The sequence below is a fragment of the Anguilla rostrata genome, chromosome 8, assembly GCF_018555375.3.
Source record: "Anguilla rostrata isolate EN2019 chromosome 8, ASM1855537v3, whole genome shotgun sequence".
In the NCBI taxonomy this organism is placed as follows: domain Eukaryota; kingdom Metazoa; phylum Chordata; class Actinopteri; order Anguilliformes; family Anguillidae; genus Anguilla; species Anguilla rostrata.
The window spans coordinates 13,314,931-13,387,019 of NC_057940.1; the positions used below are offsets into that span (position 1 = coordinate 13,314,931).

The window sequence follows — 72,089 nt, forward strand, 5'->3', positions numbered from 1 at the left end:
TTAAAGCTGCCAGTCTGATCCTTAACCTAATTTCTTGTCAGAATTCCAATGTGCTGGATTACAGAGTCAAAACAACAAAAATGGGGTTAAAGTATAAGATTTCATTGATCTCCACGTTCATTTTTATGAAATTATTTTTAGAATATCTTACCATTTACCTTTATTATTTGCCAATACACTATTTGCTAGTCCTATTACTGTGATTAGGAAAACGACCTGTGCAATCAATAACGTCGTGTGCAGTTCAGAAATAAAAATACGTTTTCATCAGTCTGTACCCATTTTTGTAAATACATAGTTTGTGAAGCCATTATTTCCCAGATAGCATATTGACATTCATTAGGGACATTTACAACATCTCTGTCTGCTCTAATAAAATCAATGGGCATGACCGCTGGATTTTTAAGCTGATATATCAATGTGTTTCAAACAAATAATTTAGTCCACGCTCCAGGTTTGGCCATAAAACGTGATATCGCATTGCTGAATGCATTTATGCCTGTCCTTTCTGGTCTGACCAAATGTGTTCAGAGAGCCACGTATTAATACAGGGACAGGGAGCCTTGAAATGGCAGGTTTCTAATGAATATGTGGATTTAATACAACAAAGGGTAGATGTGACTGATTGTATATATGGGATGATTTGACCTGTGAGTTTCAAACTGCAGGAATGAACAGTGAGCCAGTGAATTGAACAGCATGATAACAAATCTGTGTTTTAAATGGGAAAGACCCACATCTGAAATTGTCTCTTGCTCGGTGTAAACCATAGCCCTATAGTAAGTCTCAGGGGTAATTTACAGCTTTGAGTAGGACCACGGAATAATAACAAATGCAGTATGTAGACATTCACAGTGTGATTAATGTCTTCATTACAGACTAATGTTTTCGCTTGCAGTATCACTTTGCTGTAATAGAAAATTACAGTTTTTATTACGTAATTATTACTTGGAACATGTAAACACGGCTGGAAAGTGCAATGAATCCATATGGCAAATGAACAGGGGCTGGAGAATTTTACGAGATCAGAGTACATGGATATTAATTAATATGCGGGCCAAAAGGTTCCCTAATCTTAACATTGCTGAAGTCAGCTACTTCACATTGTGCATCCATCGCCTTGTAAATTAAAGACAAATTAGCTTTCTCTCATGATTGATCACCTCATATCTGCACAACTCTACTTGCTTCCAGCTCATGTCAGAGGGTGAAATTTAAACATTCATCACAACAAAAAGAAGTTCTGATTCCAACAGCGTGCCTTTCAATTGCCATTCAGGTGGTTCCACTTCTATCAGTCCCCCATGTTTAATCTTGACAATAGAGCTAGATTTTCACATTCAGAGCCAAGCATACAATGGGCAACTATTATATCTTTACTTCCTGTATACTGTACCCATGACTGCATGCATGAATATCCTTAATAGTGCACATTGCATTACATTACATTTATTTGGCAGACGCTTTTATCCAAAGCAACGTACAAAAAGTGCATTTCATGGTCATAGACAACTGCTAAACACAGGTTCAGTAAGGTACAATACTTATTTTGTACAGCTATTTCTAGTCAAGAACACAGTTTAGTTCACACAGTGAACACTATTCAGACCTAACCTCTGCAAACCCAACTAGGCAGAAGAATAAGCTACAGTATTAGGACAAATACAAATTACCAAAAAGCACGGGCTTGTCTTTAAACAACCATATAAATAATTATTTCAGTGACTTTCACCAACTTTCAGATGAGGTGAAGCACAACCCTTAAGTTTGGTACTTAAGAAATGTATGGCATGCTGAAGCTGTGTTTGAAAAGAAAGGGTGAATGCCATATATAACAGAATTCTCTCTATGTTTCTTTATTTCTTTCTCTCCCTCTGTCTGCTTCCCTCAACATCTGAACAACATTCACACGGAAATCTGTCGAGGCACATATCACTTGGATATCATATCTCACACTAGTGATGTTTTATTAATTTTTTTTTTAGCTATTTAGAGAACAGTTTATTTCACACTTCAGAAATATGTAGAGCATCCTTGTAAAACTGTTAAGTTTTTTTTTTTTTTTGGAAAACTGAAAGCATCCAGAAAGCAACATTTTTTAAATTTTGTTGCCAGGTGAAAATGCATGAGAAAATCTGAGCTTGCTACTGAACAATTACCCCCAAACTGTATGTAAGGACAATTCTGTAGGCCCATGTGCATGTAGTTTGTAGGTTCTCTTAACGAGGTTCCATAATTGTAATTAGATTCCAATGATAAATATGGAAAATGTCTTGGTTCAATAATGTATTGCATCCATTTTAAAGATAACCAAGGAGTACAGTGTTTCTCACCCTGCAATACACATTTGGTGTCTCGTATTATCTCCAAAGCTCTACATCCTGGCAAGTGGGAATTTAAAATAGATACAAATTATACATTTAAAGGGTTATGTTTTAGAATAATCGTATTCATTGAACCGTGATGCGCGACGGGTAAAGGCGGCCCCACTGGAAACCGGGAATGTCAGTTCCGTATATGAAAATGCCACTGAGCAAATGCGACGTGCGACGTCCCTCGTCTCCGATTACACACCTTCCCGAAAGAAATACATTTTAAATCTTCAGCGAGGCATGGCAATAACCTTCAGCGTCATCTCTTACAGGCGTATTATTCTTCTGGACAGACTGTCTATATGGTGCAGTGGCAGCATTATTCATGTGGAGATACCAGACTCATTTTTTCCCTTTGACATAGATATGTGACATTGAAAATGCCTAAGGGACAGGGTGTACATATAGTAAACAGTGTGTATGAACAAAAGGTATGTACACGGTTTGCAATTTAGTCAAGCAGTACAACTGAAACAAAATAAGGTTGGAGTCAGAAAAAAGAAATAAAAATAAATATGTCAAGGTGTCTGTGATGGACTAGGCAACAGTTGTAAAACCACAGAAAAATGTTTCATTATTCATGACCAAAAAAAGCATGTCTTATTTTGATGTTGCAATAAATATGGTAATATTTTCCCTTCAATATGTGTAAATACCATTAACACTCCATGTACCTATCCCCTTAAATATCAAATAGTTTTGGTCTTTGACAAGTGATGGAGGTCTTCTTTCAGTTTGTCAATAATATTTCATAAATGCAAATGGAAATGCTGTATTTTTTGGCATGTATCTGCCTTACATTCCATAGACGTTCTGACATTTACCCAAAATTTGGATCATTCAGATGATGCTAAATGTGTGATGAATAAATGAATAATAAATGAAACAGCACAGTTTTTGCCCTATACAGCGACAGCATAAAGAATACATGCACCTGCTAGCACATCCCTAAATTGCGGCCCGAATTGTGGGACATAATACGGTGGCATGCGGTGGTCACCATGGACACCGGAGCCATGAGAAAGGCAGTGCGTAGATGCTAATTAAAATAGACGCATCAGAAACTAAGCAGAAAAAAAAGCGCTAGTCACACAGCCTTCAGACCACGTGGAATGGAAAAGTGATGCCTGAGAAGCCATCGAATGGCACAGAATAACGCCAGCCAACATGGTGGAGACACTTGCTTTATCCATCCATCCATCCATTTTCTAAACTGCTTATTCTTGGTCAGGGTTGCAGGGCGATTTGAACCTATTCCATCACACAGTGGGTGAAAGGCAGGGGTCGCAGAACACACCTGCTTTAGAAACCAAAAAATAACGGTAGTGCTATGAACCAATGAGGTACAGAGCATATGCCTAATTTGACAGGCACAGCAGTGCTTGCAAAGCCATCAGGTGTCATAAAGTTGTTCACAATATATACCATAAGGATGCACACAGAAGCTTTTGGGTAGCTCATGGGCACTCACAGAAGCTATGAGGCGGTGTAGTAATGCCAATGCGTGCCATTACAGTGAAAATAAGTAATAATATGACAAAGCTACAATCTAAAAGAAAATAAAGCATCCAAACTTCATTAGTAGGGTGCTTTCATGAAGGTTTTTCCCCACAGAACACAATGCCATAAGTGTTTCCAAATAATTTCATATGCACCCTGCTCCTCGGGCAAGTTGTTAAAATTTGCATATTTTTTGTTTATTTATTTGTTTGTTTTAAGCGAGCAGCAATATTTTGTTTATTTTCTGTGTTAATGTTAATGGGGTGACATTCAGACTCCTGGCATTCATTTCATTGATTTAAAAGTTAAATAACTGTGTACTTGCTCTGGCTGACTAGCTGCAGGTCTACTTGAAGAAGTTCCAATTGCTTTCACTACTCCCAGATGACAACAGCATCTGTTGGAACTTCATCCCACAATATTTTTCCTTTTCTGTTTACAAGTAGCTTTTCTTTCTTCACGATCACAAGCTTGGCACTTGCAGAATAATAATTTGAAAAAGCGAATGTATAATTATTAAGGCAAATTATTACACCTCCCAGGTGTAGCTTCCAGGTAAGCACTTGGACTGTTATGGAATGTAATTGTATTTCTTTTTTAACACCAGTTATTGCTGTTTTGGTCTCAGTGGAATGTCTGAATAAATAACCAACAGAATGAATTATTAAGAAACAAAATGACGATATACTTGCATTGTAAAATATACTTGGAGTGCTTGCACACATTTAAATGTGCAGTATTATTAAGTATATTTAGAGTATCGTTTTCTCTAAATATGATAATATAAATATCATTTCATTGTGGAAGGGCTACCTAAAGGGGTAGAGGGTTTCCATCTGCAGGATACATCTTCTCATTCTTCTCCTGGAATGAGAGCTTGACGAAGGACATCACAGCAATGCAACGCAATGGTTTGGGCCTTCAGATGTAAATGGTAAATGGACTGCATTTATATAGCGCTTTTATCCAAAGCGCTTGATGTGATTGGGTTATTCCAAATTGTGAGACAAAATGACTGGATAACAACAACTTGATTGCAAACCAGCAGGATTATACGCATCATCATTAAAGCACTGCTTCAAACAAACTGTGCTAAGTAAAGTTTACACACTTAACACTAAAGGAGGACGTCCTGTGAGCTAATTGTGATGTGTTTCCAGGGGTCCTGGAGCCGCACGCCACTGTTGTGAAATTTAGGGTGCTGCTGAATTGTTACCCTATCCCAGCGAGGGCTGGGGGTGTTGGTTTATGACCTGCCCTTTCGGACCGTTCCGATCGATGCCACTCCTGTAAAATAGGATGTCAGCGGCATTATCATTGCTTCCACGTCGGCACGATGGCGGTATGAACCAGGATGGATTCACTAATCTCCTGTCGGTGAGAGCAATGGCCCTAAGCTTACTCAGCGCAGATTTTTCCCAGGGTAAAACTTAGCCTTAGCTTTATTCATTTATTTGGAAATGAGAGACATTACCACCTTGAAAGAAGCAGTTTTTCCTCCAAAATGGGTTGTAAAGGTGTGGCAAGTTGTAGTTTTTGAAACAGCATCATTAACCAAGCCCGCCCCCCCCCCCCTCCCCCCCATCCTCACTTTTTCAGTAGCCAGCAACTCTCATCTCAGCTGCCCATCTGTTGAATTAGACATGCGCCACTGGGTTTGACATATGCAGTGTTCACACTGACGGTTCTACACCCGCATCTGTAATGGACATTGGACATGGATGGAAGAGCATAAGACAGGTGGGAAAGGGTTTGGGAAAGAAGGGGGGGGGGGGTATGTAGAAATATGTCATCTAGATTAGGTCACTATTGGGGGGGGGGTGGTGTGTAGAAGTCAGTATTGTCCGCTTTACTCTGTTTTTCTCACAACCCTCTTTTTCAGAACAAACGAACACACTGCACATGTTATTTTATTGCCAGATATGGAGCTTTGCTATAACAGCAAATTACAGTGTATTTTATTTCATTTTTTGATCATCCACTCCCTTTCAACAAACACATAGCATCCTCAAACTAACATTACCCTAAGCTAGAATGAGAATACATTTTAATTAATTATTTTTACTTAGCATAAAACCCCTTTCAGTCATTATGGAAATAGAAAAGAGTCATATATAATGCAAATGAAACAATTACCCATACATCTATAAAATATTATGTATGAACTGGCTAAAATTATATGCACCCCAATTATATTATGATCTAAAATAATTGTACGTAGATAAAATGCTCAGATACAAAGGTATTATATCTTTCTTTTTTTTGATGGCATTGAAAGTTGTTTCTATTTGCTCTGTCCCAGTGCGGAATGACGTGTAACCCCCATAACTGTCAGTCACAGTTATCAGGATCCCTCAGGTGTATCCAGTTAAAAGGAGCCAAGTGACAAAAGAGCACTAAAACTGCACTGAGCCTCGAACGGCTCACAGGTAGATTATGAGTCAAGAATATTTCTGAAGGTGAAAAGCCTGCATCCTGCATTTCAGATGAACCTCAAAGGCTCCCCATTTGCCAAATTTGCACAAGGTTTATTTTTTTATTTTTTGTGTGTGTGTGTGAGTATTATTAGCAGCGTTTATTGTCATCAGCCTCCCGTGACGTGGGGGAAGGTTGTTCGAGTCACAGCATGGCTCTGTTGTGGGACTAGAACTAAAGAGACAGGGGTGCTATGCTGGAATGGAACTGGAGGTGGTGTTACAGTCTGAGGGATGATGTTGTGCTTGAGTTCCATTTGGTGGCAATCTGGCAAGCAATAATGTTAGATGGCGTCTTACAATAGATTCTCTGTGTGATTCCCGTTGTAATGATATGCACAGCACATTACATATTACAGGTATTAATGATAATGCCTACATTATAATTAATTTGTCATCTCATTTGAATTTCCCTAGTGATTTCAGTAAATCCTTAACAAAACCTGTGAGACAGGTTACTCAAATGGTAGATTCATATTCAGTAGCCAACACCACTATATGCATCATCATTATCATTATTCATTATTATTATTAGTAGTAGTAGTAGTATCATTAGTATTGTTATTGTTGCTGTTTTGTTGTTGCCATTGTTTTCAATGTAATTAACCATTGCTCATTGTCATTTATAACTTGTGTCAGAAATACACTACTCATTTGGGGGGGGGGGGTTAGGAATTTGCTACCTTAAAATGTGAAATTGCATACAGTCATTTCTATGAATAGATCTTGGAATGTGGTCCAACACTGTACATATGAAAGGAGAAATGACTGATCTGTGCTGTATATATTCACATTTTAAAATGGGCACAGGTTTCAGAATGCCCCAAATTACCATATTTTCTCCATAATAGTGAAGCCAGTGAGATTTATTGGCGGTCTGTCACTCCACAACTGGGGAGGGATTCCGATTGGGCAATAACAAGCTGCTGCACATAGTACCCACCCTTCTAAGAAAGAAAGTGAGCTCCATAATGTTTGGGAAAACGACATTTTTTTCTTCTTGGTTTGGCTCAGTGTTCCACAATTAACATCTGGTTAAACTGCTACGTATGCAAAGTGCTGTAACGTCTACATGGAGAAACCAAAATGTGTAAAAATACCCCTAAATAAAATCTGAAAACGTGCACTTTAACCACAATAACTTTGAATTGTTGGATTAGAAATCAAGTACAGAGCTAAAGAAAAAAAAAAAAAATTTGTCTGAAACATTATAGAGCTTACTATATATATATATATATATATATATATACACACTCACCGACCACTTCATTAGGTACACCTGTTCAACTGCAAACTGCACCCGTTAACACAAATATCTAATCAGCCAATCACGTGGCAGCAACTCGTTGAAATGCGTTTAGGCATGTAGACATGGTCAAGACGATCTGCCGAAGTTCAAACCAAGCATCAGAATGGGGAAGAAAGGTGATATAAGTGAATTTGAACGTGGAATGGTTGTTGGAGCCAGACGGGCTGGTTTGAGTACTTCAGAAACTGCTGATCTACTGGGATTTTCACGCACAACCATCTCTAGGGTTTACAGAGAATGGTCCGAGAAAGAGAAAATATCCAATGAGCAGCAGTTTTCTGGGCCAAAATGCCTTGTTGATGGCAGAGGTCAGAGGAGAATGGCCAGACTGGTTTGAGCTGATAGAAAGGCAACAGTAACTCAAATAACCACTCGTTACAACCGAGGCATGCAGAAGCGCATCTCTGAATGCACACCACGCCAAACCTTGAAGCAGATGGGCTACAGCAGCAGAAGACCACACCGGGTGCCACTCCTGTCACCTAATGAAGTGGCCGGTGAGTGTGTGTATATATATATATATATATATATATATATATATAATTATATATACACACACACACACATAGCGCCTCATTGTTGGGGTCAAGCATTCACGCCTGTACCATTCTCTTGCTGTACGCCACACATGCACTCACCCACTTGTCAGGAATATGGTGAAGGATGACTCAACTGACCATTTCACTTTTTTCCACATCTCTGTAGACCAGTGCCTCTCTATGTCTTTGTCGATGTCTGCAAGAACACAGTCTGATCATGTCCTACATTCTCAGTCTCCTGAGGTAGAGTTGCTCTTCTGGTTTTCCTTACACATTGCACTAATACACAAGCATCACTGTTATTGAATGTGCCTTTTCGACCACAATTTCAGACCATATTTACTGATGTCTTTCCCTTAGATCTAAATGCAGATGTCACTTTAGTCGCTGTTGCTATCCAGTTGAGCAGTCTTTGTGACTGAAGCTCCTGCCATCTGTGCCCCAGTAACGAACCCTCTTTCAAAGTCACTTAGATCTTTTCCTCTTGCCATCTTGATCCAAAATTATCTTTCTCCACTCATTTATTTAGGTTTTTCTTTTTATTTGTCACCCGTCTATGTATATCCACACACACACACACACATATATATATATATATATATATATATACAGACACATTGGAGATGTATCATGTCAGACCACATCAGGATGCACAGGGCTGTGATTTCTACACAGGGCTGTAAATACAAAATATAAAAATATCAATATATCAAAATATCGTTTAACATGAATGCCATTTGCTGAAACATTTCATGTAAAGCACATGTGTGTGTGTGATGGCAGTACCTGAACCAGGGAAGCCTTCTAGCTATAAGTGCTGCTCCTTGAATCATACAAATCATTCAAGACATTAGTGCATGCCATTTTATTTTAGATCCTTGTTAAGTGTAATCCAATCACAGACTGATTGGATGAAAAAGCCGCACTCGATTGGTTGAATTCATCTCTGTGGAGAAGATGTGGAGATTATGTAAAACCCGATGGAATTCAGACTGCCACAGGGTAGGCAGTATGTCTGTGCACCCGCTCTCCGGCACATTAGCTTACATGAAGCAGCACTTCAATGCTCAGATGTAGCAAATGAATAAATAGCGTGACAACTAGCATATGTGAAAGATGTTTGTCACAGCCAGACGGGCCACTCAGTTTGATTACTCTGGGCTCACAGGTGTGCGCCACGAGTCGCCACTTCCCCATTTCCTGCCATTGGGCCTATTCAACCCCCCCACCTCGAACCCCCCATAACTCACCCCCCCGACCCCTTCTGCATAAAATCATTTATTCACATTGACTCATAGCTTTGACAGGAAGTCATGTGGGGCTTTGAGCTGGGCATGTCTTCCACATTCTGGCATGGATGGTGCAAGTAATATGTAATAATACATTTGGTTTGGGTGTGATCATTGGATGTGATGCACCCATCATGGAAAATGTACTTACTTAAAAATTTTTTTTAAAAGATCTCAGGGAATCCAAAAGCATTTTTTTTATTTATTTATTTATTTTACATGACTATAAAATACAAACAACAGGTGCCAAAAAGGCCCGGCCTAATGCGTGCTGTCAACAGCTCTGTCATAAACCAGAAATTGTGTGCTTATGAGGGTGGTGATATTGATGGTCTGGCAATATTAGAAAATGAAAATGAGCATGCTCCACCTGAGGCAACTTGAAAAAGTAAGAAATAAATAAACAAATAAAAAATAAATTGATTAATGTTCTTGACGGACGGAGTAGCAAAGCTGAACTGGTCTTTTGAGAACAGCTTTAATGTCACGGCTGTCAGTAATCTAACTGCAAACCACATGTGTGCTACAAAAGTAACTGGAAGATAATTTGAGTGTATGCATGTGTGGGGGAAAGTAAGCATCTTAATCCATTAAAAGCAGTAATCAGTATTTAGAAAACAGCCAGCTGTGTATGTGTGTGTGTGTATGTGTGTGAGTGTGAGTGTGTGTGTATGTTTTTGTGCATGTAATTTATGCATAGAGGCATTAATGGTAGTAATCAATGTGTAATCTGGCAGCTGCGTGTGTGTGCAAGCTTACGTGCATGGTAAAATCTGTGAAACTTAATTTAAAAATGAATCTAGTAATCACTGTAATCAGTATATATTAAACTCCCAGCTGTTTGTGTGCGCCTATGCGTGTTTGCATGTGTGAATGCGTTTGTCTGAATTTGCGCATTGATCCATTAATAGCAATGATCAATATGCGTAAAACTGGCCCACAGACAATAACTGTCTCTCATGACTCATACCTCCTTAAAGCATCATTATAACATCTATTATCTCAGCCCAAGCAATTACACTGGTTGCACATGTTGTCATATTAACAATAATGTGATTTATGTTTGTGATTGTACACAAACAGCAGCATTTAAATCAGAAAGCATCAGTACGATGCAAACTGCATGGTGCGGGCTATTTGGCTGCTATGATAAGGGTAAAAAGTGTTGAATATGTGTTCACTTGGGTTCTTTCCACTCTGAATGTTCTCATTTGCATGGTCCTCACAGCTATTGCAGTTTAGAAACATTACATTTCAATGTACCCCCGACCACACCTTACATAATCCTAATGTTGAGAGTATTGAGGCTGGGTGGAGGGTGGGGTCGTTGCTTGCTAACTGGCTAGCTAGCAAATGTAGCTATGGTGCCACAGTGTAGGATACAGTGTATAAGAGTAGGAGGAGTAGAATGAGCTTGCACACATGCTATCAACGCTAACATATCAGTGCTAACCAGCATGCTAGCCTTCACTAAATGTGCAATCTTGCTTCCCTCACTTTACTTCTCTATTATGGCATTTCCGATACAGCCTTTACACGATGAGCAATCAATTAAAATAATCACATTTCAGGCTACTTAATCATCTCAGTTTGTCATTTAATTAATATCAGCTGAGCGTATTTGCACCAGGTGCACATGGAACAGACAAGGCTCTCTTTTTTTTCTTGCACAATGCGTTCAGTTAAACAGTAATTTTATTGAATTAAACCAAGCTTATGATTGTTCCCTTAATTTAATTTATCATGGCTTTCTCACAGCTAGTTACCTTGTTAAGCATTCAGAAACGGTGGCAAAAGTGGTATAGCAGATTTCACCTGGACTGCAGGCTATCTGATCTGAATGTAGGATTAAAAGGCTTACCAATGTGTTGCATATGAACTCAAAAATAGATGGCACTGCAGATCAGCTTTCTGTCAATTTCATTTTGTCCAAAGCATCACCATGGTGGATGTGCAGTGAAATATTGAGCTTGCCATTTTATTTGAACGCCTGCATCACAAATGTCTATATGCTTTATGAATGCTGTTGACCAGCAAAGGAAAATACAAGTAGATAGCCTCAACAAATAATGCAATAATACAGCCTACGGAATACAGCATAAAGAATAACTTTATTTCTGCCGGGTCTTGCATCATCAGTGGATTATGCTGAGAGGTGCCAAAGAGCATGTGACACTCCAGCTCAAGTATTTCTACAGGCAGCCATCTTGCCAAAACAGGAAACAAAACTTGTGTAAAACTAGAGCCGCGTTTCCACCCCGGAACTAGGAACCTTTTGAGGAACTCAGTGCGTTTCCACCGCAGGAACTAGGGTCTAAATTTAGTTCTGGGGGCTTTGTTTTACCCCCCAAAACGTTCCTGCTCGGGGGGTAGTACTTTCCGAAAGTACAGGAACCTTTTGGGTGGAGCTTGCAGCGCTGAACATTTCTGATTGGTCGAGTAGGCTACTCGTAGCATTTGTGTTGTATTTATTTTCCGCCATTACCCGCCATGTTTGAAAATATGCAGCGGCAAACCAATTCCCTTCCAATTGGAACTTGGCTTCCGCATACAGATCAGACTCCGACTATTACAGCCGACTCAGCCCTAATAATATGTAATGTCAAGACATCTGGGCCTTCCTAATCTGAGATTAAAAGTAACTGAATTGTTTCTGTAAATTTATTCAATAAAAAACATGTTTTTGTTTGATGACAACATACATAAAAGCATTCATTCATCCATTCATTCATTCATTATCAAGATCGATAGTTATTTAAGGGGAGCTCTCAGGAGCCCAGCCAGTGTTTTAAGATGACTACATAATTAAATGAATAAAACATTATTAGTGCAGATACAGGGCAGTTTTGAGATTATTATTTTTAATATTTATGGAGGCATACAATAGAAGAGGACACTCTCTTTCTGTGTGCCCATGAGTTAACGTCAAGCTGAGCAAAGGTTCTCTGCTGTACTGCCGCACAGTCCCACAGTTTTTTCCCATAATTCCACTGGGACGGCCTGAGAATTGGAGCCTTTGTCTAAGTTCTGACCTCTTACCCTGTCACAAGCTGGAACACCAACACGGACGATGGCAGCGAAATGGATTGCTTTTTAGCAAAGAGGAACTGGGTCCAATAAAAATATCTGTCTCGCCTGCCGCTGCTTTCAAGCATGCAATCAAACAATAGATCATTATCGTCATGCTTTATGGTTATGGCTAGGTTTTATCGGTCTCAGTAGGACCGGGCCTTAGCTGTGGTTAGCTGCTACTGTCAGGGGAAGATCAGATCACTTTTTTCCCTTCTCTTTGTCTTGTCCACCTGAGCATTCATAAAAAATGTTATTGTGTTGCAGACTGCTCAGCATAAAGCGCATATGTTTTACTTAAAGGAGTACCATGGTGATTTTCACACTTTCTCAGTTTTATGTGCTATTTGCACAAGAGGCATTGAAGAAACACAATGAGCAAAGTATTAAATATGTCCGTTCTGTATTTTTGGAGAAATATGCGTTTTAAATTCATCGTCCTATTTTCAACCGGTTGAGAAAGTTGTCATTTTGCTACGTCACTAATACAGTAACTACTCCCATTTCCACGCCCCGTAAAGAAATCTGACAGCACACACCGTCCTGCTGTTCAGACAATGCAAATATTTGACTAACGTTAGGTTCACTTAAATTAGAGTGCCTTTAGATTATTTCTGGTTATATTAATTTAGCTAGCTAGCTAACGTTAGCTAGCTAGGAGGTTTGCTTTCATAAGACAATGTTATCGATAACGTTAGCTTGCTAGTTTGCTTTTATGAGGACGCTATAGTTGTGCTTTTATCTTAACTTGGCTAGCTAGATATCAAAAATTATAATTGGATATAAGTCAACGTCCTTACCTTAGCTATCTACCGATACTTGATATACTAGCCCTACTAAGCTAGCTAGCTTGTGAAAATTCAGTCTCCCAAAGAGAGCGCGTATCATGGGGGTAGCTATGGAAACGGGGCACGGTCTGTCAATCATAGCTAACTGACAGTTCTCATTACCACGCCCAGACGGTTCGGGTGAATTTTTATCATGGGAAATTTAGGCTTAGAAAAATACGTTTTAAAGTGCATTGAAATGACTGAAGAATTAAAAAATTATGCACATTTGTTTTGTTGTTGCCTGAAGACAACTGGGAAGTGTCACGTTCAACCACCATGGTACTCCTTTAAACAGTTTTTCATTAACACAAACATGTTTATATTGTGTTTTTTTAGGTTTTGGACACATGCCTTGTTTTTACATTTGTTCCTTCTATAGTCCTGTAACATTTTGCATCATATAAAGTTGTTCTTAAACTTTTTGCGTTAAAGCACCAGGCTTTTAAAACATTATTTGCAAGGTCTTCTATGTAAATACTGCCAGCGTTAAATTATTGTTACTGGAAAAACTATTCTTCTACTCAACACTATGTTTTAGTTAGTGGGGGCTGGCTGATTGCTTTCCTTGTTTGTCTGATAATGCTTTTCTATTCCAGGGGAGGGCTCAGTTTCTTTGTGATACATTTCTTTAAAAATATTGTATGGGTATTTCTGGAATTTATTTTTTTATTGTTTATTATTATTTTTTTTTGGGGGGTGGGGCGGAGGGGGAGGATTTTTCTGCCAGAAAGTAAGAAAAAGGGAAGAGGAAGAAGAGGATGAACATTGCGGGAAGAATAAAATGATGATGAAGAAGAGCAAGACAAATGGGATGAAGTATGGGAAGTTCAGTTAGTTACACATGAAATTAATCCCGCTTCTGTCCCGTTAAGAAAGCACAATTCTTCCAGCACAGTGTAAAGAACTGAGACATTGGGCTGAAAGAGCAATCACAATGGATTCCATGACCAAGCCAACCAGACACCCAACGATCTCATAGCATTGTGGGAGCTATCAATGAGGAATCACGACTGAATCCTCACATCAAGCCTTTGTTAATGGCACATTAACAGAGACACTGTCACAATGTTCTCTCTGAGCAAAACTAATACATTTTGTTACACTTTTATCACAATAATTAATCAAGACTGTAATGAATACAGGTAGGAACATATGCTGCAGTGTGAGACAATGACACATGTAATTATGAAATCAGACATTAATTTAATTTTTTATTTATTGTGTGTGTGTGTGTGTGTGTGTGTAGTATGTGTGTAAAATTAACATTTTTTAATGATCACCAATTAAGAGTAAAAATAATTATCAAATATTTGGTGGCTTGTATCAGTTTGCCGTAGTAATTATGCAAAGCAATGTAAAACTGGTTTAGAATATTTTCAATATGAATGAAGGTTCTCTGGGTTCCCTACCTGCCCTCCCTGTAGCTTACACACACAATTATAAATAAAATAGCGCATAATGTTACGTAATCATGTGATATGCTATCCAAAACAGGCAATGTTGGATTTCCCATTTTTTTATGATTTATGTTTGACTGCCACCTGGTGTTTTTATAAAGACATGACTGATTTCACCACAGGCATCTGGTTTGCTTGGAACTGGAGCTCATTCCAAATGTCTGAATCATGCAGATGACAGTTTAAGAGAATCTCCGGCTACAAAATGTAATTTAACCCAAATAATACTAATAATACTTTTCAAGAAAATTACATTTTGTTTTTACATTTCATGTTGACTCAGTGATCAATCACTATAATAATTCAAAATTCCTTCTCACAATGCATGCAGCTGTAGGTTTTTTGATAAATTAATTTCTGAGTGGTATCAAATGATTTCTGACTTATTCCCCAATTTCTGGCTTATTTATTGATTGACTGATTGTGATTAGAACGGGTGTGATAAGTCATTTCTCCTTTGGCTGAGAAAGGAGGCTTGAAAGCAAAGAAACTCCAGAGTTGATGCCACTGTGACTGCACTGGCTACATCCATCCGTGTCTAGTTCAGATGTCATTTGATGTATTGACTCCTTATTCATGGGTTTCCATCATGATGTGACCATTTTTTTTTCATTTGTGGGACCAAATGCTGGCTTTGTAGCTGCTAGTGAGCAATGCAAGCAAGTAAAAAATATTGCAAATTTAGGCCTAGCTTATCTTACATCTTTTGAAAAATGGAGTTGCCAGATGGCCGGGTTTAGACTGGAATATCTGGTATTTGTGTAGGTCCAGTTTGTGGTCCCGTCACTGGACAATATCCAATCTCCAGTAATAATAATAATACCCTAATAACTTTATTTAGGATAAGCACTTTTTAAAACATTGGTGCTGTAGTGCTGTACAAAATAAAATAAGAAAATAGCCTACACTAAGATTGAAACAAAATGCAAGATAAACAGTAATAAAAACAAATATTTTTAACATTAGAAAGGGGTGACTTCACATTAATATGACGTCAGATTAGCCATATGCTAACGTGAAAAACTAGCTAATTGACTGAAATTGTATTCCATTTAACTAAAATAAACCAACTCACGTTAGATGACAGATTATCTCACCTTGAACTAAACACAACATTGACAAATGACATTAATTTGTTTATTGGCGGGTGGCAACTCAGATTTTAATATAACCAAAAACATAACGTAATAGTTGTCAAGCCTCCTACCCAAGACTAAGTGTTCACGACACAATTGAGAGTGGTGTAGAAAGTTAAACTTGACATTTTGCATCATTACAACCAAAAGCGCAGCAGATAGATGGCATCTTCGAGTAGCTAGTAGTAGCGAATCTGAGCGTCTAGAACATTCTTACCCATCATGAGCCTGCTGGCTAAAGAAGTTATTATACCACTGCAACTTGTCTGAGTAGTTAGCTAAAGCTACAGTAGTTAACTGTAGAAAGGCCTATGGTAGACCTAGTGCAAAGATGAAGCTGACAGTATGAAAGCTATATACGAGGTTACTAAGTTAACTAACGTACCAGTAACTTGTAGGTCCACATGCACAAAACAATGTGCCAAAGTACACAATCATGTGATAAGGTTGTATCCAATAAGGGGTGGAACTTCACAATGGCACCTAAACCGGAAACAGATGGAAGCAGCCAGCATTGTGAATGCAGCCAGTGCAGTCACCCCGGCCATTGCCAAGCACCTGTGCGAATATGCAGGGAAGTGGCTCTGGTTTATGAGTGCTTCACACCCAGGCTCTCGTCGGTGCTTCCTTGAGAGCCAGCTGCAGGTTGTGTCCAATGCAATGCCAGGGGTAGAGGGCACGGCTCAGCAGAGTGCTCATATGTGTACTTTGATCCTCGGCACGTTACCGTGCCACCCATGGGAATGGCTCATGCCCACCCCCTCTCTCGCCCTTGCCAATTCAAAGTTAAGGGCTGCTATGATAATCACTTCAGAGATGGTGTTTCAAAGAAAAAAGTGAGAGCGGGGCATAAGCTTCTTTTTCAAACAAGGATGACTTCTGGGACAGAGGCAGCATTGCTGAATGTAGCTTTTGTTAAATTGTGAAAAATTTACTGAGAGGCATTTGCTGTGAGATCTTTTAGAGTGTATCATGCAATGACAATGCCTTTCTATCACCCCAGGGAAGGGTGAAATATATGTGGTTAAGTGTGTTCGTGTGTGTGTGTGTGTGTGTGCGCGTGCGTGTTTTCCTGTATCCCTGGACTCCAAACGTTTTAAATTGAATATGTGTGCAGAGGGCTGGGTGATAACCTCTTTATGCCCCCTGCCCAGTTAATCTGTTCCAGGTTTCATCCTCTCATTTGAAATTTGTAAATCTTTATGAATTGGTGATACTCTGTGGCAAAGTCAAACAGCATTTTCTCTCTCTCGACAGGCTTGTGATTGCTGTGTGCAGTGCTGTCCAGCTGGTGGCAGCAACAGCAAATATATGAAACTGATTTTCTCCTGCATTGAGGCCATGGTTCCCATCTGGCCGCATAAAATGAAACTAATAAAGGGAATATTCTGTCTACTCAGTTCAGCACTTTTATAATTGCACATTTATGCATAAAACGAAAAGAATTCAAACATTATTTGGAGTTTTATTGGCTCAATTATTATTCTGTTCTACAGTTAAATAAATGCCCTCATGACAGATTTGATTGCGCAATCTGTTTGGCCACTGGTCTCTTCCCTCAGGAATCTCGTAAATGTTCTCCCAGTGCAGAGGGGGTGACCCTCAATCTGTTGTATAGTTTGACGTACCTACACATAGTGTTGTCTTGGCAGCTGATGTTGTGGGTTTTGATGGGGTGCCCAGACAGGACAGGTAACAGTGGAGCTCACACGGGGGTTTTCATGCTAAAATCACATTCATCTATGAACAAATGTTTATTTTTACCTTCATTAACCCTTTAATGTGCACGATTGCACAAATGTGATTGTAATCTTCTTAACTGAATATTCTAATGCCAATGTAGCAATCACTGTTGGCAATCAAAAGCAATGGAGTTCTAGAACAGTGACAATTTTGGGAAAAAATAAAACAAAACATTAGAAAAAGCCTAACCTTCAAATAGTTAAATGTAGTTATAACGATATGTGTGTTTCACTGGGCCATGACTGAACGTGAGCTTTGAAATAAACTGTAAGTGCACATATGCATACACCTTATTAATGTGTAGGCCTACATATGTCTGAGCATGTCAGTGTGTACATGAGCATTAATAAGCACTCTGCATACGTAAGTGGAGATGTGTGCTCAAGTATTACCAGTCAAGAACGCCCACACATCCTTAACTGGATTCATTTAAATGAACATTTCCTAGTGCAAACAGGAGCGATTTACTCAAGTGATTCCCAGAGGAGAATGCCTCCGTTCTGCCTCTGAGAACTCAATACGCAGGGGGATCTCAGTCTTAATTCGGTCTTTAAAAAAAGCAAGGAAATAAACTCCCGACAGCACACACTGTATGTGCATCGCTCGCTCGGTGAACAGCACCTCTTGATTTTTAAACAGCCCACTCGGCGTTCGCTCCGCGCCCCCTCTGCCGGAACGATGTGTGATCAGTACGGACGGGAAGCCCTGATTGGCATCCGCTGTTTCCGTAATCACCAGAAATTGCGTCAAATGTATCTCCGGCCCGAGGAAAGCACTTAATTAAAGATCACACCCCGCATTTCCACCAGCAATCAGCGTTTGAAGAAAAGAGACGTAACCGCTTCGGTTGCGCGTATCCCTGTATATTCAGGTATCCCCATGGTTGTGATTATGTTACGCTGGAGTGACCTAAAGATTGCTCATTTGTTTATTGCACGCTAGCAGGCTTTCATTTGTAATTGTGTTTTAATTCAGCATTCATTTCATAAGAGAGAAAGAAAAAACAGCAGGGAGGGAAACTGAATTTTGAGCTTTTTTATGGAATTTCATACTCAAGTAAGCATTACCTTCTGGATGCATGTGTGGGTTACCAACAGATGTCTAAAAATCAAACATCACCATTTTCAGGCATGATAAATGTCCTAAACACACTGAAAAAATGAATCGGCCAAACAATGAATCAATCAACTGGCATTAACATAACACATCTGGAAGTCTAGCAATTCTCACAGAGTGGAAATTATACAGTACCTGCCTGATACACACTCAAAGGAAGTGTTGTAGCACATATGTATTCTTTGTAGTAACTACAAATAAAAGTGGCATATCAGAACAATAAGACTCCGGCCTACCTTCAAGACTTATTGTGCAACAATAATGATAATATTTCTGCAGGCAAAAATGAATTTTGCTTTAAGTGTTTTAAAGTACAGTTATTGAGTTTCACCTTTGAGTCAAATCATCAGCTTGTATTTTCATTTCTATATATGGATAAGTGCACTGCTGGATTGAGTGACTTATCTAGCATGCACACAAGTGGGTCAATCTAAAAAAAAAAGAAAGAATATTATTTCAAAATATTATTTGGAAAAGATTAACCTCAATGGACCACAAAGAACCACTGAAGAACCCGCATCAGAATTTGATATACACAGAATGATGGATCGATGTCCATCCTGCCTTGTGTCGACGGTGCAGGCTGGTGGTGTAATGGTGTGTGGAATGTTTTCTTGGCACACTTTAAGCCCCTTAATACTAATTGAGCATAATCTGGATGCCACACCATACTTAAGCATTGTGTCTGACCATGTGCATCTCTTCATGGCCACAGTCAACCCTTTTTCAAATGGATACCATCAGATCATCCAAAGGCTGGTTCTGCAAACATGATAGTGAGTTCAGTTTCCTCCAGCAGCCTGCGCAGTCCCAAGATCTCCATTCAATAGAGCAGCTTTGGGATGAGATGGAATGGGAGGCTTGCAGCATGTATGGCTGGAAAATCTGCTGGAACTGGAACTGTGATGCTATTGGTGTGAGTCACTACGGTCAAAAATCTCAAAGGAATACATATTCAGGCTGTTTTGGAGGCAAAATGGGGTCCTACTTGATATTAGATATGTGTAACATATAATGTTACATTAGTGGCCACTCAGTATACTGTATCTGCCTGTCTGTTCCACAGTAAAAAAATACAAGTTGGTTGTCACCCTGTAACTCAAAGGCAAAAGGCATATTCTGGTTAGACTGAGCCCATGCCTTTATTTAATGAGCAGAAATCAATGAAAAATCTGGCCTTCCAGTCCACGAATTGAAAGTAAGAGTGAAACAGTGACACAAGGCAAGGCCAGAGGAGTGCATTACTGGGTTCTGCCCCAGCTTACACACAGGCTCAATCCCCTTTCTGCTCAGCCTGTCAATTCAGAGAAGTGTTAATCACAGTCTTCTTCTGGCACCAGAGTCCCTGTCCCTGTCTCTCCTAGTCACCACCTCCCCTGCCTCTCCATCCACAGATTGCCCGATATACAATAGCCGGAATCTAGAAGAGCGGAAATTTAGACTGAGAGGTAGTTTCACAGAAACGGAAGTAGTTTAGCGGTGACATCGCAAAGGTTTTTCCCGGATATAGCCTGCCTACATTCCAGTCAGCTCGAAAACTTTCGCTTTTCAAACAAACGCACTCAGCTTTTCACCTGAACGACTCAGCATTTTTACCACAAAAATGTTCACTGGGAAGCTTGTGTTTCACAGCACCTGCACAGCCTCAGTTATATCTGTTTGTTGTGGAGGTTCTCATGCGACCTTTAACTATTTAAAAAACTGAAATGAAGCAGTACTTCAAATTATGTTAACAAATAATCTGTTGGACTACAGAACCATAAAACAATTAAGTAACCATCAGGGAACTGATTGTATAAGGAGGTGAGCATTGTGATTCATTGGTGTGTTAGTCCTGCTTAGTGGCAATTAATCCAAGTGGAAGAAACCATGAATGGTGTAAATACAATAATAAGTAGGCATGCAAGTAATCATGTTTTGCATGTAAATATAGTGTTGTTCTGTTGGTTGAAATGGCAGATAGGCAAAAGTTAGTCCTGCAACACAGGAACAGAAATCAAAAAATGAAAACACATGGAGGTTCAGTACTATAAAAAAAATAAAAAAAAGGAGTTACGCATGCTCATGCAGCCATCAATGAAATGACATCCTAGTATAATCTGAGTTTAGGTCAATAAAAAATGGAATGCTTGCATTTATTTGTTAGTTTAGGAAAACTGTTGATGGAATCTATATTCAAATATAGACTGCTCTATTTCTGAATGTTCAGTTTCAGAGCTATATTAAAAAAACAACTGTCCTGAAGTCCTGAAGCTACTGTGAACTGTGGATTATGATACTGTCACACAAGTGATAGACTGCTGGGTTGCTGGTTTGCCCTCTTTTAATTAATAACAAATAAATGCTAAATTTGACACATTTAGAGTTTCTGTAACATCTAAACTCAGGGTGTCAATTCATGAGGACACAGTTTTCCCTCCAACTGATTCCTCCCTCTTAAATGGCATGATTAGCAAATTAGCTGAATAGATTTATGCCTGCTCTTCACAAATGCTTTTCTGTTTTACTTGGGTATGAGCCATAAATGTGGTATTTTGCTGTGAATTGTGAGATGAAGATCCACCCAGAATGTCATTTCATTATCAACTTGCATAATATTTGCATCAGCCCTTTACGTCCCACTGAATAATATGCAAAACATACTACTACTTCCAGTACTACTACTACTACCACCACAACTACTACTACTACGACTACTATGAATAATAATAATAATAATAATAATAATAATAATGCTAAATAAATCTGTGAAACCCAGGCACAGAGGAACTGCAGATACGCTATATTACCAAAAGTATGTGGACACCCCTTGGTCTGGGACTGTTTTTGCTATATAAATGCCTTCCCAGAAGAGTGGAGGTGGTTGTAGCAGCAAAGGGTTGACCAACTCCATATTACTGGCCATAATTTTACAAGATGTTGGATGTCCGGTGTCCACATACTTTTGCTCATGCAGTGTAGATTTAGGGGGGTGGGGTGGTGTTATGGCAACCTGCTTGTTGATAGGGGTGCTCCTCAACTCCCTATGTCATTTGTCAAACCTGTCTTTTACAAGGTGCTAATAGCTTTCATTTGCAATACATAGTAGTAGTAAAAAATTGAATAACTTCAAGCAGTTTAACACACCCAGTCAATACCACTGGAATTCACAAAGCTACCTGGCCTACATTTCTGTCATAACTTATTCCAGAAAATCGAAGTGGCAAGGGCCACTTGTTTTCTCTCACTTTGATAAATATGTGTAATTCTGACTCTCCTTACCACAGAAGACAGATGTACCTCAGACATGACACTTCTAAGAATTTCCATGCAGCATGAATCAGATATGAATCATAGATGCAAAAATGGCCAGGGCAAATCTGTCCATTAAATCATGTTGTTTCTCACTCGTCCATGGAGAAGCAAATGCTCTTTTTCAGCCCATGTTTAATTGAGCCAATTACAAATAACATATGTTTATAATGTCAAAGACGCAGTTAGGAAGGAGGCCTGTAGATCAATATACAAAGAATTAATCACTGAACCCACATCTGGTACTCTGTCATAGGAATAAATAGTGCCATGCATTTCCAGATGGGAATCAGACTACTTAACCTGCCACCAATGTGATTGTTTGTAATTGTCTGAAATACAGTTGAATGTGCTCATATGTTATATATATCCCAAATATTGGATGTTTTTTTCTCTGCCTGTAGCTTAAGTGCTAACACAACGAAAGTACTTAGCATAACGAGCAGAACAGCATAACCTTCACAGCATGTGAAAGCACGCAGTGCAACAGATGGTATTCAGATCAATAAAAAACACTTAACATCTGACAAGCTCGCATCTGAGAAAAGTCCAGTGCAGAATTAAGGGTCGAAACACCTCACCCTTGTCACACGTCTATGATTGCAGATATCTTATCTGGACTTTTTTACTTTAAAAATATATTTTTAAGCCTTGGTTACTGAAAAAATGAAGTTTAACATAAATCCCAGATTGTACCATCCAGTTGTATAACTCCCAAAAGGCTCACTGGCATTTATCATTTATTCTGCTGTGTGTATCCTGGGGTAATACTAACATTAGGGTGGATAAGATCATTGATTTAACTTGAAGCCTGTATTCATCTGTTCAATGACATCTTAAACAGGATTACAGTACTTATCTTCCCCACATCTGCTGTATCAGCATTTTGTGTTTCTGGGAAAAGTTCTTGCAGTCAGCAAGTGATCTTTCCCATAAGTTACTGCAAGACAAACATTTATTTATTTATTTTGTCCCCTGAGAGTAATGGAGGTTTCACCAACGGACAAAGTGAGCTGCTGTTGCCTCATGAGAAAATACTGCTCAGGTTCAGAAACATTATTTGAACTAAGCTGCCCTCACAACGCATCCATAATGCAAAAATTAAAATCTTCACAGATACATTCTGACTTCCTGGCATTTGTGGTGCATTTGAACAAACATGACAATCTTGGTGACCTAACCGTGACTATCGCTGACCTAGATGGTTTACTGATCTAAGCCACAAGAAAATATCACCTGACCAATAAATGGTATAATGAGGGAATAAGTGACTGCATGCCATAGCTCAACTGAATACCCATTCATCCAAAAAGGCGCCGTCTGTAGAAACAGTCATACGTTTTAAGCAAGACAGAGAAAGACTCCTCTAGCCTAACATTAAAACGGCTGTGATAAGGTGATATATCATAAATGCTATTTTCCTCATGCTTCAGAGCTCATTGTGTGGTTAGCAGATCAACAGCAGACAGAGATAATGAAAGTAGCATTTTAATAATGCTCTTTGCTAGAAGCCTTACTGTTTTATGCACAGTTCAGCCAGAAAGAAAACTCAGGGAAGGAACTCTGTGGGACTCATTATGGATAGAAAAGAAGAGAGATTGCAGTTGCGGATAAGACCTCAAGCACAAAACCTGTTGAATGTAAGCACACTTACAATAAGATAAAATTGCAGAAGGTAATATGATTGATCCATGTACATGATTAAAGGATTTTTTGTCAAATGAATCATAACAGATGTTGAGCTGAAACAATACATGTTAATTTAATTTGGAAGAATTTATGAAAATATGCTGATATTTAGACATTTTTTATTAAAATATATAAAAATATAAATATAAAACATGACTCAGCATTCATACAATGTCAAAGGTTTGTCAATGATACTAAAAGAGCAGTCTGTATCACATGTGAACATCGAATCAAAATCAAGCCACAGTTTGACGAGCAAATCTCACCAACCATTCACTTGAACATAAAACAATAAAATATAATAATTAAATATTGTCATTATAACACATTAATCACAATTATCTATTTATGCTTCAGACTGAAGCAGAATCATTTTCCCCCTTAAACACTGACTGTGTACAGAATACCAGCACCCTTCTCCTAATTACAAACGGTTGGCCACAGCATAATACACAAAAACCTCAACAAAATTTATCATATATCTTCACCATTTACAAAATAGATAAGTACAACAAAAAGAAATAAGTTAGAAAACCAGAGTTAAAAACCATGACTAGCGTGGTCGAACGATATTCAAGTTTTCATGGAATCCAGAGTTACAGCCAAAGAAGTTACCTCTTCCTCGTTCACGTCTTCACGTTACGTTGGCGGGCGTGTGTCGTAGCGGCTTGGACCTAAGCCTCTCTGGCCACGCTCTTTGCTATATACATGTCGGCCAGCTTTTTGAAGTGGGGTCCCCAGCTGCCGAGGTAATCGAACTCCTGATCGCCGTCCGCCTCGGCCGACCCGAGCGAGCTGAGAGACTCGGCGAGGGAGCCGCTTCCCTCGTACGCGTAGGTGGCCAGCGAGTCGTAAGGGGGCGCCGTCGGGTCCGAGTCGTTGTCCGTCAGCCGGCAGCTGATGAAGTCCCTGATGTCGGAGCCGCCGTGGACGGGCGAAGCCCGGCGGCAGGGGAACAGCATGTCCGGGATGATGTCGCGCCGCTGCTTGTTGACGTCCAACACCTCGGGGTTGCGCAGCGTGCCGATGTCGAAGGCCTGCGTGTCCTCCTCCCCGCCCCCTTCGTCGTTGTAGCTCACCACGTTGTCTCTCACGTCCTCCTTGGAGATGATTAGAGGCCCCTTCTTCTTCTGTCTTCGCAGGGCAGCGAACAAAACAACAATCACTGAAATACAAACATTTGAATTTATATAAACATTTTATATTTATATTACTCTACAAATACATGTCGGTGTATGATTATCACAGAGAGGGCTAAACCACAATTACTGCAATATAAACATTTGCATGTGGTTAAATTACACTGCAAATACATGTGTCAGTACACAGCACAGACGTTACTTCCTGGTTCTTTCAGTATGTAATTACATAAATAATGGGGCTGTGCCATTTATCCACACTTGGCTTGGGTACACTTGGCTTGGTGATGTATTGTGTGAGGTGAAACAGTGCATATAGTGTGCAAGTAGTTCATGTATTAAGTACCCAAGTACAAACAGATTTTAAAATCAATTTGGACACACATTTTGTTCCGTTCTCCCTATGATCAAATAATTAATTTTAGCCACACCGCTATTAATAGCTTGCTAATGTTATATTCATGTTAAATATATGACCATGGTGCTATGATATGAACAAAATATAAAGTGACAACATTTGCATCTTTACAAACATCTTTCTAACATTGATATTTCTTTGGTGGCAGTTAACACACAACCTCAGTCGTCAGAGAGCAAAAAGTTGGCCCGATACCCAACAAAGTCACAGCATACCTTCAGGCCCTGTCAGGTTTGGGTCAGGATGCAGACCTCCAATTAATAGTATATTGCAAAGACATGTCAGTGCACTATTACTGCAAACCAACATAACTGAAATTTACATGTATTTATATTATATTACAAAAATGTATGCAAGTATTTCCATCACTGTATCAAGAGAAAACTGAACAACAACCACTGTAAACATATGTATATGTATTCAACTGTAATTCAGTGGGAACATCTTATCCTCTGCTAATACATTTTTGGATCAGCCTACAGCAGTCTGAATCACACCCTCAACTTTGTCTCCATCTCATATTCAGTGTAATGCCCTTTGGCTTATGGTTTCAATAAATACTAAAAAAAACAGTTTTCAATAAATATCATATTTTCATAGCAGTGTTTTTGTCCGATTTTTCAAACCTTTACTTCTGTGCCAATGTAACCCCATCTAGCACATACACTAACATTTAATGAAATTATTTTCAGCAGACACAAGGCTGTACAATGAGCAATCATTTTCATCTCTGAAACAAGGCCTCGAGTTACAAACTGAAAGAAGTAATTCATTTAAAAAAAAAGTAATTTAAACATAGACCAAGTGTATGTATGTAATGTACATATACAGGTAAATACAAAATGAGTAACACAATTTTTGTTGTTTAGGCCTTGTACTACAGCATACTGTATTTGAAATAAAGTGATTTTTGGGGGTATTTACATCCATAGCAGGTTATCCGTGTATGAGTTCCCCCATTTTAGGGGAGCAAAAGTAATTTTGTTACTCTTGTGATCTTACATCATCACTGAAGTAGGGATGTGAACGACACACTTTTCTGACTATTGGCTAGTTGCTGTCTGATTACTGACTAACCGTTTTTTAACTTCCATGAAGTTTTTTGCAGATAGTAGAAACTGGAACATCCACGCCTGCCTCCTGAAGAGTGTTTCTGATCTGTTGGACAGGTGTGTGTGGCTTTTCTTTCATTATGGTGAGAATAGTTTGGTCATCAGCTGTAGAAGCCTTCCTTGGCCTACCAGGCCCTTTGCTCTCTTTCTTCTTAATGACATTCCAAACAGTTGAGTCTGGTAAGCCTAGGGTTTGGCCTATGTCTATGATTGTTTTCTTTCTTATTTCTCAGCATCATAATGGCTTCCCTGACCTTTCATATGCACAACTCTGGACCTCAAGTTCACAAATGACAACATTAGACTCCAAAGGCTATTAAAATCCTAGAATCAAGACTAGATACTGAAAGCGTTTAATAAAAATCTGAGAATCTGCATTGTAACTACATGTGAATTGTTTGATTACAAATAAAAAATTGTGGCGTACAGAACCAAATCAAGAACGAGAATGGATTCTCGTGGACGAGAATTTCCAGAGACGATGATGAACAAATCATTGTCCTGAATGAAACAGTGCCGTTTCCAGAGAGTGGAGGTTAAATTCAAGCACAAAAAGTGTTTTTTCAGTCACCCGTCAGTCACTACAGGCAGGATTATGGTAGAATGCCAGTCCTGCTTTCTGCCCTCCAATGGAGCCCTGGGCTGATCTGCTTGGAGAGCCTCTTTATGGCTTTCGGTTCCCCCAACAGTGGACTTCATCACTGTTCCAGAAGATTGCCTTCTTGTATGCGGTGAAATTGACACTGCATTGGGTGGGGGGGGGGCGGTAAGGGGGTGGGGGCACTCGACCGCTAAATGACAACTGAGCCGCTCTGCTTCGCCTGCGACGGGCGGGTTCATTTCTTCCCGCCCGTTTCCTTCGTTTTCCCTTCGATCAGTCCCGTGGGGAACACACGCGGTGTAAAAACGAAGCCCCGCTGGAGACGTTGGGGGAAAAAAACGAAGCGAAATGGCGAAATGTTACTGGAGACGCTGGGAGGCTTTTAGGCAGAGCCCGGACGAGACGTCGATACTCAATTTGTTACGGTACAGGCGCCGGTGGCCCACGGCGCCAGGGAGGATTTATATTCAGCGGGAGACCTCGGGTTGGCAGTGTGTGAAATGATGAGAAAGTCCAGCGTGGCCGGAACTTTCTGTACATGCCGAATCGCTCTAATGAACACACAATACTGCGGCGACCTCAGCCACAAACCTTCAACATTATTTTTATCAGCTCACATTGTACATGTACCAAATCCAAAATCTTCTGTATTATATCTACACTGCACATGCATTGGTCATATTCTCATAGCAGTACTTATTGTACAAGTACCGAGCGCAAATTCATTGACGTTATACCAACAAAAGTTTTTAAAAGTAAACATTTCCAAAATAAATGTTCTGACAATATCTGTGTTTTACTTCACAACAGGAGAATAAAGTCTCATTCAAATGATGTTTTTTTTCTCTTGCACATCGCTGCAAGCCCCTCATTTAGTTTAAGAGCGCTGACATGGGCCTGTGCTATTTTTAAATGCTGGACCAGATGAACAGCCAGGTGGACGGGTCCCATAAGGCCACACTCGACCAACCGATCGTTCACAAAGGATTTGGACCATTACGCATTATTGACGTCCCCTTTGGCGGCGACCAGATTCTCAGCTCTTCAGCTGGCTCTCACGCTGTGTCGCTCAGCTAGAGAGGAACACACAGATTCCAGCAAGTAACCCCCCCTCTCTCCCTCCCCAGTTTGGACGGACAGGACCGGGAGGGGTACTCACTGAGGAGGATGATAACGCACAGCAGGACGGCCACCAGGGCGGCGGTGCTGAGCCTGGTGGAGAGCAGGAAAGCCTCGAGGCCGCAGGACTGCACGTTGCCCTTGCGGTCGCAGGCGCACACTTGGATGGTCAGCGTGCTTGTACTACTCTGGATAGGATAGTCATTATCAGATATAACTACGGGCAGAAGGTAGGCACTCCTTTCACGCCGACTAAATCCACTTCTTCCGGTCAGAATTCTAGCTGTGTTATCTAGGAGTAATTCCAATAGTCATACAGTCAGCAAACACTCTCAGAAAGAGGCACAGTCAAGGAAAACTCTATTATTGCTTTTTTTTTTTCTCACAGGAAAAAAGATTAAAAAGAATAAATACATAGATTCAATTTTAAATAGTTTTGCTCATATCTTTTTGAGTGTATATCTTCAGAAATGTCCCTTTACTATGCATAGTATTTATGTTAGTTTCACCCACACACAAACACACCACCCACACACACACACACACACACAAATCACATCAGTAGATGACACAATGATGTCAAATATAGTCACACAGATATGTTACCTTCATTGTCGACGACTGTAAAGTTTGGATTTGAGGAACTCAAACTGAAAACAAATTTGTGTCCAATAAGAGGCTCATCTGTGTCAACCGCACTTATAGTCTGAATTAGCTGGGGACAAAACCATATATCAGATCATTTTGAAAGACTTTTACCCTAATAAATATGATTCTGTATCCATATTATAAAACACAGAAAGTATATCCATAAGAAAGCTATCCATTAAATTGCCTTAATTTCTGTCCTGTCAATTAAAATATATGAATAAAGTGTCTTTTAGATAATGCATACGAAACGAAGCATAAACAAAACAAAAACAAAGAAAATTAATGAAACTATGAATACAAACTACAGCTTACAGTTCCTAAAAAATCAACATTTTTTCCATGATTAAGTCACAGGGATAGCTACCTGTCCAGCTTTGACATTCTCACAAACAAAGGTCTCGTAAAACATCGCAAATTCAGGCGCGTTGTCGTTGATGTCTAGAAGCTTGATGAAAACTGGGACACGACTGATTTTCTGAGGGTTACCTAAAAAAGGAAGTGTGAGTCAGTGCAGAAAAGTAAGTAATGTCCACATCAACCACCATCCTCAAGCAAGGTGGAGTTGGCCTCTCTTCTCATCAGGTTTCCGCTGGAAAGAATGGATTTATGTCAAGTTTAAACCCAAACCCAAAGCATAATTGTGCTGTTAAATAACACACACACTTTTTTAACTGAATATAATACCATAACATATGAAAATAATCAACTTGTAGAAGTGTTTTGCATTCATTATCAAAATAAATATATTAAGAAAATGTATATTTTTGCAGAACATACACAGTAAATGGCTAAAATGCTATGGTGTATATCACAAATGTGTACTCAATTAAAATTTCCTTAAAATAGCATCTACATATTTCTTGAAAACCATGTGCTTTGCTATATATTCAGTGTACAGTCAGCAACATGGCAAGCCAAGTGAGACATTTAATAGTAAGGAGAGGGGTAAGCATACCTATTTCAGTAGCAACCACTGAAATGTTATGCCATTTTGAGGCTTCCCTGTCGAGGAACTGCAGAGTTGAAATTGATCCATTGAAGGAACTGATGTTGAAAAGTCGATCAAGGTCAGTGTGCCTGTCTATAGAGTACCTGAGGATAGAGACTTCATTTTATAAAGTGCAGTGCTGAAAACTGAAAAAAATGTTTAAAAAAAAAAAGTGATCATATAACAAGTATAGTTTGTGGTTCAGTTATTTTTTGTGGTAGTCAATTTTTAACCTAGCATAAATAAATATGAATCTAAATGTTATCTACAGGTTCCATAGAAGGTTACAATATGCACAAAACTGGGATATTGCTGGGATTTAATGAACATTTATCATTGACTTTGACTAGCAAGTAAAAACAAAATATCCCCCCCCCCCCAAAAAAGCTCAATTTGATGATTAGCAATCACTAAAAGTAAGTAAACAGTGCTTGTGAAGAAAAGGTGTAAACTAAGGTTACCTCAATGTTAATAACAAATATTGATTGGCTACAGGTCATAGCTTTCAAACCACATTCATTTGTGTTTATTGTGTTCCGGACTAATCATGATATTTTGGCTACATATGGAAATTCAAGCCGCCTTGATTGGTTAATCAGGGACACTGGACCTAAGTAATTGGCCAATTTGACATTTGATTGCTAATCAGGGATAATAGGGCCGTGTAATTAACTGGCCAGGCACATTTGGGACACCTCGCTGGTGACATGACGGTGTCGCCTAATTGGACAACTGTGACTGACCTGACCCGGTGATCATTGACATCGGGGTCCCAGGCGCTGACCACACCGATCAGGCTGCCCACGGGGGTGTCCTCCTGAACCTCGAAAACGTACAGCGAACTGCTGAACACGGGGGGCTCGTCCACGTCCTGCACTGAGACCTTCACCAGCGCCGTGTCTTTAAACGGACCCAGGTGATCGAACCGGTGGTCCAGGTGCGCGTTCCACGCCTCCACCTTTAGGGTGTATGTCCTTTTGTTTTCGTAGTCCAGGCGCTGGTAACCAGAGGAAAGCAAAGACAGAAGGTGTGAGCTGTGATATACGAGACGTGAATAAGTAATAATCTCAGTTCTGGCACAGTTCCTCAAAACAGTCGCTGTGGAAGAAGTGCATCGCCCTCTGAATGTTTGAGCATACGAGCGATTATCCCTCATTCTGATTCAGACCCACGTCTCCGTGCCGATGATCTCCTCGGTTTTCTATTACACGGCTGCTTTCAAAGTGTACAATTGGTGTGCTATTACAGCTTCAGGATTGCTCTGAGAAGTCATTTTGGGCTTGATCTTTAATCCAAGCCTGGTAATGTGCACTCTGGCTGTCTTTTCCTTTCTGTTCCAAAGATTTGCAAGATTGGCTTAATGTGCAATTATGAGCAGGGAGTGCTGTCAGTGAAAGGCATGCTCGTAGCCAGGTTTTTAAAAAGGTACGCTAAACCTGTGCTCAGAGAAATAGGGAGCAAGCGCAATGACAGGGGAATGAAACAGACACCTTTGTAAAGTTAATAGGATGCGATGTGTTTGATATAGGAAATTAACCTCTCTGTGCATTTCCTTTTTTCTTCCCATTCCAGCCGCAGTCAAGGCGCTTGAGGAAAAAGAATAAGAGTTTTGAAGCGCGGTATGAAAGAATATGCACCCTTTTGACGGTGATAATGCCCTCCTGCGTCACCCTGTCAGTGGCGATGGCGAACGCGTCCCGCCCGTCGCCGTCCACGATGCCGTAATGCGTCTCGGCGTTCACTCCGATGTCGCCGTCTGCGGCTTTGATCCGGCCCACCGCTGATCCCATCTCTGCCGACTCCAACACCGACAGGTGGTAGGAGCCTTTAGGAGGGGGCCAAACATGAGAAGTGTGTCCTTATGGCTGCCTGATGTAATGTAAATGCTTCAGAATTAACAAAGAAAGCGTCCCTGTAAACCAATGCACTGGCGTGCATGAAAGGTGCACAGCTAGTCATTGGGTAGCCCTTTATTAAGCATACTTTATTAAGCACATTGGGTAGCCGTTCATTAAGTGCACTTTATTAGGCACATTGGGTAGCCCTTCATTAAGTGCACAGTTATTAAGCACTTTAAGTATAATGAAACAATATTCCCATTACAGCCAACCATTTCAACAAGTATGCTTTGAATTGTATGCAATGTTTGAGCATTGTGTGGTTACAACAAAGTTATTTCATAGGTAATAATTACCTACATTACATGGTGATTCTTTCATTTGATATTTGATATAAATGTTGTAATGCCTTTTAGGGTTGAATTCCAATTATTTAGTATATTTTCAGCTTTGTGGACCACCCCCACCCCCGCCAGACACACACACACAGACATACACACACAAATAAATAATTAAATAAATAAACATTTCAAAAAAAGAGAAGATTCTGACTGTGAGGGAAGCGGGGTGGGCTGTTGTTGACGTCGGTCAGGGTGATGTTAACTGTGGTGGTCCCCGTGAGCCCGCCCATCTGGCCCGCCATGTCTTTGGCCTGGATCACCACCTGGTAGTGCTCGCGCATCTCCCTGTTCATGTTTGGCAGAGCCGTCCTGATCTCACCTGGACCGAGGGAAATCGGCATGTTCTGCTAACATAGCATCCATATGGTATTTGCTCAGAGTTAGCCTTTAGCATGAGATACAGTATCTGTTTGCTGTACTTCTCTGTGGAGGCCCCAGCAGGTTTAACAAAATCTTCACTCAGATATAGCTTCAAGCAACATTTGACCTTTTACTCACAATGCAACAGTTTATTATTATTACTATTATTATCATCATCATCATCATCATCATCACACACATTGCGGGTTCAGTGGCTATCACAATAAAAAAAGAGAATTGTATACAAAATTATAATAGTATTTTCACTGTGAATCACCATTAAGGACTAACATAGGCAAGACAAACGCAGTGAAATACACACACTAGACATTTTATTTGTGTCTCTTTCATATTTGTTTTTAAAAAATATATATATATATATATATATATATATATATTTTTTTTTAAACAAATATGAAAGAGACACAAATAAAATGTCTAGTGTGTGTATTTCACATGCTTATATATATATATATATATATATATATATATATATATATATATAGCGCTCCCCATTTGATCATCACTTCAGCTCAGATTCTGAAATCCCAGATTGAATCACTAAATTAGCACAATAGACTTCAGTCTGTCCGGTCTTATTGATAATTATTTTCAAAAGGAGGGAAGAAATGGAGGTGGGGAAAATGGAGATACGCTCCATTTAAGCTTTAAGCTGTTACCTGACTCTGGGTCCACGGAGAAGTACGGCTGTCCCTGTAGGATACTGAACACCAGCTTGGCACTGTTCCCATATGTGGCATCATCCGCATCTATGGCAGTGACTTCCATTACAGAGGTTCCTGGAAGGAAAAAAGTAATCCAAGTGTCTTCCACAGCAACAGGTGTTTAAATAAATGAGTAAATGAATACAGGCCAGTACATTATACAGAGTTAAATTGATTCTAATAGCCCTTTAGAAAAAAATAATTTTTGATTAGCCTTTTCAGACTTGAAGACCACAATTTCACATATTCATTTAATATTTTCACATATGAATTAAAATACTCACATGTGAAAAGAAAATGCCCCATGTGAACTGGATGTGAAAAGAAAATAGGCCACATTGTGTCGTTTCCATCCTAACATTTCCATGTCACTGACTTTTTCAAATGTAAACTACAATTTTAACATGTGAAAACAAAACGTGTGACTTGAAATAGCATAGGTTACTCTTCCCCACCCTCATTTTATAAGTGGGATTATTTCTATAGTTCACATGTGCACTTTTCACATGTTCAGTGTTCACATGTGATTTCTGGTAAGGGGAAACCCTTTTAATCTTTTGCACTTTTCTACATTTGCTCCGAATTGCACTGTTTGAATCTACTCAGTCAGACTACTAAAGATTTAATGTTGAGTATTTTTATCAACAGTTCCAATCCATTATTGTCAGAACCAGATATTTATGTCTTGTCGCCATGAATGTTCTACCCAAACTAGAAGGAGAACCTTTCAACAGGTTAACACACCATCTCCAAAATGTGGCATTGAGGGTAGTATGGACTCCAGTACAGAGAATGTATTACCACAGCAATGAGATGAGGTCACTGCACATTCTGAATCGCTTTTCTGGGATAAATTCAGCTGTGAAATAGATGCAATCTCACGGCCATGAGCGTGTTAATGTGAGAGAAATAATATATGCATGTGAAGAAGAATAAAACAAGCTTTTAATTGTCAGTTAAGGATACATGTTGATTGGATCCCAGGCAGAGATTGACCATGTTGTTTGTAAGTAGCAAACAGTAGACAAATTCCAACAATAAACTTTTACTGAGTCTGGTATGGAAGCACAATTATACACCAGCAGCTGTGCCACTCAGGGATTAGTTATTACTTGGTTAGCAAGGTTTCTGTAAGTAATACTGGAGTGCCAGTAAGAGACAGTCTTCCCTCTGCATTAATAAAAAGAGAAAAAAATGTCCCAATGCACCGGTTGGGGGGTTGGGGGGGGGGAGGTTTGGGTTGAGCGCGCTCTGTAAGGTGGCATCATAAAATGTGAGGTTCTACTGAGGTCCTGACTCACTGTGCTCATGAGGGACCAATGGCACTTGGTAACCAAATAGGGGTGTTTCTCCAAAACACCTGTCTGTCTCAGTTTCATCAATGAAGCATTCCTATTACAGGCAACTGACTACACACTCCCTTCCTTTCCTTACCTACTTCTCCAGTCATTGCTGCAAATGAGAAATTAGTAGAGGGAGAGAGAGGGAAACATTCCCATCTAAAATAATACGAGCCAAAAATAATCAGTTCTCATATCGTATAACCACCTCACCCTCCACATTAATATGCACAGCACAGATCGGGACAAATTAAAATAGATTTCACACTGGCGGCAATCTCCCTGGTAATTTGCATATGCAATTGAAATTACCCTTAGGATGGAGAACATTGGTGGTTCAGCATGCAACAGGGTGCTATGCTTTGCTCACATAGAGATGTTTTAACTTAAACAGATATTGCCAAAGAAATGAGATTAGGTGATTGGATAGTCTGAATCCCTTCTCTGGGAAATGTAAATGTAGGGGTGAAATGAACACTTCTGGCTGTAAGTGTGCTAATGTAAAGCCCCTTTCACATGTGCATCTTTGCCCGTAAATGTTCCGGCAAAATGTGTGAATAGGAGCAGTACATTTTTCATGTAAGATGTTCTTCCAATTTGCCAGACCAGGAGGACCTAGTAAGATTTACGGAAATCTTCTACCACAGCTCTACTGTGAACAAAAGCAGCAACCTTCCCGGGTAAAGCATGCAAAAGGTTAAGATGTTCTTACAGAACAAGCAAACCAATCATGAGAGACTCAAAGTCAGATTTGATTGTAAAACAACAAACAAAACAGTAAACTAAAGAAGAAAGCATTTCTGTAAAATTGTTGGAAATTGGACTGACTCTAAAGCAATTAGAGGACAAACTGTAATTAACAGACAGCTCTACATTAAATGTAACATCCTGCCTTGACAAATATATACAAAACGGTCATGTCATGAGTGAACAGATTCTACACTGAATTTTTATGCACAGGAGACCTATGCGTGGAAGTGGAAAACAACATTTAACCAAACATGGACAAATGTTGATTGAATCTGAGGCAGAGATTGAATATATTTTCTGTAAGCAGCAAACAACAGACAGTTTCACACAATAGACTTTTAATTTGTTTTTTCTCGTTTGACATTTGAAAAATGGAACTCTCCAACTGACCATTACTTCAGGCTATATTCTAATGCAGTGTAAATCAGTGCAACTTAATTCAGTCTGTGCAGTGTTGCTTCCTTGTATTTAATAAATAAATTATTTAACAACAACAACAATAATGATAAGAAGAAAAAGAAACAAAGAATAGCATCTGCACTTTTGTAGTCAGTAATGGCAATTATATTTGTCATCTTGTTCTACTCAAAGTTATGTATTGGAACCTGTTTTACTTGAGTATGTTACATGGATATGTTCACCACACTGAGTATGGCGATTGTGTTTGACATTGGAATTGTGTTTCTCATTTGCTTTGAGTGCTCTAATGGCATCCTCAAACTCCGGGGGTACAAAGAGGAACCAGACCAGACTGTGATGAAACAGTTGGGCGAGCCCAGTCCTAAAAACCTGCTGGACCAAAATGTTTGATAATCCACTGAGACTGCCCACACAGATTAGCCATTCCTTATAGTGCCAGGCAACATCATCTTTACATAGAACCATGCTTTCATGAATTGTTTCATTTTAATTAGCAGGATTCTTACTTGGTTTAATTAGGTGTCTGCTGCGAACATACTCCAGCATCAAGTCTACTGGATTCCAACATGTACTCATTAAATCGACCACTGACAGGGAATCGTTAGCATACTCTAGACTCTTAGCACTCTGCTTTTAATATTCACAAGACCTTATTGCACCACTCGTTATTTAAAAGCATGCAGTACATCACCTTGAATATATTGAGATTTCTGTGATTCATAATTCAAGAACTCAGAATTAAAATTTTGAGGTGTGACTGTAGTTTAAATTCTGACTGAAAACCAAAGTTGCTGTCTCTGTCACGGTTTCTGTGCAGGTAGATCATTTTTCTGTGCCTGCACCGGCTCAGTGGTTAGCATTCCGATTAGCCACTCGGCTAATAGTTATTTTGGTGTGTGGGGACGATTAGTTCGAGCTTGTAGATTAGCCACTCGGCTAATCGTTATTTTTGGTTCCTGTGGGAGGATTGTTCCTGCTTGAACATTCCATGCATTCCTGCAGGGTTACCTCTGATCTGTTTCACCTGTGGGTTGCTCACATCTTCCGCTGATTACCAGCCACACCTGTGGCTGGGTATTTAAAGCGTCAGTAGGCAGTGGAACGGTGCTTGAGTGTAACATGTTTTGCTCTAGCCAGTTCCCTGTCGTATTTCTGAGGAAGGTGTAAGGATTTTAAGAACAAAGAAATTTAAAAGAATTCTGACTTCAGTTTGTTTGTTTTTTTTGGAGAAAGGTATTAGGACGGTATATGTCCAGATTCTGAGGCTGGTGGTTTTAAGGGGTTATTGTGTCGCCGTTGGGGCACAAACCTTTCTGCCTCTTACTAACCAGTTTCCCCCCTGGTTTTAGTTGGCCTCAGAACTTCTTCTGTTGGTTTTTGAAAAGACATTTTCTTTCTCTCTGCTTCGGGTCGAAGTCGTTTTTTCTTTTCTTTTCCCTATTCCTTTATTTTCTTTTATATACTCCTTCCTCAGTTACCCGTTTAGGGGTTTATTCATTTTTTGGGATACGTCCCTTAGGAGTATAGCACCCCCTTCTTATTTCGTCTCTCACGAGACTCAGTGGTTACTGGAGTGCCCCTTTGGTAACTTATAGATCGCCTGTTTGGTCGCGTCTGGTCTTCACACTTCCCCTCCCTCACAGTCTCAACTTACATAAATTCAGTCAGCCTCCAGGAGAGTCCAGCTACATGGGTATGCATATGCACTGTACAATGTGTGCATGAAGTTCATGATATTGTGGAAGCACAATTGGTAATTGCATTGCCATCTCATAAAAGAATAATTCAGTTTTCAGAATAAAAATAAAAAAGAGAAGGTGTAAATCTTATGTTTACTTCTAAGTCAAAGTTGACTCTAAGTCAAATGACAAATGCTGACTGAATACATGCCAAGACACCAAACTTATCCAGAGGGTATACAATCCCTTCAATGGTATAAGTGTGTTTGACTGAATACAGTCCATGTTTGAACCCAGTCCCAGTTCCTCATTCTTTATCCCTCTATGTGACACTTAGTTGGTATTGCTGACCCTTTACAGTAACACGAGGTTCAGGCTTCTGCATGTGACGTGCGATTCGATGTAGTACACACCGAGATCACAACTTCGATCTGAAGCGTGCTCTCGTTGCTGAGTGTCTTACTCTGTGCTGTCTGACCTTGCTGTTGCTTTGCTGACGCAATTAGCCCTTACTTTTGGAATTCTCCAGAATATTCTCTTTTGAGCTTCATCTACTGTCCATATCTTTTTTTGTTTTTTCTTTGTCCCTTTGTTTCTTTCTTTCTGTTTATATTAATACTTTGATCTGCACAATGTAGAACAAATCCTGGCTCTTCTCTGGGATTTGTGCACCACACAGCCACCTCTCCTGAATATTAATCATGTACTGTGGATACTCTGTTCTGCACATTTATTTTGTCATTTTTTACCTTAAGGTCCTCTGAGCCTTTAATAGGTTGTGATTGATTGGCTTCCTCAGGGCATGCTCTAAATGAAATAGGACTGGAGTCTGTGGTCAATTTATCTATTTTCATAAGCTGTGTACAGAATCGCTCAAGCTCCACTCAGACCAGGTTCTTTGTTTTGTTTTTTATGGGTGGTCTTTGCATTGGGCTGTCAATCTGGCATCACATCTCTATGCCTTGCACTGCAAGAGCATTGCTTCACCATCCATCCATCCATCCATCATCTCTACTGGCTTATTCCAGGTCAGGGTCATGGGGGGTGCTGGAGGTTATCCCAGTGTGCATTGGGCGAAAGGCAGGAATACAACCTGGACAGGTCAGCTTCACCATTTATGCAGAAATTTCAGAAACTGTTCACATCATGACTACCTGCCTAAAGCCACCCGTCTAGAAACATGGATTAGATTAACTAATTCTAGTTTTGAAGTGGTAAAAAATCTGTTCCGAGCTTCAAGGGCATTTCAGTTAATGATTTTCACGTACTGCCTCCTACACCGTAGACTCCCTTGCAGAGAGTATGATAAATTTGACTTTGAGGAAAAGTTGACAGGAACAGACTGGTTTTGACATTGACATGTCAGGGCTTTATGATCAGCTCCCTTGTATTCCAAAATGCATTCATCACACACATAAAAAGCTAAAAAAATAAAATCCTTTCAGGTGGAAAAATGATCCTATACATTATGTTAGCCAACCTGCTAACATTTCCATCTTGCTAAAATGATGGATAATGCTTAGACAGTGATTTCATGGAACAGCATGGCTTCCCACAGGTATATTTATTTAATAGCCAGGCTGGTACATAAGTTAAATTTGAAGTTATAGGTCACAGTAATTTTCGCTATTTTAAAGTAGTTTTTTACCATTTGTTACCATTTATTTGTTGTTGTTGTTGTTATTCAATAGCAGCTTAAGGTATGTTATAGGTTTCTAATTAGTTAACTTATGATGCCTTTGAATGAAAAAGACATTTGCCACTGAAACAAAAAAAAATAAGGTTTTGGGAAAACATACCAACTTCGGACATTTCGGGGACGCTGGCGGTGTAAACCTCCTTGGTGAACTTTGGCTCGTTGTCGTTGATGTCGTGAATTTTGACGACAAATTCGGTCTCCGGCTCCAGCGGACGGCCCGTGTATCTGTTGACCGCCTGAGCACGGAGGGTGTAGTTGGCCTTCTCCTCCCTGTCCAGCCCCTTGGTGGCGTGAAGGTCGCCTGACTTTTCGTCGATCACAAACAGGGTCCCTGCACCCTCTCCGGTGAGGACGTACTTGACGCTCCCGTCCCCTTTGTCCATGTCAGAGTGGAGCTGTGGGGGACAAACTGTATTCAGGCTTTGTACACTTTTCTAACTCGATGCCTTTTTGTGGTCTGATACAGCTAGTGATATGCTGCTTAGTAACAATATAAGTGCCAATGACACAGTGCACATCTTGCAAAGACAACTATTTCCCCATTCAAATCAACCACCATACTCCAAATGCCACATCAGTGCAAGACAATCTAAAGCTTAAATTTCATAAACATTTGTCATTAACTTTGCCTTACAAGTTCTTTTTTTTTATTTTACTTTTTGTAATGTAGTGTTCATGAATACAATTAGATTGACTTTGACAATTAGTTACAAGTCTAAGAACAACCTTGATTGAGTTCAGGCCTTTGTCTTGAGACCAGACCTTTGCCAAAACATGTTTAGAATTCTGCATATTTCAGTTTGAATCTAGGCAGAGGACACAATTTGATACAACCAGAAATAATTTCACATTTTCTCTTAGCACTGACCATCGACAAGTAAAAGCATTTTTCTAAGTGTGGGTTCTCGAGCCTTTGTGGGGACTCATAACATAATCATGTGTTCCGTTTATTTGAACGACATAATATATTCACAACTTTAATTCAATGTTATACTTTAATAATGATATTCTTTCATCCATTCTGCACACACAAGGGTAGACACCCACAGTTTGTCATGTTAATTTTGTTGATCACCCAAAAATCACCCAAAAAACCAGACCCCTTACATTTAATTATCAGAGTCAGAGTTAAGGACAAATGCAGATTGAATCCCACAAAAGCAAATTACAACGTAATGTTGCATTGAAAGGAGAATAAAACCTTTCCTTGAACAGGGGTTCCTGCTTTTATGCAAGTACAATTGTTTGGTAAATGTATCCAACAAGCCCAATTATGCTAATAGCTAATTTTGGTAAAAATATCAGGTTGAACCCTAGTAATTGCATGCTCTTTGTGCATTATATTTGGTTCTGCAAAGTTTCAGGTCTGTAATTATGCCTGTAATTATCTCAAGGTTTCAGTGCTCTTCCTCTGATTCATTCCTGCATTCTTTCCCTTAATCGCAGTTGATGGAAGAGGATGTGAGCCTCCTTGGCATGAATCAGCTGTCCCTTTTGCCTTTTGATATTTTTAAAATTTGACGCAAAAAATAACACGCCACATAGCACAGGACATATACAGCATAATGTACATATTACTACAATGCTTATAAGCATGCTGAGAGGTTGTGCCATGTGCAAAATTAATTAAACATCACCATGGATACAGGCTCCCAAGGAAATGTTGCCAATAATGCATAGCAGCATGTGAAGGAGGTGGATGAAAGGCGTGCGGTGGAATGGAATTTGGAATTCATGGATTACATTTTCTTCTTTGTTGTTCTTCTGTGGACAGTACACTGTTATATATAAATATATATTTGGACAGTGACACAATTTTTGTTTTGGCACTATACTCCAGCACATTGGATTTGAAAAGAAACAATATCAGACTAAAGTGCGGACTGTCTGGTCTAATTTGAGGGTATTTACATCCATATTGGGTGAACTATGTTGGAACTGCAGCCCTACTTATACACAGTCGCCCCATTTTGGGGAATCAAGTATAAGTGGATGATTGGCTACTCAGCAGTTTTTTTTGGCCAGTTGTGTGTTGTTGCATCATTAGTTCATTGACAAGAAATCTAGCAAAAGGTCTGCTTCTAAGGGTGAATTTGCATTTGGCATCTGTTACTGTTGTCTCTCAACATGAGGACCAAATATGTGTCAATGGAAGTAAATCTGGTTATCATGGGGTTGGAAAATCAGAATAAATAGATAAAAGACAGATAAAACATTTGGTGTGTCAAAATTGACTGTTTAAGAAGCTACATTGCACCAGTGAGCTCAGCAATAGCAAACAACCTTTTAGACCACAGAAAACCACTGAAGTGAATGACCGAAAAATACTTTTAGGTGTGAAGTATTCATTGTTGAATTATATCTTTTGCCAAAGTGTGGAGAAAGAAAGGGACTGCTCATGATTGAAAGCACCCCCTATCTCTGCGACATAAGGTTGTGTTATGGATTTGGCATGTATAGCTGTCACTAGAACTAGCTCACTTGTCTTTACTGATGATGTGACTGCTTATGACAGCATCAAGATGAATTCTGAAGTGTACAGAAATCCAATGAGGTCCATCCAAATGGCTCATACCTCATTGAACAGTGCTTTACCTTGACGCAGGCCAATGACCCCAAACACACTGCTAAAGGAATCATGGTATGTCTAATAATGTTGGAATGGTCTTGACTGGCTAAGTGACAGTGAACCTAGCATTACAAACAAAAGTTGATCAAAAACATAGGAGAGGAAACAAACTATTTTTGTACAAGAGAGATCCAGTTAGACAGTGAGTGCAATTGCAATCCTTCGAGAGAGGTCCAGTGGACAACGCGCAAATGAAAATAGCTTGTGAGAGTTCCAATGAACTGCACGCACGGTCCAGTGGATGGCGAGGGTGATTGAAGGTGGCTTGCAAGAGAGATCCAATGGATAGCACATGCTGGTGAATGAAACATAGCAGCCAGTTAGGTGGCTTCACATCAGTTAGCTAAATAAAACCTTAGTATTCTGAGTTAGCTAGTTAGCCAAGACTACATCGTATTGCAAGCTAGCTGGCTTGTGGTGTTGATTTACCAAGTGAATTACTATTGAGCTAATATAAAAAATAATGACAGTTATAATATATAGTAATGCTTACATATCAGAAATCGGTTGCCTGACACCCAATGTTCCAGCCCTGAATAAATGTCATGATTTTAATGCAACTGGATATAGCCTATTGGTGCCGCTGCTGGACATCATAATTTGTATGTCCAGCAACAGCAGCTAGCCAAATGCCCACTGTGCACATAAATCAAGAAATTCATCTCTATCTGCACATGACCAGCTACTTGGGCTTGACCCCTCGTGCCTAATTAAAAGTTAATAACCCTGTTGGCGGCCGATGCAGTTTTTTTTCAGTAGGCTACATATTTGAAAACGTAGAATTTCAATAAGGCGGCTATGTTTGCAAATATTTTTAGATTTAACTTTGACTTAGTCTGGACAAACGCATGTACTTTCTGGGGCAAAAGGGAGGAGCCTCTGCCGCTGGGAGCCAGCAGGAGCTTCCCTATTGGTTAATCGAACTGTCTGCCTCAGTGTGCTGGTTCTCCCTACCCCCCAACACTCCCGCTGTTCCGTGTGTGCTGCAATCTAAGTCCCGACTGAAACACACCAGCGAAACGGACAAAGCTATTGAGCTAACCCAAATTATCTGCTAAAAACAGAATTATGGACAAATTCGAAGAAGATTTTAATTCTGTTATATCACAGACTTGCCAAATACATGGCGTGACTTCGTTGAAGGACCATCAGTGCGTATGTTTGGATTCGCTGTTATCGAACAGAGATGTACTCGCTTGCTTGCCTACAGGATTTGGCAAAAGTAAAATTTTTCAAGTGTGGCTTACGCTATGCAGTCTGCTATCAAATAAATACCCAGAAAAATGGCCAGAAAAAGCAATGGTTTTGATTGTTTGACCGTTACAATCAATACAATTATTTTCCCCAAATAGTGGCGGACTGAAGCGAGTCTGAGCCCCTGATGTACACAATAAAATGTCCAGTGCTAATTCAACTCTTAACAGGTAAGATTTGGTCCCATTCTGGAATGTGGGACCAAATGTTATATATTAAGAGCTGGATTAACAATGAACATTTTACTATGTAGGAGCCAATATTAGTCAGTCACAGTAATTTGAATATTTAGACTGAGGATCAGGAGTTTGATCTGAAACTTCTGTTTGCTGTCTGGGTAGGCAGATACCTAGGTTAGCAAGCTGTGGACATCTAGCAGCTCAGTTTGTCATGATGTCTTCAAAAAAAGTTGAATGTCAATCAAGTAAAATTGTTAGCTAATTTGTGAGTAAACAGAACTTATACATTCCTGTAAAGTCCATATACTTGTAAGTACTGGTAAAGGGACCTCAGAGAGGAGAGTATATACTTTGTCACTGAGGGTTTTGTTATATGCATAATTCCATATCGGCCTCAAAATCCTCCTCCGTATGTACAAACGCCCTCCATGACCATCAATTTTTTTCTATGAGAATTGTATATAACAAGGCCATGTTCAATTCATATTGTGTTATCTCACCTTCTGTACAGATGAATCACCCTTAATATAGCTGACAGCGCATCTGGAGAAATGGAGAATGCAAAGAGCACCAGTACAAATTTGTGGAGGTTGTGTAGGCGGTATAAACAGGGCAGTGGATGAGCATGCATATGCATTCCTTAAAGTGTCATATGTTTGAATATGTTGAATACAATCTGGCACACCATCACAAATCTGTTATGCATGAGCAGGCTTGGTGTTTCTTCCAGAACCTGGGCTGATTAGCCAGTTACTACCACAATGCTAATGCTAAAAGAAATAATAAATACAAATGAATGAAATTATGAAAAATGCATGTGCACATTGCTCATTGCTCTAATCAGACAGAGTAAATACAAGCAGAACTGTGTAACTACAGTATGCAAACTATTGATTTGGGGTATAGTCTGTGTTTGGGAAAATCTATTTGAACAGAATGTCCTTGGACAACTGAGCCGATTGTTTGGATTGGGTTTTCCATTTATATTTATAAAGCCATTCTAGGACTAGACATCAGAATGGTATTTTCCGTGAGGGAATCACTCACTTCCATATCGATAAAATATATATCCCCGATTGTACGTAGACAACATGGCCAAACGTATGTGGACGTTTCCTCATCCAAATTCATCCAAATTTATGGGCATTAACATGGAGCTGGTCCATCCTTTGATGCTATAACATCCTTCCCTCTTCTTGGAATGCTTTATAGGCTAGGGAATGTTAGATGTTGGAGTGCTGCTGCAGGGATTTGCTTCCTTCGGCATGAGTGAGGTCAGACACTGGTTGGGCGATTAGGCGTGGCTCGCAGTTGGCTTTCCAATTGATCTCAAAGGTGTTGGGTGGGGTTGATGTCAGGGCTCTGTGCAGGCCAGTCAAGTTCTTTCACATCCGTCTTGACAAAACCCTTTCTATATTGACCTCACGGTATGCCTGAAACAGGAACAGGCCTTCCACAAACTGTTGCCACAAAGTTGGAAGCACAGACTCATCTAGACCGTTATTACATTAAGATTTGCCTCCACTGGAACTAAGAGGCCAATCCAAAACCATGAAAAACAGCCCCATACCAAGGGGTGTCCAGATACTTTTGGTCATATAGTGTATATCTGTGACTTTAGCCACCAGTCCATTGGATACTGGGCCTTGTCCACATTTTCCACATTTGCTCACAACTAAGAAACTAATGAGCTTCTCAGGTGTCCTGTATTACCTTGCTATACTTAGAAATACAGCTGGCCTGACATGTCCTGTTATTACCAGCTGTGCACCCCCATGGGTTTTTGAGATGCCTATAATTACATTTAACATAATGAGGAGCCAGCACACATCAGCAGCCATTACCCACAATGCTGCACCACGCAGAGGACTTTAATAATTCAAACCTAATTTTTGGATCTTCAGATCAGACGTCGTGCGGACACGGCGTCACCCTCATACTGAGAACCGCATGTATCAGAACATGAATCAGCTGCTACCTGTTGATTTTTATCTGCTTACAGACTTTGTAGGCTCCTTTCTTTCGTCCATTTCATTGCTCTTTTCTCCATAATTTGCAGGCACCACTTGAATTTTTCACTCTACTGCTATGCCACCCACACTCACACAGCAGGAGCAGTGCAGCTGAATCATGCCTCTCAGTCAAGTGCGGACTCAGGAACTAGAGATGGAGTTATTGGACCAATTAAAGGAAAACATTCACCCGAAAACTTTTTTTATTTTATTTTTTTTTTACTATCTGCAGATGATAATGCACACACCCAGATCATGATAAGTGTGATAACCTACTTCCCAGGATGGCACTCCTATAATTTTTACTGACACCTCATGATGTAAGCAAGAACCACAATGCTGTGTTATACCAGTAGAACATGTACATCAGCATTACACATACACATGAACACAGACATATGCACACAAAACTTTGTTGTGCAGCTCATTCATGTTCTAGCTATCTTCGTTCAAAACAGACAAAATGCTCATTTTAATTTGTTATCAATATTTTCTGACTATTGTTCTCTGTCCATGCCTCAGTCATATAACTTGCAGGCCACACACATTGTGACAAAATTTTTACAGTTACAGCACACAGGAGCAATTTGCGACCACACAGCCATCTCAGTCAGTGCCATGAGGCGGGCAGGAAAGATTGTGGCCGACCCCTCCCACCCTGGACACAAACTCTTTCAAACACTCCCCTCCGGCAGTAGGCTGCGGTCCATCAGGACCAAAACCTCACGACACAAGAACAGTTTTTTCCCGACTGCAGCTGGCCTCATCAACAAGGCCCGGGACCCCCACTGATACTGTACTGTTATCCTGACCCCCACGGACACCAAACAGACAGCACCTGTACTTATAACACTTTATCCCCTTGCACTATTGTTTATTGTTTACTGTTTACCGTTTGCACTATGTTTATGTTATTTTATGTCTGTTATGTTTTTATTGCACTATGTTTATTTCATTTTATTTCTTATTTTATGTTCACTGTTATGCACCACCTGACCAAAACAAATTCCTCGTATGTGTAAACCTACTTGGCAATAAAACCTGATTCTGATTCTGATTCTGATTCTGATGATCAATTAAACACAGTGTGGAGATTATTCAAATCCTAGTTCAGAGTTGCCTGTTTCATTTCATATGAAACACACACACACACGCACGCACGCATGCACACACAGACACACACGCATGCACATGCACACACACACACACGCATGCACACACGTACACACAGAGTGAGAAAAGAACAGCAGGACTGTTCTCATCAGGGCTTTGGCAGGCAGTGCTTACTGCTGTAAGGTGAAGATAGGAAGAGTTAGACTGACACTGAGTAATTACTGTCTGTCTGGCTCTCTCTCTCTCTCTCTCTCTCTCTTTCTCTCTCTTGAAAAATGTAAATCGTATGCTAAATTCAAACATTTGTCCATAGCTTTTTTCTTATAAATAAAAAGGTTTTATGCATTTTATTTATTTCATGATTTATCCAAATACATTAAAACAACTATAGCAAAGAACCAAAGGCTCTGAGAACAAGAAACCGTGTGTGTGTGTGTGCGTGTGTGTATGTGTTGCATCCTTAGTGCAAAAGTCACCCTATAAAATACATTTTTATTACAGTCACAGTATGACAGAGTTTCAGCTGAACTTAGTGATCTAGTTTCCCATTTCGATGAGTGTCTTGCTGCAGCAGACAGGGTTGCCGGGCCGCCCACCTTACCTTGCCCACGTACTGGTTGTCCGTTCCCGTGTACTCCTCCAGCAGAAAGAAATGGTTCCACATCCAGCCGCGCTTGGACCTGTGCAGAAGCTTCCCCTCCTTGTCGGCCAGGCCGGCCGGCTTGTTAAAGAGGTTTCCGCTGCCCCCGCTCGCTAACAGCGCCGGAGATATCTGTTGGGGGAAGGCGAGCAGCAGGAAGAGGAGGGGGAATTGATTTGTCATCGTTGTAGTATCCCAAGCAATCCACAAGCCCGTCCTTATGAATTAACTACAGTGAGAAGGAGGGGCGTGTAAGAGGCGTGTCCCGACGATATGATGTCATCATTGTAGTCCTTTCTGTGATCTTCAGTTTTGCTCTCTGAAAAAATCAAAGTGGGAGACATCACTAGCAAGAAAGCAGACTCCACATCATTTTAAGGCAGAATGTTTAAGGCATCAACAGATCAACAAATGAAGGCTTGCATTATCAATACATTGACATTTCTAGAACAAAACACAAAAAATAACCAAACTGGCATTTACATTTGTAAATAAATATAAAGTATGCATGGTATTTACTTTCAGACTTTACAAAAGTCTGGTACCCAAGATGACATAGTTCCCAAAGCATTAATATAAGCACATGTCATGTAGATTTAATAAGCAAATACAGTTCAGAGTCGTGTTTTTTTTTAGTATGTAGCTAGAAAGACCTTGTCAAGATTTTAATCTAAATCGAATTAAGATGAAAGGTTCAATATGTTAAAAAAAAAAAAAAAACAACTGGACAAAGCATTTTCCTGAGAGTGCATTATTGCATTGCATTGCTGTCTACCAGAGTTCATTTATGTATAAGCCAAAGTAAGTTTTTCATCCAAAGCAATACATTGAAATGAATTGATTGTACTTCTTCTTCTGTTGTGCCAAAGCTTTCATGTATAAATCTACTCCATATGTGCTTGATACAGTATATGACAGCTGCACCCAATAAAACGCATTCACTGATTTTCATTTCCTAATACTATAAAATTATTTGTGGAATGCAATTACAAGGTGTGACAGCTAAATATGCTAAAGTCATATTCATACATTGGCAGAACGTGTTATAATGTTGACATTTTGGTTGTTAATCCTTTGCAAATGGTTTACTGTCTTTTACCTGAGTTGAAATGAATAAATAAATAAAAATGAAACAAAATTTTATACATGTGATTTATTTGATTTATACATAGGAAAAGTTAAATGTAAATATTCCAGGTTCAAGAAATTGAGATTGGCAAGGGTGGTACAGCAAGGCATCAGTGAAGCTTGCCCTCCATGGTAACCAGGCCTAATAATTAAAAAAAGGGTGCATGCATAATTTATAGGCTTATAGAAGTTAATCCTAATAAATCCTCATTCCTCTGTAGAGCCGTACTCCTGTGAAGTTTGTCTAAAAGCCAAGAGCCAACTTTCTCCAAGTATGAATCACTGTACACAGATCTGTACAGAATTTTGGATGAGCGGGGCGAAGCGAAATTAACATTTTTGTTGCAATTCCAAGGACTGGTCTGAATCCCCTCACAAAAATGAAAGTGATCACATGCATAATTGCAGATCAAACAATGGAACTAATGAGACACAAAAGTGATCACCGGTAATGAGGGGGAACAAGGCTAAGTAAATCCCTATAAAGGGCAGAGCTGTCCTTCTGTATAAACACTAATCACAATGTCCTCCTCCCCCAATGACAATGCTGTTGCCAGGAATTCTGCTTCGTTCATTTGACCTTAACTTTGACTCATGATTGAATGTAAGAAATGTAACTTCACGAGCAATGTGTTTAGTTTAGATATTTACAAAAAAAAATATCTGAACATTTTGACAAAAATTACATTGCCAAATTGTTTGGGAATAAGAAAGAAAAAAAAAAAAAAAAGTAATACTAATAAACTATATATCTAACATGGGTCACATTTTCCAGATGTTCCAGTGTCCTTTTTCTAACAGTGCAAATTCTTACAGTGTAATGAAGCACTACATCATGTCAACATTGTATACAGTTTTTGTCAAACTGTAGAAATATTCACAATTGGGATGGCAGGTATGAAATAACCACAATGACCACCGACTCTCAGCCGTTAAAAACATTTATTTCTGTACCTTCTGACCCCATTTCAACAGACAGAATTCACAAACAACTTCACATGTCTACACAATAGAGCCCCAAACTTAGGGCATTCAAATCTAGACCTGCCATTAAACGTATTGATATCAAAATTGCGCCATGTTACATGAAACAATATTGGTTTTCTTAGCTCACACAAATTAAACAAGCTGTTTTCCAAAGCAATGCTACCCAATGTTTCCTAGATTGTTTCAAGTAAGTTCAAGTAAATATTACTATTACTATAGAGTAGTTACTATTGCTATTGATATTGAAGTCAGTTTTTGAAGGGTTAAAATCAGTGTATTAATATATATATAATATATATAACAAAGTATATCATTTATTATATTGATTTGTAAGTTTGTTTTGTACTACTTTGCATTGTATTTTTTAGATAACAAACATGTGTAACAGAAATATAAATCCTTAAAGCGCATTTTAAAGAAGACAAAAGCTGCATATGTTTATTACACTACAAACGCAACATCCTTTTTGAAAACATTAACCCTAGGCTTGAAGTTAAATTTCTTTAACTTTCCCTTGAACCTTTTTTTTTCCTTTTGAGATGAACATGACTTGCGTCGCTCCGACACGTTAAGCAGGAAGCGCTCCTTTTCAGTTTCAGAGAAGCTAAAGAGCCCTGTGCATGTGGCTGATTGGAAACCTTAATGAGCACAAAGAGTGGAGGTATGTGTGGGTGTGAGTACACAAGAGCTTCTGTTCTCAGACTGCGCTCTTTGCATAATTTATGCAGTTTACTCAACAAGATTTAATAGTGCTGGGCATTGTGGCTTTATCAGTAAAAATATTTTATTAATTTACCTGGTTTCATATGTCTCATTTTAGCTGATGAACAAAATGCAAATAAAGTCATAAGATCTACAATATAAAAGGATGATGGAAGCAATTGGGTGTTGGGGACAAGGCATTTGGCAGTGCTGACTCCACTCTTGGGTGAAGGCAAAAATACCAGTCTAGATCATACCGTTGTGTACATCCAATGTACCGTATGTAGTACAGCAATTCTTAATGCAATTTCAAGGTGAATTTCAACGTCATGATTCAGTCTCCTAAACAAATTTTCTTAAAATTGAGCTCGATAATATAACCTTATTTCCGGCACGTTTTTCAAATTAGATCATTCAGTGCATGATATACCTAGTAAACCAGAGCTTGATTCATAAATCATATGACAGTTTTTAAGGACTATACAGATAGGTGAATTATGTGTCATTTACTTTCCATGTGAGTGAAGGAATAGTAAAACTAACAGGTAAGTCTATAATTACATTTCAGAAATAGAAAGAATATTTTCAGACAGTTATTCCTGGGTTAACTGACAAGAAGACCAAGAAGCTGAAACAGTGTTTCAATTGTTTTTCCGCTTTATTTTTGTGCACTTAATTGTGAGTGGTGGCACTTTAAGCGTACAATTTCTCTCTCTCTCACTCGCACTCTCTGTCTTTCTTTTTCATTGTTGAATAACAACTATAAACAGCTGAAACACTCCACACATTTATAAGATAGACAAAGATACATACAGACAAATGTCAATCATCTGGGACACTCAGAGTGTCCCTCAGTTCTTCCCAGTTTCCTTGCAACTCCAAAATTCATTTAATGTGTAGCACTAGGCTCCAAGTGCACTTACACAGCCTAACTTCAGCTGTCTAGACGTGTAAATGTGTCTAATTTTGCTGCCTGGTCTTGCTGAAGAGTGGTCTTTACCCAGACAATTTCTCTTATCACCACCACCTGAGAAGCATTATGGTATGGGTCCCAGTTTTTTTCTCACAAACCTTTAGAGCCAAGTTCAAAATAATCACCCTTTCCTTTATATGTCAATGTGGATTTAGCCTTTTGTCATACATTTTACAGCTGAATCAAAATTATGCGTTGGGGTTTTCAGTTTTCCTTCTCATATCACCTGCAGTTTCAAAATGATCTTTATGGCATGTCTCATGCCCTTTTCTCTAGCATGATTAATGTTTAAGTGCTGCTTTGCAGCAAATGTCATCTGTGTCTGTGGCACTAGGAAAGTTTTTCTATGATTAATATGCCCTGATTTATTTTGCCTTTGAACAGTGTCCAATACTCAAGAAAAAATAAATGTTTGCATTGTAATTAATCACTAACAATATATAGGAGTTTATGAAATCTGTCACAGTTATAACCGTGAAGAGCTTCCTGTTTTCAGACAAAACCATACAAGACAATGGACAGTGCCAACCTAACCAAAGCCATAACCGAGGAAGACTTAAATGGGCATATGTGTGCTGCTGTATGGCTTTTTAAGTAGAATTGAGGAAATAGGGACAATATAAGAATATAATAATTTAAACATCACCCTTTAGACTGAGACGAGCTTAGTAGCTAGACTTCATAGAAACAGAACGTTGTTGCTAAGATACTGGGGTTTAGTTTGTTTATGTTGAGCCGGCTACGTAGAATTAGGCCATTTACCATAATGGAAACCATATGTCATTTTTTATATTTAAGTTAAAGATACCAAGGCCTCTTGTTTTCCAGAGGAAAACTAAATCCCCACAGTAATGATAGCAACAGGTGCAGTCGAACCACCTACACTGTTGAAAAATACTGTGCACAGAGCAGGGGCGATTGGTGAAGACTTTTAGCATGACTTCCATTCCACAGCACTTTCATCTCTTGTCATCCTGGACTCTTTGGCACTAAACCACTGTACAGTCACATACAGCTGAGATTGATTTGTAATCAGCTCTAGTGTTTCTAGTTCCCTTTGGCAATCCCACCTATGAGCGAGAGACAAAACTGTTTCATTCCATGAACTTCACAGCAGCTAAGACCACAGTGTTTGAACTTTGCCCTTTTTTGGTTGTTTAGTCTTTGGTTTTTCTCTGTACTTTCTAAAGCCCTGGTCAAACAAGGAAATGGCTGTCGTTCGACACCTTTCCAATTCACTAACCCCAGAGTATGGTGGCAAGACTGGAGACCATAACATTTGTATGTTCTGACATTACCTACATTGTGTCTACATGTTGAATGAATACATTAACACCATAAACATTTATTTGTTGAGGAAAGTCTCTAGGTGCTAGTGTAGCTTGCTGTCCATGAAAGGCTTTATGATGGCATGTGCTATCTGTTGTCCAGCAAAACCTGCTATATTGGTTGATATAGACAGTATTATGTACAGAAATATTTTTCAATTCTGCCTCTTGACCTTGACACCATTTACACTGCTTGGCCCAGCTCTGTTTGGAAAGCATTGCACAGTGCGATTTAAACCAGAAAGACCTATCCAATCAGAAAGCCCAATCAAATATCCTATCAGAAAGTGCTATCCAGTCAGAAAGCCCAATCTCATATCCAATTACAAAGCTTGCTTGTATCAACAAGTAGCGTTTAATTGTGTCTCTGATCACTTTCAAAAATGTCACCCAGGCCTCTAGCATCATCCTTGCATTGTTTACTACAACACATTACCATTGTGTACAGTATTTTTTTGTAAAAATCATAAATACACAATGCTGATATTCTGTAAAGGCAACTAGTGTTCATGCTCTGTCAAAAAAATAAAAATGATTGTGATTTCTTGGCTTTTTCACAATGGCAAACCATTCTATATAGAATATTAGAGAAGATATTGTAAATACTCATGATACAACAATCCCAGCCTGGGCCTCTCTGTGTGGAGTCTGCATTGGTTTCCTCTGGGTATTTGGGTTTTCTCCCACAGTCCAAAGACATGCAGGATAGATTACTTGTAGAGTGTAAATTGCCCCTACGTATGAGGGTGTGAGTGAATGGTGTGTCTGCCCTGCGATGGACTGACAAACTGTCCAGGTATGCCCAATGCTTGCTGGGATAGGCTCCAGCAACTCCTGTGACCCTGACCAGGAATAAGCAGGTAGAAATAGTGGATGGATGGATGTATGATGCAACAAAAATTATATTTTAATTTTAATTATTTTTCCATATTCACACCATCAGCCTGACTTGCTAATTCCCAGAAATGTATTTAGAGGAACACATGATGTGTAAATAGTAATTATGAGACAACATAATTCAGAAGGATAGCCATGTGGAGACTAAGGGTTGGCAGAAAAGAGTGTTCATTGTGTATATACACGTATCATACAGCTGTACGTAGCTGTTCTATCACACAAGCCAAAAATATCCAGCAGCAAATGGCACATAAACATTTTATATAAAAGTCACCATGTGGGGGAGCTCAAGAACTTCAGCACTGTTCATACCGCCGTCCACACATACACACACACACATGCACACACACACACGCAAATGCCATATTTACAGATGGCCTTTATTGTGAAATATTAATGCAATGTCTCCTTGTTGTGAGACTTTGATATAGATCAAATATGCTGACAGCTAAATGTCTGTACCTAGTAGCAGTCTGACTGAGGGTGGTTTGTGATCAGTGACTCATTGATTCAATTAAAATTTGGTGTCATTAGTGAGTGATGATGAACCTTTGATGAAGAGAGAGTTAGAGAGACAGAGAGATGGAGTAGGAGGTAGAGAGTGGGAGAAACAATGATGAATAGAGTCCAGCACCATCTGACACAGTAGAAGAAGTCTGTCAAGACACAGGAATGATCACAGTACTACTGCACATAATGATCAGTGTAATTACAATGTGACCTCTCTCACTGAATTTTATAGTCAGTATGCATGCATCATGCATATAGTATTAGTATTAGAAGCATGAAAAAAGGGCATATGTTTGTACCCTTTATTAGGCTCATATTTAGACTGACATACTGATATATATATATATATAATCATATATCAATGTTTCATTTCTGAGCGGTGCTTCTTTCAGACCAGATAAATTCATGGTCACCGATTCCATCTCATCAAAAAAAGAAGCAAATTGCTTCCCTCGTTATCCCCTCTGTAATGTGTCAATATGTGGCAGTTGCCACTAATGGAGGGCTGTGATTTATCCCCGCACTGAGAGGCAATTATACACATGACGGTGTTGCCGAGGGTACGCGCATGCTTTCATTAGGGAGAGCACAGAGCGTAATGGCAGAGCACAATCACTCTGAGCAGGAACCCCATAAATCAGAGATTCAAAAGAGGCGCAACGGGGGTCCACTGATGAGTTACCCCGACAAAGTGCAAAGGGAAAAAAAAAAGATTTATTTTAAGAAGCTCGTACGTACTAAGATTACGTTGCTCGGTCTTTTTTCTCACATGCGCTAGAAACGTGGTTTATTTACAGCCGGGGGTTGAAGCCTAAGCATGTTAAAACTCAAAACATACAATCCATTTGGATTGGGACACACAACCCTCCTGGGACCAGCAGTGACGACTGTTGCTCCGGTCGTCTCTCCACAGTTAGCACGTCGCGGGTACGCTTTGCATCCGTAACAGCCGTCCCCGCAGAAATCCCAGGGCGGGTTACACGGAGACTACCGGCGACCGACGAATCAAAGCCTTCTGCAGCTGAGCTTCCACACCACACACAGCACACATCAAAGAGCGCCTGTATCCGAGAACCCACGCGTGAGGAAAAATGCTATTTAGTTTACTGTTATCCTACCTGGTGGTTTCAGTGCACACGAGAGGATGTAAATCTCAGTATACATTTTGCAGGACGTTAGCAACCTAATCACTGATTCATCACCGCACGCTAAAACTTTGACAAGAGATGCAGACTTCTGTGCTGCTGTGTGTTCAACTTCGGGGGGGGGGGGGTTGGGGGGGGAGCACGGACAACCTCTGATTCTGCTCTCTCACATTTTTATGTCTGTTCATATTGGGTATACTTATGTGCTCCATAGCCCAGAGAATGGAATTATGTGCATCTTTTACAGCCGAGATGCCAAGATGACATAAAACCAAAGAAGAAAAATTATTTCATAAACCAGGAGTAGTAAAACGATCACTTATATCCAAAAAATGGAGATTTGTAGTGTCACGGCTGAAGACTGGAAATGAACAACAAGAGACTTCTGGACAATTCTAGTCGGCAGCGAGAGTTTGATGCATATTTGAATGACTGACATGTGCACAGCTCAGAAATGGCTTGGAAGAATGAGCATGTAACTTATAGAGTTAACTCAGACAGATGTATTTCAACATAAAACCGGGTCTGCAGTAATGAAAGACCATTTAAATCAAGATCAATAGTAAAACTTATCACACAATGCTGACCTCTGCATCTATGTGAATGCATCAGAAGAGATAATAGAACTATCTCTTCAAAAAAGCTGCCTGTCAATCACATGGTGATAATGATACATATACAACAACCAAATGACAACCATCTGCTTCAAATTAGTCCGCTCACGAGGCATTATGCATTCCAATAAACACAGACTTTTCAACAGCAGTTCACAGCACGTACACTTCATGACAGTCCTGACATGGTGAAGAAGAGGAGCATGATGGGAAGACATGCAGGGAATGTTTTTGGCTGAAAGGGTGCAGCACGAAGATGACTCCTACCTCCTCACACACGAGGACATCCCTGTGATGGCATGGCCGCTGTCCCTCCTCTTGCCTGTGCTCTGCTGGGCTTCGCCTGATGCCTCTGTCACTTTGCTTCCAAGACTGACTACAGAGCGCACCTTCTCTACTGATCACTCTCAGTGCTGCGTCTTTCTCTCTCTCGCTCTCCCGCTCTCTCTCACCCTCTCTTTTTCTCTGCCTCTCTCTCTGTCTCGCTCTTGCTCTCCTGCTCTCTCTCACCCTCTCTCTTTCTCTGGCTCTCTCTCTGTCACTCTCGCTCTCCTGCTCTCTCTCAGCCTCTCTCTCTCTCTCTGTCTATCTTTCTCCCTCTCACTCACTTGCTGCTGCTCTCAGTCTATCACTGCCACCTCTCTCTTTCTCACTCCAACTCTCCTGGTCTCTGTGTTGCTCTCCCTTGCCAACTCTCCCCGTCTCTGTGATGCTCTCCTTGTGATGGCCTCTCTCTTTCTCCCTCTGTCACTCACACACTTCACTTCTTCCTCCTAAAAGCAAGGAGTCTGTGGCAGTGAGTACTGTGCTCCTGATTGGCTATTCTTCAGCAGTCCCTGACTGAGAGGGAAGGCTCAGGGGGAGCGGGGGGAGGGGGGTGCTGCCTCTTTCTCACCGAGAGGGAGATTTCCATGTCAATACTGCCAACGGAAGCGGCATGTGCAGAAAAAGCCTCAGTGAGCGATGGGCCCTCTGATGTTTGATGGCCAAATTTAATCTTCTTACAGCGATGATAAAAACCCAAGGAGACACGACCATGACTTGTGAATTATTTTCTCTGGAGATATGTTGCCCCCCCGCACACTCACACCCACTTACCGACACACACACACATACACACACACACACGCACACACCCACACACACACACACACACACACATAGCTTCCAGTGGCTGCTGTTAAGTGTTTTTGAGAACAGAGGATGCTCCTTGGCATAACTTTGTCATTCTCTTCACTCTGGATGGGCTTAGGAGAGCTTTTCCATGCATCGTATCTCAATCCAGGTGTTTTTTTTACCACTCATGTTATTGGGGAAAAAAAGAAAAGATATGCAATTCTAATTCTCCAGAAAGCAGTGTGTAGATTCCGAGGGTTAGAAGATTCAGAAGAGAAACCGCTGACTTATCAGACCACAAACTCAGGTGGAAATTAATACAACATGACCTTTAGCCTTCAGGACAGCCTTAGCACTGTTTACGTGTCTACTGGGTGTGGAATAAAGTTGAACAAAGTTATAGTACTACAAATTATCATTTTTTCCCTCTTAAATTTATGCTTGGGTAGGTTGGTTCCTGTTAGTGAATCTTGACCTTAGCGTATTGCAGCGCAACTGGGACTGAAGCAGGAATAATCAGGTAAACATGAACACAAAGAGCTGAAGAAGGGATCTCTGAAATAGAGCTGAAAATGAAATTCCAGCCGTCAGAGTCATGAATAATTCACTCGTTCACATTCCCCCCCGCTGAAATATCAACATCCTTATCGGGTCCTGGCACAAATATATGATTAACTCCTTTATAGATTGTGGACTCATTTGTAATAAAGACATATTTGACATAAAGACAGTTTTAATTAGCGTCCTGTGCTGTGAAAATGACTGAAGAACTTTGTAGTCAGTACCTCCACTTCAATAATTTACTAAATCTGCTCTATGGACTATAAATGCCAATGAGTTTGAGGCCAGTGTCAAGCAATTATTGCTGTAAATTCTGGTAATGGAATGTGTTTGAATTATGCGCATACGCGCGCAACCACACACACACGCACACACACAGGCATACATACATGCACACACACACACACACACTGTTGAATGATCAAGGCAAACTGAAGTCTCATTCAACCTGATACAGAGTTGATTGCAATTTCATGCAAGTTATTTTAGGATGGAAAAAGCCACTACACAGTACTGGTTTCTTTATAAAATACTTCACTTCTGTACCACCTTTTGTACCATTGTTTGTTGCAATTCTTCATTTTTCTCAGCTAGCTTATGCTTGCATGTACAGAAACCTTGAAAAGAAAGCAAGTCTCATTCACTGTTCCTGATTCCTAAACAAACGGCATTGTTCTTATCTAGGGGCTATGCCAATGCTTCATGTGTGAATTTTACTTGTTGGTAATGTCATTATGGTTATTTGATTGCTACAGCTAACATTGAAACATGGTAAGTTCATTCAGAATAAGTTTGTTTGGTCGTTCCCACTGGCAGAAGCAGAAATGTTGAGATAATGTGACCATACAAATGCACGTGGACCAAAAGTCATATATACAGTACAGTGCATAAATATTTGGACAACATTTAGCATTTAGAAAAAACTCCTCAGTTGCTTTTATCAGTGTGTTTGGGGTCATTGTCAAGGTGAAGCACAGTCCAGTGGGTTTGAAGCATTTGCTTGGATTTGAACAGATAAGGTGTTTCTGCACATTTCAGAATTAATATATCTGCTGCTGCTGTGAGCATCAGTAAAGACTAGGGAGGCCAGTTCCAGTGGCAGCCACGCACGTCCAAGCCATAACACTACTGTACCTCTACCAGTAGTGGTGGGGGAGGGGGGGGTGGGGGCATGCCTTGGATCATGAGCAGTTCTTTCTTTCTCCACACTTTTCTCTTTCCATCACTGCTCCATCTTCTGAATTTGCCACAGTAAAATCCAATAACAATGGAATATACTGTAGGGATTTTGAAAGTAGACCCATGATGACTAAGGATATCTCAATTCACAGACATTAGCTTTGGCCATTTAGCAATTTCAAGTATATTGAATGCATTAATGTCTGTGTCAATAAAATGAATTTAACAGCATATTTTACTTTGTCAATACCTTTTTTTCTTCTTTTTGCACAGTCAAGGCTAATCTAGCATACTTTGTCAGCAAATACAAAGAGTCAAAAGACCTGATCTCAAACGTATTCAAGCTTCCGTATACAACAAATACAAATATCAGAACAGATGTCCAAAACTCACATGGACACAAATAACTACACCCACTAACTGAACTTTAATTACTAAAGAAAAAAATGAATGTACGGAGGTATGTCAGATCAAATTATTAAAGATGCATGATGTTTATTTTCAAACAATGATTTTGCTCATACCATATGTTGCTGAATAAATGTCAAAGCATCTGAACCTCAGTGACGACTGACAACTTTTAAAGTGACACGAAAACACATCAATATTAAAAGCTTGACACTTTTAAGTATTGCATACTTACATTACTTCAAGCCTTTGATCTTTTCAGTAACCTGCTATGTTACAATACATTAGCGCCAAATACATTCCCATGTGTCTGATTTTCTTTAGGGTATTTAAAATATTTATGTGTGATGCTTGTATTTTCAGTGTCAGCTCTAATAAAGATTTTGAAAAGGTGGGTGTGCACGCTACTTTCACACCCTATTTGGGTAACCTTTCAGCCTGTATATCTGATGCCTGTATCTCTTCTCGATGCATGATGAGGTTTTAATGATAAAGTCAGGTGCATGGTCTGTGAGTCACATGCACATAAACGACCCTGACAGCGGAGATGCATGGCAACAGTGGCCTTTTCACCAAATCCCCAACAGCTATAAGTTCAAACTTGGGATGCAAATTTCATGCAATTTATTAATTTGATTCTTGGCACCCAGTAATCGATTAATAACGATGAACTGATAAGCCTAAAATCTACTATATGGCCTATGAAAAAAAATAGGCCTACCACTTAATTAGTTGCAAATATCAGATATTTTAGACATGTCCCAACAATCATACTGTGAGAACATAATTTTGCATTGTGCACTGAAGTTATAACAGCAAAAAACAAAATTATACAGACATAGATTCACAGACTGAGAAATTTGTGCAGGAGAGGACCACTGACATTTTTTATTACAGGCTGGCTGAACTGTCACCGGGATGGAGACAAGAGGTATTGCTTATTATGCTGCTTATTAAGCTAACTTATTAACTTTGTAATAAACAAATTAACCACTTTAGTAATGTATTTATTTCTTCATTTTTTGTCTTCTACTACACGTGTAGCTGCTAACACGGTCTAATAACAAAAATTACATATCAATCTCTTCAATGGTTCAATTTGTATTCTATAGTACAAGTGGTAGGCTGTTCGTTTAGCAAAACAGTAGAAAGTTCACAACTTCGTAAAGCAGGCCTCTCGATGTGCAGCAGGTGAGGCCTAAAAAAGAATGAAGTGCTGTGAGACCCCCAACAAAGGACTGCAAATAGGCAATGTTACTGAAGACTGTAACATATAATCATAACAAGAACAACATAGCCTATGTGCCATTACCAACCTTAATACCGAAGCATGTTTGATTAGGAATATGAGGATGAATTTGTGCTCCGGGATAGCCTAATGCTGGGGTGTGCAGTCTGCTGAAGGTGAGACCGGAAGACGCGCTCAGATGGCACCGATGTTCCTGAAATGGACAAACACCATTTTGCTAATGCTGCCAGTCGAGGGAACCGTGACCCGTTAACTTCACACCAGTGAAGGGGATTTGTGTCTAACGACAGAGAAACATATTTCTAATCTAAAATATAATCACCAGTGTTAGATTATTTATTGCAATGGTATATCACAATTTATCTGTTTAATCAATAAAATGAATCGATCAACATTCTTATGAATGAATGACAATTAACTGATTAACTGTTAACATCCCTAGTTCAAACCATAAGTTGAACATAGTAACCTGTTGTCATGGTAATGCATTTGATCATAATGTCTTTGTTATTCAATAAATATCAATTATTGTGCATGCTAGCTTTACTGCTATAAATAATACTGTTATAATAATAGTAACAATAATAATGGTAGGCAGGTTGGGATTATGATGATGATGATGATGATGATGATGATGATGATGGTAATGATGATAATGGCTGTAGTAGAGAGGCTGGGGTTTTGATAACGATGATGCCAATGCTTCATTTCACCTTCGTGCCCAAGTGTGCGCGGATGTGTTTGTGAGTTGGTTCCAGTCAGTCTCCTAAGCCTGGGACAATGGTATTGATCTCCCCTTTGATCCTTCTGGTGTAGCACATCAAAGTGAGGAGTTCAAACAGAAAAATATTCAGCGCTTCCACCTGGGCCCGCCGCCGCACAGCCGACAGATACGCTCCCCGTGTCCGACGTGCCGTGAAGTCAGGCACATCATCCGCACCCTGTCTTCCCTGGGATTGCCGAGAGGCTGATCGCATTTATGTATTCACAAAGGAGACGGTATTCAACAGGGGATTTAAACTCGCCACGGGAAATATTTCCACTGTCCAATATGGCAAGTGTCCACACACACAAACACACCAACACTCAAAAGCACGTACGCACACTTAGCCATTTAAATTGTGTATATATGAAAAGAAAAAAAAAACAATTACAAGCATTGCTTCTTTTGCATTCTGGTCAGAGTGATACTAGAAGCTAAACTAAAGACCCCCCCCACCCCCATTGGCATGGTATGTCATTTCCATGCTTGGCCCCTTAAAAATAATATCTGCCTCTGTATTAAATGACTGGATGTGAGTGAGCGCACTGACAGGATGTCACAAGTGGAACGTCCACTTCCCACAAGGTATGTGGCCTTCTGACAGACATCTGCTCAACAACGGCTTCATAATAATAGTGTCTGGTACATTATCCTACCATACTGTCATTTCAGATTCCATCAACCCAGTATATCCGCAAGAATAAATTACGTTCGAGTAAACATGTTTTTCCTTCCTCCCAGGGGCTTATCTTTTTTAAATTGTGCACAGTGCACATCAACAGCAAACGTTATTTTCTTTGAAATTGAACAGGAGCAGGGAACGAAGGCAGAGAAAAGTTCCTGAGCACTTCTGATAACCATTTACCGTGAGGCTTTACCACCTCTGAAGAGTGAAGGCTGGACCTTTTTGCCACTGTGTTGAGAAGAGTGGCGGAGATATTATTCATGACATTTATTTTGCCTTGAAAATAATCTGAATATATGTTCTACTCTGCAAATTAGCTTTTTCTTCCTTCTCACCTACATGTATTTTATGACACTGTTAGCATTGACGCCTTTACAGCGTATAGTAAACAGTAATCTAAGAAATCTCCTCTCTATCTTTTATTAGTGTATGTGAATTGTTGCTGGCTTACGGAAAGCTAGTCTCAGAACCTAGATGGTCAAATTAGAGGACATCTCAGAAGGCTCTTGTCTAGGAACAGTGAACAACTGGGCTAGCCACACCAGAAACGTGCCAGTGTAGGCATTGGAGATTCTAAGGAACTGTAACTTATTTGACAACGTGACAACTGCTGGCTACATGAATCGTTTTATGTTTCTCACAATTGTGCCCTGAGAAATATTCACAGTTGTGCTAGCATACACTGGTGAGAAAAGGTATTTGCCCCCTTCCTGTTTCCCTCTATTACTGCGTATTTGTCACTCTGAATGGTTTCAGATATTCAGACAAAATATAATATTAGACAAAGGCAAACTGAGTAAACACAAAACACATTTTATAAGTTATGATTTCATTTATTTCATACGAAAAGTTATCAAGCATCCATATCACCCATGTGAAAAGTAACTGCCCCCTTAAACTTAACTGGTTGCATGACTTTTAGCAGCATTAATTGTAACCAAACACTAATTTGATATCAGTCTTTCACATCGATGTGGAGGATTTTTTTTTTTTTTTTGCACTCTTCTTTGCAAAACTGCTTTAAGTCAAACAAATTGCTAGGATTTTCGAGTATCAACTGCTTGTTTCAGGTCCTGCCACAGCATCTCTATTGGGTTCAAGACAGGACTTTGACTCAGCCATTTGGATTTAGACTTGTTTTTTTGTGTTTTTGATCATTGTCTTACTGCATAACCCAATTACACTTCAGCTCCCAGACAGATGACCGGATATTCCCCTTACGATTTTTCCAGTGCAGAGCAGAATTTGTGGTTCCTAAAATAATGGCAATTCATCCAGATCCTGAGGGAGCAAAGCATCCCTACATCATCACAATACCACCACCATGTTTGACTGTTGGTATGATGCTGTCTGCAAAGTGAGGATTAAGTGAAATATGTTTAATTTTCTGAAGCCAGCCTTTTTAACCTCCACCCTGACACCCTTGTTTGACGTCCGGCACTCTGTATACCAAACACAAGTGTATCAACAGTTAAAACCACTCGCTTATCCAACATGGAAAATAAACTGAATCATTTGTTCATTTCATTTGTTCATTTTTATCAAAGATACCAATCATTATATTAAATTGCCAAATCCTATGAGAGGCAAAGCATATCATCGGATCAAACTTTATCAAAGGTACACCACCAAATTACATTAATAAATGTATTAAGTACACCAAATGGAACATTCTATTTGTGTGTCTGTAGTCATGCAGGGCCCCCAATGAGGTGTGCTGTCTTCTAGTAATTAAGCAATAAAACAAAGGCGAGTAAATTCTCCTTTAGAAGACAGCCGGGATTGACTGTACTTGCTCAAGGATTTTTATTTTGACAAATATGCAATAATAGAAGCAATCAGGAAGGGGGCAAATACTTCACAGCACTTCAGCAATAATATTTGTTGTGAATGGTACAAGATGGAGAATGCTGAATCCTATTCTTTCTGCATTACCCTGTTCATGGATATAAGCACTCTTTGACTTTCAAGCTAAAATTGCTGGTTCTACAACAGAGTCACCTTTAATGAGAATGAATTAATGAAAAATATGGACTGCATTCCAGAATATGAGAAATGCATTGGTCTGAATTTATCTTGTTCAAAGTGAAGGTCAATGGTTTGGATTCAACCAGACCTTAACTTTGACTAATTATTAAATACAAATTAATTTTGGTGGAATTCACCAAAATGTGTATGAGAACAGTGAAATGACCACTTGCGATTAACTGCAAGTCAGTTAACAACAAATATTGATGAAATACAGGCCTATAAATATGAGTGTATTAATTGTTTGGCGAAAGTCAATATGAGTATATGCGATTGTAAGTGGTTTGGAGGAAGACTCTCTGGGTTTTATTTCTTCAGCAGAATAAATTCACAGCCAGGAGGCTGCCTATTGCCACATCAATCAGAGGTCTGATTTGCATTTTCAGTCTGCTTTCTTGGGCTCTGTTTTGATCCATCTGGGGCAGCAGTGTTGTGCAATGGCTGGAGAAATGTGCTTGGAGCAAACCAAAGGTTGTTGGTTTGATTCCCAGTTAGGGCACTGCCATGTTACTCTGGTGCAAGGTCCATTATTTGACCTGCTTCAGTACAAAATGCACAGCTGTATAAATGGATTGTATGCAAAAGTATATATAATCTTTGTAAGTCACTCTGGACAAGAGAATCTGTTAAATGCCAAGATGTGACAATGATGCAACAAAATCCCTCGCATTCCAAAAAAAAAAAAAGAAGAAAAAAGGAACAACTAAATAAAATGGTGCAAAGAACACCCCTTGATATTGATTTTTTATATGTTTTTTTTTCTTTACTCTTGACCTTATTGTTGAATTATCACATCTGCCAGTTTTTAATTTATTTATTTTTATTTTTAGTTTTTTCAGTTGTTTATCATTTCCATCATGGCTATTCTTTCTCTTGAAGGAAATATTGCACGGGCTCCAAAAAACAGCATAAGGCAGTCTTGACTGAAATAAAAACAACTTGTGGTATTAGTCTGGATTTCTGCCCTTTTTGGTATAATCTAACACATTTAATTACTTCTCCACAGATTGCAGTAAAAGCAACATCACATGGTGAGGGTCTCCGCCAAGATCACCTAATGCAAGCACGCTCCACGATGTTACTAAAACGTTCAACGCTGCTGTCGATGAAGCAGTAAAGCATTTCAGTCCAAGGAATTGCGTTGAATGGGAGGACTGGCCCTGATGTGTCCCTGTGCTGTGTCCTCTGACGCTACATTGGTGTCAGCAGTGGACACTCTGCATGATAGCGAATGGACATATGGTTTAAAGCTCCTAATGTTAGCGCTGGCAAAAGGAGCGCTGCAGCTGGAACGTTTGCGGGCCTCGTGGACAGCTGAAAGAAAGAGTCAGCAGCTGGCGGTCCCCACTCCAGAGGAGATTGCCTGCACTCTCCCAAATTGGCAGAGGATGTTGAAGCGACAAGAGCGACGAGGCCAACAAATATGAACGGGCATTCCAAATTTGGAGAAAATGAAAAAAAAAAATCAGTTCAAATAAAAATTGGTTCAAAAGAGAACGGCGAATGAAAGAATACAAATTGTCCTTGTTCTTGCTTATTCACTTTAGCAGCTGTCTCGCGGGCTCTCATCTCCGTACTCAGGCCTCTATTGGGAATAATTAAAATCTTTCATAAGCATCATCTTGGTGACGTCCAGACTCAAACGACTTTGTGCAACTCCGTGCTGCTGCCTGGGATAGTAAAGCCAGCCTTAGTGACTGTCAGGAGCCACAAGCATTCCTACTTATGTTTTCTGACGCAAATTATATATTTATTTCTGTTTTATTTCTTTCCTCTCCAAAAAAAAACGGCATCATAGTGAACCAGCACGGCATGGGGTCGTCCTTAAAAGGGGTGCATCTTTACATGGCACGTCAGCATCTTCTCTGTCTCGTAGTCTTGACACGTTCGATGCAATCATTTCAAAGAGAAAGAGTAGCTTGCTCCTGGCTCCGCACTGCTCTCACAGACTAAATGTAAGAAAAGGTTCGAGAGCACTGCTTCAGGGTCAACAACGCTCCAAAAATGTCACAATGAAATGAAAAAAGCTGAGCAACAAACCTTTTCTTTTTGCCATAATTACAGACAATTCTTAGATATTTGATACTTTTGAATCAATGCAATCTTTCAAAATCGTCTGAAAGAATATTCAAAAAGTTGTATGATGCAAATTATGAATTATTTATGTGAAAAACCTGCATGTGCCCAAATGTAGATGTGTATACTTTTATACCCATAAGTATAAAAGTATATTCCTTGAAAAGTAGCAGTGAAAATTAAACTGGGATTGTATACCTTCTATACAATTTTATACAGAGACCTACTGGATTTCTGGTATCCAACCAAAAGGCTGCTGTTACAACCATTATGATAAAAAAACAATAATGGTAATTTCATGTTTCAGTTTAGAATTCAAACTTTGTTTATTCATTTAATTAATGCACAGAAGACATTAGTATAGTCACTCACAATTCTACCAGTTTTTCAGGATTCTGCTAACTATTCTTTTGTCCATGATGATCTCTCTCTCTCTTGCTGTCTGTCACACACACACACACACACGTGCACACACATGCATATTTAGAAAGTATGAGAGATAAACAGAGACTGCGTGTGTGTGTGTGTGTGTGTGTGTGCATGCTCATGTGAACACATTGGGCGGGGCCAATCAAAGAGGACCATGCTGCCAATGCTGTGTCTAATGTGAGAAGGAACACTGTCCCATCCGTCAGTGTTTCACATGCTGTTTTGAGGGAGGCTGCAGTATAGTACACAGATATGTGACAAACCGAGCAGATGGAGACAAAATAAAATGTTAATGCATTTCATTTCCTTAGTCCCCATACAGACAGCTTTGTTTCCCTGGGTTTTTCACAGTGGGAACAACAGCAGCAATAATGTGACAAATATAACTTCCATTCTTCAAGCTGTCTTGCTATTAGAAAGAACCTGCACAGCAGTGACAACAACAGCCACACAAACAAAAATGTTAATACCACATAACACTGTATGTGAGACAAGACAAAGACACAGCCCATGAGTTCATGCAAGGATTAATTCATACATTGGTATTTTCTCTTCATCACTAAACTAGCATTTAGCCTGCATTTAAATTAAGTCAAAATGAAGGAAAAACATCCACTGAATCCTACCAAATGGTTGAAACACCCATGTTTCATACTGACCTAAAGGTCTGTACTCAAACATTCCAGTATGACAATGAACCTTCACCCAAGATACATACAGTAGGCTCAATGACTGATATGCATGTATATAGAAATGCAGGCTGTAAGATAAGCTTTACAGTCAATTCCAATCTCAAGCAATGTTCAGCGAAGGCAAACATATTCTGCTCACAATGCCCTATCAGCCAGGATGCTTGATTAACATGATACCGCATGAATGAATATAGTGGCACAGCCAGGAATTGGGGTGTGTGTGTGTTTTGGGGGGTGGGGGGAGTGGGGCTGAACGTTTCCTTGAAATTCTGATGTGAACATACTAACTTCATGAAAATGAAGTTTGTGTGTGTGTGTGTGTGTGTTGGCAGGGTTAAGAAGATTGCCAGGGGCAGGGGAGAGTTTAATCTTGTTCCAGATCTTCCGGTAATCCTCTTCTGTATGCATTTGTATTTTTGGGTGGGGGTCTCTTCTGGCATTGCATTGGGATTGTAACCTGAGACCCTCACCACCCTTGGTTATGTCTCTAAATTACTGCATTTCATAAGATTGGATTGAAGGTCATACAAGTTGCAGTCAGGGAGGAAGAAGCTTTCCACCAACATATATTCACCATACACTGTGTTGGTCCCACAGGACATTACTCTGCCGACTGCCCATTCACATTCACATATCACAGTGACAGCCCTCATATGGTTGCTCTCTTGAGACCACAGCAGCTTGTGCTTGGCAGTTAGAAGTCCAGAGCTCTAATTTACCCATGATTCCACATTCCCAAGGTCTTCATAAAACAGGACAGGAAAACCTTCTGCCTTTTTTTTTTCTTTCTTCATGGTCACTTTTCGAGCTGAGGAAATATGTCCAGACCTGATAAATTTTACAGAACCATGAGCTGTCAGAAATAGGCCTGTTCATGCTCAGCCAGCTGGTCTTGGGCAGGAATTGTAAATTCCACTTCCTTCTCACTGTACCAGACATCTACAGCAAAGTTGTGTGTATACTTGATTGGGCCGAACAGAGAATGATCTCTTAGTGAGAGCTGTGCAGTCTGTCCACTTCCTTTACAAACAGCGAGAGCAGGCTGGATGTGCCCGTCTGAAGCACACCATTAAGCTTCGGGCTTCTTCCCATTCTCAGTCACACTGTCAGAATTGTTTTAATACTTTCAGCTTGGCGTGTCAAGAACCAAAAACTCAACTTGTTCAATGTTATGAGGGAATGGAATGGTAATCTTATGTAGGATGGCTCACCAATACCAAGCTGAGCTGGTTATGGTGCAGCAGAAGCCAGGTTCATCTGGAGCCAGGACTAAAGAGTTTGATGTGTTTCCCTGGAGACGGCCAGGAGTCAAAGCTGTCAATTCTTATATCAAGGGGCAAGTGGTTCCTTTATCAGGAAATGTACTGACATTTTTACTGACATAAATTACTAAATTTTATTCCTGTGTTGTTTGAACATTATCATAACTTGTTTCATCTGTACGCCAAAAAGGGACATCCAATGGATGTGCAGAATCATTTGGCTATACAAAAGTAGCAACCAGTAAATAGGTGCTTTCTTGCATGACTTCTTCACCACTTGGGGACCTCATTAAATGCCAGCATCTAGTGACATTAAATCTTCATGCTCACTTTAACCACTCCCACAATGCTAGGAGGGAAGTTAATTATTCCTGTCATCCCAAACACTTTCTGCAATGGTAAGCAGGTCTCTTCCACAGCTCCCTTGTTCATAGTGCAATTCCACCCTTACTGGAGGGCTAGAAAAACCACCATGACACTAGCTTATCAAATATCTTTATTTGTTTTCTATATAGCACAAGGTTCACTGTATCTTCCACTGTGATGTAACTATGATTCCTGAAAGCCTATGATACCCATCTTACAAGGTGTTTTAAAACATTTTGTTTTCACCATGTAGAAATACCAGTACTGTTAATACAGTTCACCCCTTTTCATAATATTTGCGACAAATGGCTTTACAGGTGTTTCTGATTAGTCAGGTGTGTTCAATTGCGTCTTTAGAGCAAGCATAAGAGAGCGATCCGTATTGAGCCCTAATTGTAGACTTTTGATCACCTTTGCAGTCTGTTATTTGTGTTTGTCAACATGCGGACCAGAGACAGAGACATAAGCCAAACCTTAGGCTTACCAAAAATCAACCATTTGGAACATCTTTAAAGTTACAATCTCGAAGATTTCTGTTTCGTTCTCTTTGGCGGTACCAATGGCGAAAAGAAGTAATTGCAGGTGTGTTTTTGGACCTCACTTCCCAGAGATCCAACCGGATCAAACCAGTGTCGCCTGTGTGACGTCAGTCAGTTGGCACCTGGGCCACGCCAACTATAACACTTCCTTTTTATTGAATAAAAAATGGTGGTTATAAAAGTAACGTTATGTACACACTCATTCATTGTCTAACATTAGGCTAACTTAAGCTGCCTTTACACTGCCAAGCTGGGTTAAAATGCTGTAGCAGACCTGGGGTAGAATTAGTGATGATCAATTTCCACAGACGTTCTTTATCCACCTTTTGACCGGTATGAACATCTTTACACTGCCAAGAAGAATTTGCGGGATTCGCTGCGGCTCGTACAATTATGTATCTCGTGCACACTAAACAGTCTTTCTCGTGAATGATTGTTGTGTGATATTTTTGAAACAGCCTTGCAAAATGTTACCGCTGGTGTTTCTGGTTTTGCTAGCAAACTGTTTGAGAATAAAGCGGAGCTGGGTGTTAAATTAGCAATCAGAGACCCACCTTGTCAAATTGCCAAGTGCAGTTAGAACGTTTACAATCAGACGTCTTGGAATTTTGCAAGTTGCATCCAGTCTCGTTGCGAATGATTGATCTGAACTGACCTTTAGTTAGCTACATTGCAATGTTGCAACAAGGCAGCACTGCATTCGAGAGACGTTTTGCGAGGTCGGTACCAGTCAAATGTAATACGAAATCTACATCAACAAATAATATGTCCTCTCTTGTTACACAAAAACTTTTTAGGGTTCCATAATGCCCCCTCCCCCCCCCCCCCCCCCCCCGTTGTAAGCTAGCAGACACGAAACATACACGGCTCACGTGCAAGTGAGTTGAAGAGTTAGCTCCGTCTACCCTGGTCTCTGGCGGACCAACCACTGATGGGTGATGGAAAACACGTCACTAACTATGCGCCGCTTGTGATTTTTTCCCGGGAATGTCGCCACAGACACCCAGTTCTTTAATCATAAATTATTATATTAATAATAATAGAAATTAATATAATAATAGGCTCAATCACCATTGTGTTACCTAATTTGGCGATAGATAGTGACTTAACAGACATTTATTTTACTGAAAATCTTCAAGATTATTACTTTAAGAAGAAAGAGAGCACTGGTGAGTTCAGTAATCCCAAAGAGCACGGTAGGCAAAGGAAGACCTCTACAGTAGATGACCAGATTCTCTTCAGATGAAAAAACACAGGGTCAAGTTACTTGTAATTTGTATGAGCTAAGACAGCCAATATTGTTTGTTGTAATTTTGCTGTCAATACTTGATACCTACATTTTGCATGTTTTAATGAATGACTTATAGACAATGCTTTCTATGTGTGAGTAACTTGGAATTTTTGTATGTACATATTGTACCAGTGGTTAATGGACAGAATAATAAAAACATGTGCATACCAAATGATGATTGAGTCCAGGTCTGTGCGCAATTACCTTCTGTAGTGCTGTTCTTAGATTGCCTTTAATTCTGTCCCAATTTCATTAGATTATTTTATCTGTGCCTGAAAGGGGATTCCAGAATGGATGCATTTCCCATTAACTTTATTTTTGGCATTTTGCATACAGAGAAAACCTGCTTTGATATCTTCCTCAGTTTGAAGATGGCTTAAATTAACCCAATGACACTTCCTTTATCACCAGTAATTGCTATTTTCCCCCCTTTGTGAGGAAACTGTCATTTGTGTCTTTGAAGACATTTTTTCTGACATATTTATTTATTTATTTATTTATATCAATGTGGTCCTGGAGTTATTCAGCCAGATTTGTGAAAGCCAGTACGAAGGAAATTTCTAGTTAAAGTAAAGCTGGGAAGACTTTTGAAAGTGTGGAGAATCGGAATAATTGGATATTTTTTGAGCTGTGAAAAGAGGCCCACATTACAAGAGGCGCACAAAATGGAACTTCAAATGTGTCTGCGCTCTTTCAATTAGACTCTTACTACATCAGCTTCAGCTGTTTGTTACCATCAGTCATGCCATATTCAGTGCAGAAAAAAGTGAATTACAGAGAACACTGTTAATAATACTATATACAGACAGGTGACAAATTTAAGGAAAAACCTGAATAAATGAGTGGAGAAACACAACGAAGGCAGATGGTTCCATACTGGTAAACTGCATGATACAATTAAGCAATTAACATCCTATCATGCCCTGTGGCATGTATAAAAATGCTTAGCAAGTCCAGCTGACCTCGATTTTGGATCAAGATGGCAAGAGGAAAAGACGTAAGTGACTTTGAAAGAACGGTACAGGCCTGAATGCCTTAAGTAAGGTGAGACTTAGTAACTCTCACCCTACTAAGACACTTTATGTTGGTTTTCCCTTTAATTTGTCACCAGTCTGTATATATACATCTCATAAAAAACACGTTTTCAAAAATGGCAAGTAACTCAAACATACAGCACTGTCTATAACTCATTCATTCAAACTGGCAAAATCTAGGCCTGACATTAAAAGTATTGATGTAAAAATTATGCCAAGTTACTGTACTACAAACAATATAGGCTATGTTGCCTCACCGAAATTAAATAAGCTGTATTCCAAAGCAATGCTACCCAATGTTTCATCAGTTGTTTCAAGTCACTTGTCCCTATGACAGTGCCACATTGAAAGTCACTGCGCTCTTCAGTATTGTTACAGAGTGGAATTGTGGCACTACGTATTAATAGTGGCACGCCCAGGAACCTTTGTTGGGTAAATCCCGGTACCTGCCGGACCTATATACGTATTGCAATGCTCATGGTAGGATCATGCTGTTTGGCTATGTTGAGAGAAAGTTCAGTAAAAGACCTAGCCTAATTCATTGTGTGCGTGCATTGTTTCTCCCAAGTTACCACAAGTATGACCCATTCTATTGCCAATGTTTGTCAATGGAGAATGCATGTCTTTATTTCTTTAATCAATGGGTATGTCTGAAATAACCAAATAACTGAAATAACCAAAACCAGTAATTAGAAGGGGTATATTAACTATTTTTTGTGTAACAATCGTTCGACTAACACTTTACAGTGAAGTTCTGTTCTCATACACACTCAGTTTGATTAAATATCACTCTGGGCAAAACAGGGAAAGAATGAGGATGTCTTTCTGATTGTGTTTTTGATCTTTCATTTATTTTCAGCATATTACCCTTTATTGCACCATTCTCAGGCCTCTACATTTATTCATGGGAACTAGTAAAATTTTAACAAAGACATGAATACATTCATTTATTGAAGAAATGGAAGAGTACATGCACATTTTTGCACACAATGAAAATGTACACGTCAATATTTTGCCATGGGTTGAATCCAAGACAAAATACTGTATTCAGAAATTTACATGATATGTGTTGTATACGGAGTGTTGCTTCCTGAAACTGACCACTGATATACCAAGAATATTCTGAAAAAGAAATAAGTAAAAAAAAGCATTGAGTGGAAATTATTTCATATATGCAAATTACAGAAAATTAAGAACGCAGAGAAAACTCACAGAAATTGGTCAATTGTCTGACTAACTCCTTCTA

General features: G+C 39.6%; 1 protein-coding gene across 1 annotated transcript; it reads right to left on the reverse strand.

Moving 5' to 3' along the window:
- Positions 1–23,942: 23,942 nt before the first annotated feature.
- Positions 23,943–55,912, reverse strand: LOC135260863 (cadherin-10-like). Its single transcript, XM_064346513.1, has 12 exons — positions 55,433–55,912; positions 46,843–47,200; positions 39,155–39,449; positions 33,122–33,241; positions 32,233–32,400; positions 31,480–31,667; positions 30,586–30,839; positions 29,810–29,946; positions 29,219–29,340; positions 28,810–28,918; positions 28,244–28,495; positions 23,943–24,979 (listed from the first exon to the last, which is right to left on the reverse strand). Exons 2-12 carry the CDS (start codon positions 47,062–47,064, stop codon positions 24,489–24,491), a joined length of 2,358 nt encoding a protein of 785 aa, XP_064202583.1. The 5' UTR covers positions 47,065–47,200; positions 55,433–55,912; the 3' UTR covers positions 23,943–24,488.
- Between the last annotated feature and the right edge of the window lie 16,177 nt (positions 55,913–72,089).

Coding starts and splice junctions, on each gene's coding strand:
- LOC135260863 (XM_064346513.1), bottom strand. CDS start 47,064: ATGACAAATCAATTCCCCCTCCTCTTCCTGCTGCTCGCCTTCCCCCAA. Junction 39,450..46,842: donor ACAACCAGTACGTGGGCAAG/GTAAGGTGGGCG, acceptor TGTCCCCCACAG/CTCCACTCTGACATGGACAA. Junction 31,668..32,232: donor CCCACCCCGCTTCCCTCACA/GTCAGAATCTTC, acceptor CCCCTCCTAAAG/GCTCCTACCACCTGTCGGTG.